This window comes from Gossypium hirsutum, chromosome A01 (assembly GCF_007990345.1).
Source record: "Gossypium hirsutum isolate 1008001.06 chromosome A01, Gossypium_hirsutum_v2.1, whole genome shotgun sequence".
Classification (NCBI taxonomy): Eukaryota; Viridiplantae; Streptophyta; class Magnoliopsida; order Malvales; family Malvaceae; genus Gossypium; species Gossypium hirsutum.
The window spans coordinates 13684571-13745518 of NC_053424.1; the positions used below are offsets into that span (position 1 = coordinate 13684571).

At 32.6% G+C, this 60948-nt stretch overlaps 3 protein-coding genes across 5 annotated transcripts; all 3 read right to left on the reverse strand.

Annotated features, from left to right (window-relative positions):
- Positions 1–23791: 23791 nt before the first annotated feature.
- On the reverse strand, positions 23792–37587 carry LOC107917841 (premnaspirodiene oxygenase). Of its 3 annotated transcripts, none has more exons than XM_016847191.2 (5): positions 37451–37587; positions 34776–34884; positions 32289–34704; positions 25471–25505; positions 23792–24246 (listed from the first exon to the last, which is right to left on the reverse strand). In XM_016847191.2, the coding sequence occupies exons 3-5, from the start codon at positions 33186–33188 to the stop codon at positions 24243–24245; spliced, it is 939 nt and encodes a 312-aa protein (XP_016702680.1). In that variant the 5' UTR covers positions 33189–34704; positions 34776–34884; positions 37451–37587; the 3' UTR covers positions 23792–24242. The 3 variants fall into 3 exon arrangements, with proteins under 3 accessions (XP_016702680.1, XP_016702681.1, XP_016702679.1); XM_016847192.1 differs by lacking the exon at positions 23792–24246 and having other exon boundaries at positions 24257–25505; positions 32289–32854; positions 32957–34704; XM_016847190.1 differs by lacking the exon at positions 23792–24246 and having other exon boundaries at positions 24257–25505.
- Positions 33511–35499, reverse strand: LOC107917302 (premnaspirodiene oxygenase). The gene is made up of 6 exons (XM_016846668.1): positions 35447–35499; positions 34776–35051; positions 34528–34704; positions 34356–34476; positions 33903–34077; positions 33511–33746 (listed from the first exon to the last, which is right to left on the reverse strand). Exons 1-6 carry the CDS (start codon positions 35497–35499, stop codon positions 33511–33513), a joined length of 1038 nt encoding a protein of 345 aa, XP_016702157.1.
- On the reverse strand, positions 36424–37833 carry LOC107917840 (serine acetyltransferase 1, chloroplastic). The gene has a single exon (XM_016847189.2). The coding sequence runs from the start codon at positions 37831–37833 to the stop codon at positions 36676–36678; it is 1158 nt and encodes a 385-aa protein (XP_016702678.2). The 3' UTR covers positions 36424–36675.
- Between the last annotated feature and the right edge of the window lie 23115 nt (positions 37834–60948).

Sequence of the window (60948 nt, forward strand, 5' to 3'; positions counted from 1 at the left end):
TCGCTATCCAACATGATTTCTATAACCATTCGGCTACAAGCCATATGCACAAATTATTTATCCCACTACGTAATTCAAGTAGAACCCATAGGTCACAATTTATTTATTATGCTTATATACCATGATTTTATCAAATCATAAGCTAAGTTTCATTACTCAAAGACTTACCTTGACTGTCGTCGAATGACTACGGATATGCTATTCGGTTAGTTAGCTTTTTCCCTTATCCGAATTAGGCTCCTTAAGCTCTTGAGCTAGATTAAACAAATTCACTTGTCACTAATTCATTAATCATGCCTTTTATTCGGTTATATTATAATTCGCTCATAACAAGAATTTCAACTATTACTTAAAAATGCATTCGGCAGCACATAAATTTCAAAACCAATATAATTCTTTCATTCATGAACACATTCGGCTATGTTAAAATAAATTTTTAACAATTTAAGCATCCTCTTCTATCAACTAATATGAGATTTCATACATTAACATTTCACTCAATTCACATATTAAATATTTTAACCCTCCTTCACTACATGACAACAAAACCTCAACCATTTAACATATAACAACAATTTTCCTCAATTCATCTCCTAAGTTCACTTTCGGCTCTTACACAACAAATAAATAATTAACTTTTAATTTCAATATTTAGCAAACTCAAACATTATCTTTCATCCATTACTAATTCAAAACATTAAAATATTCAAGATCCAACACATAGTAGCCAAAACTGAATATCATAAGCTAATGACTTCACCTTAAACTAACTTATTAAGCCTTTAAATCAACTTCTAACCATCTCACATTTAAAATTATCCATCATCTAATCTTCATGCTTACATGCCATAACCGTATGGTTCTTATCACACTTGGACCACAAAATGCATAAATTTCACAAATTCTAATTACTATCATAAGCTCAATTTCGGCTAACACTCAATTAAATACTTACAATTTAGCACTAATTTAGCATTTCAACATAGCCGATTGTCATTAAACAATTAAGCCACAAATATTAAATTTTATCAAACTCAACCAATTCAAGAATTAACAAGCTCAAACCTTATCCTTCTACCATATCTATTTCAAAACATTAACACACTATCCATGAAGTAGAAAACTTTCATGGCCGAATATACATGACAACACCAAACTTAAAATTTACACATGGGTTAAGCAAAAGACTTAGCAACTATCTCAAATTCACTAAAATTTTAAAAGCAAACTCATGGAACACACCTTAATTCAAGATATTTAAAGGACCGAATGCTTAGCTTGAACCTTTCTTTCACTTACGGCAATGGAAGAAGGAATATGGAAAACATTATTTTTTTTGTCACCCTTTTTCCTTTTATTTAATTTTGTTTTCATGTTTTAAATTCATTTCATTTAATAATATATATATAAAATACATATATTTAACTCAAGCAATCAACATGGTCGGCCACTAATTTGGAAATGGCAAAATTGACATGCAAATCCTCATCTATTAAATCATATAATGTTTAGCCATTAAAAAAAATTTAACCAAGCACATTTTCTAAGTTTCTAACTTAAGTCCTATTTAATGATTTCACATTCAAATGATAAAAATCATTGCATCAATTTTTCACACATGCATTATCTCATATAATAGACATGAAATTTAACATTTAATTATTTTCATGACTCGGTTTTGTGGTCCCGAAACCACTTCCCGACTAGGGTCAAATTAGGGCTATTACAATTCTTTTTTGTATCATTAACAGACATCTTCGACATACTTGATCCACTACCATAATTTGCCCCAACGAACTAGACACCACTATTGATACTCTAGACATTTCAGATTTTAAACTTCCTGACTCAACTAATTTTGTATTAACAAATAAGTGTGAAGATCCTTGATCTATTAAAGCATAAACAGGTTCTGAATGCAATAAAAATATACCTGTCACCACATCATGTTCATCACCCTCTTCACGGCTCCATACAACATATGCTCGACCTGGTACTCTGGCTTCTGATTGTTGAATAGCAACATCACTTCCTTTTCTAGCACTACCCCTGGAAAATGAACCACTTCGACCTAATCCATAACCTTTAGAAGTAGGCATATATCTTTGACAAGTAACAGGTGTAGCATTTTCATTCTTCGGGCAATCCTTAACAAAATTCTCTAAAGATCCGTAACGAAAACAACCTCGTGTTAATTTCCAACACTCATCTCGATGCTTTTTCCCACAATGTTCACAATCCGGTATTTCAGTATCCTGAGATGGACCTCGTACACTACCAGTAGAAATTGTCATTTGTCTTCCACTGTGTCTATCACCTCTGTCTGATTTGAAACTCGATCTCCAACTACCACGAGATTCTTTTAATCTTTTGGGTTGCGGATTTGAACTAATAGCTCTAGAATGTTTCCCAATTGAACAAGTATTTTCAGGCATTTTGTCAAGACCCAGTACTTGTTCAACCATCTTTGCCCTCTCAACCAAATCTACAAATTCAGTGATTCTGTGGGATACCAGTTGCACACGTAACTCATCACGTAAACCTTGTGAAAATCGCTTGCAATTGTTAGCTTCAGTTGGCACAAATTCAGCTGCATATCTACCGAGTCTGGAGAATTCCTGTTCATAATCAACTATTGACATCTCACTTTGTTTTAACATTAAGAACTCTTGTTTTCTGTCCTCAATGTACAACTCGCCCATATATTTCTTTTGAAATTCTCTTTGAAAAAATATCTAAGTTTACATATTCTGCCAGTACATGTCGTGTTACTGATTCCCACCAAACATGTGCTTCTCCATGCAGTAAAGAAACAACACATAATAAACTTTCTCGGGGAGTATACTCAAGTTGCAGCAAAATTCTTTTTGTAGATTCTATCCAATTTTAAACTGTAGATGGATCAACTCCTTTTAAACCCTAAAATTCAGTCACACCATACTTACGCAATTCTTTAATCGGGGCTCGTCAGGTAGTAGAAGCAGATGTCATTGTAGATATAGTTCCTTTCTTATCTTATGTTTTCGACACGACGTTAGGTACGAAAATTAAAACAATTTAAAATCATTAATACACACAAATTCACATTGAATATTTCAATTTATATTTAACTTTTGCATAAATTCTAATTTAGTCCTTAAATCAAGACTAACTCTATTTCTTCCAAAACTAATTCCATATCTTATTCAATTTCTACTTTAGACTAATTTTAACTCTCTAATTTCACCATAAACCCTAATTTTAAAATTTCATAATTTAGTCCTTATTACTCAAAACTTATGATTTATTCTACAACTCAATCCTTTTTTCTTTTCTAACTTAAAATTCTATCAATTTAACCCCTAACACTTCAATTTATTTAACATGATCAACATCTAAAAATCCACTAACTTCTAAAATTTCAACATAAATCAAGTAGTATTTTGTTCTAAGACTCTAAAAACATCAAAATTACAAGAAAAGGGGTTAAATTGACTTACCAATTAAACTTCAAACCTTAAAACCCTAATTTTCATTTCTTTCTTTCTTTCTTTTCTTTTCTTTTCTTTTCTTTTCTTTTCTTTTCTTCCTTCCCTGTTTCATTCCACCCTTTGCCTCTTTTTCTATCTTTATTTTCTCTATTTCTTTTATTTACTTTAAATTTTAATAATATAATATAATAATATAATAATATAAAATACTTATATAATAAGTAATTACATAATTATTATAAATACATGTATATAAATATTACACATGTCACTAAAATACCATACAATTGTCAAGATTTGGTTTAATTACTTATTTAGTCCCTTCACTTTTCTCTACTCTATAATTCAACTTTTACTCTTTATTCAATTCAATAATTATACTTAATTAACCTTAATTCAAGCTAATTCACCTAAAAAAACCTAATTAACCATACAACTAACTTCATAAATATTTATTAAAAATATTTATGAATCCGTTTTACGAAAACGAAGACCCAAAAATACACTTTCCGATTCCCGTGACTATTGGGTCATTACAAGAAAGATAAACAAATTTTGAATTAAAAGCAAGTGAATAAATTAATAACTATTCAAGAATAAGAAAACGGGCTTCTTCTCAAAATATTAATTTAACTGTTCCAACTCAATCATAGAACTAAATAATAATAACTTTTTTTATTTTTGTTTTCTTTTTTTTCTTTTTTTAAGAATAAGAAATAATTCAGCAAATCAAACAAAAGAGCACAGTTTGACAACTAATCAAATCAAATCTCAACAAAAAGGGAATCAATAAAACGAGAAAAATTCTCAATGAAAAAAAAATGAGTTATGGGTTAAAATTAATGGGTAAATTAAGAAACGGTGTGTTAGGCTCAACGGGTTCACTAAGGGTTAATTAAAAAGGTAGGCTTTTATGGGATAAGTGGTTAAAACCTAAATTATGGTTTTTGATGTCAAACTTGTAAATTTAAAACTTCAAGAAAATACCTCAATTCAAGAAAACAACCTAAAATTTTTTAATTCTGAAAATAAACTTATCATGCACAAATATCTATGAATTTAACCTGAAACACATCAATAAAAATCACAAATCGATAAAAATTCATTCTAATAGAAGTATGAGAAAATTACTTAAACGCAAGACATAATTTAGGGATTTTCTAATAATTATATAAATAACCTCCCCACACTTAAGATGTACATTGTCCTCAATGTACAAACAGATATAATCACAATATAAACAAAATATAATAAGAGATTGAGAAAACTGAAACTGCCTTAAATATTGGATGAAATCCCCAAAATAGTGAAAAGCAGAATTATAGTCAAATCTAAATGTAGTACATGATTTCGAGCAAACTAAAAAGAAAATAAACACAAATAATAGAGAAGATTAAGGGGTTATAACTCAAATAGAAACAACCATAAAAATATATTTCAAAAGATAATGATTAAAATAAGTTTAAGAAAATAAAAAAAAAACTAAAACAAGATTAAAAAGAAAGATAAATAAATAAATAATAAACTCAATGATACTAATAAATTTAAAGGTAATTGTAATAATATAGTAAAAAAAACTAAAAATAATAGAAATAGCATAAAGTTAAAATAAATTTAAAATCTAAGTATAAGAATAATAAATAAAATAAAATAAAATAATTAGTAAAATAATAAATAAATAAAATAAAAGGGGGTGGCTTGGTTGGGGAAGAAGAAAAAGACAAGTTGAGAAAGGAAATCTAGGGTTTCGGCCACACCACCGTGTGACACGGTCGTGTGGAGTATTTTCAACCCGTGTGCAATTAAAAATTAACCCAGTTTTCACATGGCCTTGGACACGCCCGTGTGACACATGCGACCATGTGTCTAGGCTATGTGTGATCTCCTTTACTTCTCCCATGCTCGTACGGACTCCCACACACCTGTGGGGTCCGACCGCATCTCACACACAATCGTGTGCCTTACCCGTGTAACTCTCTGACTTGATTTAAAATTGAACAAATTAGCTTCAGGTTTCACATGGCCTAGGACACGCCAGTGTGTCCAGATCATCTGTGCCACACGACCGTGCCTTCAACCGTGTTTGTTTTCCTTTGCTTCTCCCTCGCCCATGTGAGATCCCATATGCCCGTGTGGCCAGGTCGTGTGACCATGTCCCAGGCTGTGTAACTCACTGTCAGTTACCCCATTTCAAACACGGCCTCTGACACGCCCATGTGTCTAGGGCGTGTGTTCCACACGCCTGTGTGTCCAGGCTTTGTGGGTCAAAAACACTTTCTTTTTTAAGATTTTAAATTAGCATGAAATGAGATTAAAAGCATTAGAAAAATTTAAAAATTTGGGTTGCCTCCCGAGAAGCGCTTATATAGAGTTTAAGCTCTACTTACCTTGTATTCGCACCATCACGATGGTTCTGGAGCCGACGCTCCTCTCTATCATTTCTAAAATCATCACCACTATAAAATTTGAGTCGATGTCCATTTACCATAACTGTGTCATATGCCGGATGTGTTACCTCTATCGTACCGTATGCAAAAATGGTTTGTACCACGAATGGACCTAACCATCTTGATTTTAATTTCCCAAGAAATAGTTTGAGCTTTGAATTGTATAAAAGGACACGATCCCCAACTGTGAATTGTTTAGGCTGCTTCAAACGAGCGTCATGGCGTCGCTTTGTTACTTCTTTATATAGTCTCGAGTTCTTGTAAGCATTAATTCGCCACTCGCCTAACTCATTTAGCTACATCAATCTTTTCTCACCTGTAAGTTTAAGTCATATTTTAGAAATTTTATTGCCCAAAATGCTTTATGTTTGAGTTCAAGTGGTAAATGACAGCTCTTTCTATATACAAGTCTGTAAGGAGATGTTCTTATGGGTGTCTTATATGCAGTCCTATAAGCCCATAAAGTATCATCTACTTTTATCGCTCAATCTTTTCTATTTGACTCTATAGTTTATTTCTAGGATGCGTTTGAGTTCTTGATTTTCAACTTCAACTTGGCCACTAGTTTGAGGATAATAAGAGTAGTTGTTCTATGATGCACCCTATACTTTTTAAGGACTTTATCAAATTGAGCATTACAAAAATGTGTACCCCTATCACTAATAATTGCTTTAGGTGTTCCAAATATAGAAAAGAGCTTCTTAAGAAATCGAACTATCACTCTAGCATCATTAGTAGGTAAAGCTTGAGCTTCTACCCATTTTGACATATAATCAACTATTAATAGAATGTATTTATTACCAAAAGAGCTAGGGAATGGACCCATGAAATCAATGCCCCACACGTCAAAAATTTCACATGAAAGCATATAAGTTTGAGACATTTCATCACATTTAGAGATATTACATGTTCTTTGGCATCTATCACAAGAAACAACAAACCTGTTAGCATCCTTGAATAGTGTGGGCCAATAAAAACCTAATTCAAGCATTTTATGTGTTGTCCTAATTCCACTGTAATGTCCTCCTGTCAGTCCTGAGTGGCAATGTAACAGCCCGATTTAGACCCTATTAGGAACGGTGGTTTCGGGACCACGAATCTGAGTTAGAAAAATATTTTTAAAATTATTTTTTATCTTTATTATGTGTAAATCTATATCTGTGAAATTTCTATAATTTAATTTTGTCGTTTGAGTCTCAGATTAAATAAAAGGGCTTAATCGCGTAAAATAAAAATTTGATGGTTAATATTAAAAGGGTCGAATTGATGATGTTTTCATTGCATGATGTATTTATGTTTCAATTTTCCCATGATATAATGATATGGATGGTCATGACCTTATTATATAATGGTTTTATATTAATTAATAAAGGTTATATATGTAAATTTATTAATATGTGAATATATCATAAAACATAAAATAATTATAATGCATTCCTATTTTGTTCTTGGTGACTGAAACTAAAGAAAAGTAAAAGAAAAGAAAGCCTTTAAGGGTTCAGCCATTTGATAGCTCAATCAAGGTATGTAACTAGCTTGGTTTTTGATCATTTTTACGTTTTTAAGATCGTTGCAGTGTAATGTACAAAGCCCATGCTTGAATTTCTGATTTTGATGAATACTTTGAGTTATGCCATTGATGAATATTTGAGTTTTGTGATGTTAGTTGATGAAATATGAAATATATATTTTAGATTAACATGTTTTGTATTAGAATTTTTTATGATATTGAGTAATTAGGGCTAAATTGAAAAAAAAATAAATTGAGGGACTAAAATGTAAAATAAAGGAAATGTATGGATTTGTATGAACATGGGTAGTATTCGGCCCAAGCATGGTATCTGCAAATTTTGCATGTTTTGTGTTTTGTGTAATTTGGACTAAATTGTAAGAAGTGTGAAATGTCAAAGGTAAAATGGTAATTTTCCCTTTTATGTGTTTTTGGACTAAATTGAGTGAAAATATGTTTGAATGAGTTTAATTCGAATATGTTTAGATCAAGAACCAAAGAAATTGGATTTGGATCGGGGGAAAACCAAAGTTGTCGACTAGTCGTCCCGTTCCGATTTTCATTGTTCAAGGTAAGTTATTAAACAAATAGATATTGTTTATTTTAAATAAATATGAGTTTTATATGCTGAAATGAAATATGTGGAAATATAAATGTGTTATCCGAATGTAAATAAGCTTGGAAGCTATGTTTACGAATTCTTTTCGATCGAGTTACGACATCTGAAAGCCCCGTACGAACCTTAGGAATAGCTAGGATACATATGTAATGACATAGGATTTCCTATATGTGTTCTCGTGTAAGACCACGTCTGGGACATTGGCATCAATATATATGGTTACGTGTAAGACCATATTTGGGACATCGGCATCATATTTAATTCGTGTAAGACCCTTTCTGGGACAGTGGCATCGATATGAGATAGCATGTAAGACCACGTCTGGGATGTTGGGATTGTATGATATATGTGATTATCCGAGTATTCTATTCAATTCCGAATGGTTCAACGGGCAATGATAAGTTGTGAACAAAGGTGTAAAGTGAACTAAAACGATCAGGTATAAGTTAGTTGATTACCTATTTGAAAATAAGGTAAGTTGGCCATTTAATATGTGATGCAAATTATATAAGTTACCAATATGAACATATGTGCTTTTGTGAAATATATTCAGCCATATGTTATGTATATGCATGTGATATTATACTTTGATTCATGAGTATATGTATATCTGTGAAAATATATTTGGTTATGTAATGATATTTTGGCTTTGAAATTGAATGATACTTTGTTAATATATATATATGAAAATTCGTCCAAAATAAAGTTTATATGTGAAAGTATATATTTTATATGTAATTGTAAGCTCAAGAATAAATGTGATTATGATAGCATAATTTAGTTTGGTTAAGTTAAGTTGATATTAACATTGAGTTAATTATTTTCTTATGACTTACTAAGCTTTAATAGCTTACTGTGTGTTATGTTTGCCTCTGTTTTATAGATTTCGAGATCTAGTTACGAGCTCAGGGACTGTCAGCAAAGTTTATCATACTATCGACTGTTTCGGTACTTTATAAGCTAAATTTTAAACTTATGGCATGTATAGGCTAGATTATAGTTTGAAATGCTGGATTTTTTGTTAATGTATATATATATTAAGCCATGCAAAAATGGCTAATATGTTATGTTAATATCTGAAATTTTAGTCAAGTCTATGTGTGTTTTGTGTATTGAAAATGGTGGGTGATTTTGGATTGATTTAATTGAATCGGCCATAGTATATCCATAAGTATGTTTTAAGCTTGTTATGTAATTCATGGTTAAAATGATTCGGCATATATATATAGGTATATGATGTAATGGTTTAATATTTATACATTAGTTGAGATATATTTGTGATAAGCTTGAATATGACATAAATCTTAGTAATATGTATATTTATGTACTTAGCCAAATATATGATCTTTGAATTTGTTATGAATATGCTCTTTGTTATATTGCTTGATAGGTAATATTAGCATGTTTATATTCGGTTATGATATGTTAAATAGTTAGAAAAACTCTGATATATTGGCTTAGTTCTTTGAAATGCATAGACTTGTAAAATAATTTAATAAAGTTGAAAGTGGATAATGGTTAAATCATATTTGTTAAGCATATTTGTATTAGATTAATGCATTGAAAAAAAATGACCAAATGAATAGTGATTTGTGCATTAGTAAATCATGAAGATTATATGAGTTTTATGTGATGTATAAATGTCCTACTTAGTTAAAAATAGATGTTGAGTAGTGTTTAGATTAGTCCTTAAATGTTGGTCATAAGCTGATTGATTTAGAAGTTTATTCTTCGGTCAAACAAGAGTAGCATTGAAATTATTTGTATATAAATTTTGACTTTCTTTATAGAAATGATTCACAAAGAAATTAAATCAGTTATTTATAATAATATTTGATTGGTTTAAAATTTTTTGCATATGTATGCATATGATTGTTTGAAATTTGTGTCTCATCTGGTAATACCTCGTAACCCCATTCCGGCGACGGATACGGGTTAGGGGTGTTACAGGCAGTGTTCCAATATATTATTCACTTCTGATTTTGTAACAAACCTTCAAATTACTTGATCTGTATATACACGAAAAAGAAAAGGGTCCTCCCAAAAATAATTTTTCACATCGGCAAAGAACCGCTTCTTTTGGTGATGTGTCAACCCTTTTGGTATGATGTTAGCAGCCAGGTAATTCGCGATATCTGCAAACCAAGGAACTTCAGAATCGGTTATAACCATGAGTTGTTCCTCAGGAAACAAGTCATTTATCTCATTCTCATTAACCGCCTTAAGATGGGATTCTCTAGTCATGAAAGGTGATCTGCTGCAAGATTTTCAACTCTCTTCTTATCTTGGATTTCCAAATTGAACGCCTGTAATAATAAAATCCACCTTATAAGTCGAGGTTTTGCATCTGATTTAGTTAGAAGATAGCGAATAGCAGAATGGTCAATGTAAACAACAACTTTAGACAATATTAAATATGGTCTAAATTTATTGAATGCAAAAACCCCAACTAGCAATTCTTTTTCTGTAGTAGTGTAATTTTCTTGTGCATCTGTCAAAGTCTTGCTAGCATAATAGATTGGATGGAAATGGTTGTGTCTTCACTGTCCAAGAATTGCACGAACTACAAAATCACTCACATCACACATCAGTTCAAAAGGTAAATTCCAATCAGCTGCAACCACAATCGAGCCATTAATTAATTTTTCCTTAAGAGTATTAAATGCTTCTACACGTTCCTGATTAAAATTGAATGTCACATCTTTTTCTAGAAAATTAGTTAAAGGCTTAGTTATTTTAAAGAAATCTTTGATAAACCTTCTATAAAATCTAGCATGTCCTAAAAAGCTTCGAATAGCCTTAACTAAACTAGGGGGAGGTAGTTTTTCGATAGTTTCAATTTTCTCTCTATCAACCTTAATCCCTTTACTAGAAATTTTATGGCCCAACACAATCCCTTCTCGAACCATGAAGTGACATTTTTCCCAATTAAGCACAAGATTTGTTTCCTCGCATCTCATTAAAACTTGTTTTAAATTTTTAAGACAAAGGTGGAAAGAATTACTGAATACTGAGAAGTCGTCCATAAATACCTTCATAATGTCTTCTACAAGTTCATCAAAGATTGCTAGCATGCAACGTTGGAAAATAGCAAGAGCATTACACAATCTAAAAGGCATTCTTCGATAAGAAAACGTATCATATGGACATGTAGCTATCGGGATTTGGAATTAACCAGAAAGTCCATCTAGGAAGCAATAATACATGTAACCAGATAATCTCTCCAACATTTGATATATGAATGGTAGAGGAAAATGATCTTTCCTTGTAGCTTCATGCAACTTTCTATAGTTAATACAAACTCTCCATCCTATTACTGTTCTCGTTGGAATCAACTTGTTTTTCTTGTTGGCTACAACAGTCATGCCTCCTTTCTTAGGAACAACCAGCACAGGACTCAACCAAGTACTATCAAAAATAGGATAAACAACTCTATCATCTAGAAGTTTAATTACCTCAATTTTAACAACTTCCTTCATGTTAGGATTTAACGTTCTTTGAGCTTGCACACATGGTTTATACTCATCTTCCATTAAAATTTTATGGGTGCAAAAAGAATGACTGATCCCTCTGATGTCGAAAATCTTCTAGGCTATGGCTCTTTTATGTTCCTTTTATACTTGCAATAACTCATCTTTCTCATTTGGCTTCAAATCTGAAGCAATAATCATTGGTAATGTAGAATTGTCTCCAAGAAATGCATTGATTTGGTAATTGCGTCAGTTTCAATTGGGGAGGTTCTTCAACGGAGGGTTTTAATTTTAATTCATCATTTACCTCAATGCCCTCATAATTCTTCTGTCTCAGTGAAGACTCATTAGAATCTAAATCAATTTTTGTCTCACTTATCACAATAGTATTGTCATCTACCTCCTCTCCTTAAGCAGGACACAATTCCAACGTGCCCTTGTGAACAATTCCCTTTAATGAATCTTGAATAACGTGGTCAATAGAGTCAATAAAATAATAGGAATCATCTTGTTCTCTAGAGAATCGCATGGCATCATAAATTTTAAAAGTGATATCTTTATCACCTACCCTAAGCACAAGTTTACCATCACCTACATTAATGACAGCCTTAACAGTGGCTAAAAAAGGGCAACCTAAAATTAAAGGTACCTCACTACCCTCATCCATGTCAAGCACAACAAAATCAACAAGGAATATGAATTTACCTACCTTTACAAGCACATATTCAATAATACCCATAGGATATTTAACAAATGTACAAGCTAATTGAATACTCATCCTAGTGGGTTTAGGTTCCCCAAGACTACGTTGCTTGAACATTTTATAAGGCATCACTTTCATACTAGCACCCAAATCAGCTAATGCTTTCTTAATATTTAAACTACCAATAAAACAAGGAATAGTAAAACTTCCTGGATCTTTCAGCTTAGTTGGTATTTAATTTTGGAGGATAGCTGAACATTCCTCGTTGAGTTTGTAACACCCTCTAACCCTTATCCGTCGCCAAAACAGGGTTACGAGGCATTACCAAACGTAACAGAATGAATATGAACAATCACATAATAATTTATCATACACATCATAATTTAATCATAATGTCCCTTTATTGAGACCTCGAGGCCCAAACTACGTGTTAGAAACAAATCAGGGCTTAATCGGAAGTTCAGGAAATTTTTTGTGAAATTTCAAAATTTTTCGTGAAATTTCAAAACTTTTCATGAAATTTCAAAATTTTTCCTAAATACAGGGCTCATACGCCCGTGTGGTCTAGGGACACGCCCGTGTGACCCTAAACACGCCCGTTTTTCATGCCGTGTCTAACCCCGCATAACTCTCTGACTTAAACAAAAATTATATGCAGTTTTCACACAGCCGAAACACATGCCCGTGTGTTAGGTCGTCTGCCTCACACGGCTGAGACACACACCCGTGTCTCTGCCAATGTGGAGATTCTTGGGCATTCTAATTTGAAAATTTTAAAATGAAGGGGACACACGGCCTATCCACATGCCCATGTATAAGCCATGTGTCTCACACATTCTAGTCACACACCCATGCGCCAGGCCGTGTGGACTCAAAATGAGCCTTAAACATCAAGTTTACCAACCCTGCAAATCTTGAACCTCAAGCAACATAATAAACCAATCATTCAACCAATCCAAAATACAATTGTATACATCTAAAACATGTCAAAATAATAAATCTAATGAATTAACCAATATACCTTATAAACACTTTAAATATTTATTACGAAACAATCCATCATCTACCATAAGAGACCAATTTTAAAATCGTGCCAAATTTTACCAAAATTTGCCTATGTTATATTCATTCATTCGTTAATCCAAACCTACCATTTTATAACCTTAGCATAACACATATGTTCATATATATATATCCAACCAAAATCAAATTATAATATCATTTACAATCATTTTCCCAAAATGGCCAACATAAAACATCCTAGGCACATGCCATTACCAAAAAGAAATTTACTTCACCACTTTGAGTTCAGGATCGGCTTTGGATGCTATTCAACGATTTGACTTTAACCTAACCTGCGCACAGAAACAAACCGTACGCTGAGTATAAACTCAGTGGTATTTCTATCATCTGAATACTTCAAAAGAAATAACATTATAAAACATACACTTTTAACAAATATAAACATTAGCCAATCAATGATTCATTTTATACATTTAACCTTCATTTATCATCAATAGCTAATTCAAATAACTTTTCTCACTTTGATTCACATATCATTTAGCAATAACAATACTCTTTTCATGAACTCTTGGTTTATGCATTTCATTTGTACAATTCAATTCAATATCCAATTTCAAATTCACATTCAATACCATTCAATATCAATCTTTTTTCCAATTCATTTATTTACCCCTATTAACATGACTCAAACTCGGATGATCCAACCAAAACACACTAGTTTGGTACCCAGTGCCTCATCGGACAATTCGAAGTAATAAGTTGACACCCAGTGTCTCATCGGTTAAACCGAAGTACATTGGTAACCAGTACCTCATCGAATTTATCCGAAGTAATAGTTTCACACCCAGTGTCTCATCGACTCATGGTCGAAGTATCCCTGAACTCTTCCAATTCTATGGCATGCTAACTATATCTGACTCAGTCTGATACAATTAATAGGGTTTCATTCACTTTTCAATTTCAAACAACATTTATTTCAATTCAAATAATTACATATACTCACATAATCAATTCAATTCAATTCAATATCATAATATCAATACTCACCTTATTTCACTTACCATACATATTAATCAAAGTACAACAATTAATATTACTAGATTCGGATTATAGAAATACAAACCGTAATTTTTGAGCTAATCTTCGTTGACTTTGTCTTTTCCTTTCCTAGCTGAGGTCTCCAGCTCAACGTTAGCTACAAAAATTGAAACAATTTAAAATCATCAATACACACAATTTCACATTGAATTTTTCAATTTATACTCAATTTTTACTTAAATTCCAATTTAGTCCCTAACCAAGACTAACTTTATTTTCTTCACAATTTATTCTATATTTACATTCAATTATAACTTAAAACTAAATTTAACTCTCTAATTTCACCATAAATGTAACACACTGATTTTGGGCCTAGCTGGAATAGTGGTTTCAGGACCACAAATCTGACGATGAAAATTTTATTTTTATTATATTTTTCTGGTCTATGATTTCACGACATAATTTTGTAAAAATTTCATTTGAAAATTTTGACGTTCGGGCACTTAATTTAGTCAAAAGGACTAAATCGTAAAAAGTGCAAAAGTTGATTTCTACATACTAGAGGTGTCCAATTGTTATGAGATTTTAAATTCAGGGTACTTAAATGGTAATTAGACCATTGGTTATTGCTGGACAAAAATATACATGAAATGGGTGTAATAAAATATTTTTAAGTTTAGGGTATTTTGGTAAACTAATAATTAAAAGAATTAAAAAGGGAAATAAGTCAAATTAGCTATAATTTTCTTCATTCAACCGTTTCTACCAGCAGCAGCCATGGTTAAGGTTTGCTCAAACTCCCAAGCTCGATTGTAAGTGCTCTCTAGCCCCGTTTTCAAAGTTCTTTTATATTTGGAAAAATACCCATAGGTGAAATGTGTTTATTTTGATGTTTTATGGTAGAATATGAAGCTTGAAATTGTGTTAAACAACTTTTACTAAGCGATTTTACTTGAAAACGAGTAAAACGACATAATCGGTAAAAATACCTAATGTTCATAAGTACATGTTGGAGTGCGAATTTGATGTTGCTATAGAAGGAAAAAATGATCATCATATCACAAAACATAAGGAAATAGGATGAAGTTTAATTTACGAGTCTAGGGGAAAAAATGTAATTTTGACAAAGTTTAGGGGCAAATTTGTAATTTTCCCAAAATATGATTTTGGGTTAATTTGAATAATTTGAGTCCTAATTAGGCTATATTTGAAATGATAGAGCAAGAAAAAATCAAAATTCGGGCTAAAATCAAAAAATATCAGGTTATGGACAAAATGGTAAAAATGGCCATTTTCGTATATGAGGTAAGTTCATATGATTTTTTTTATAATGCAATGTGTAATTTAATGTTATTTCCTTGATATTAAATGAGATGTAAGTTCATGTGTAAATGTTGGTAACATAATTGTCATTTTAAGTAATTTAATGTTATTTATAAGATATGATGATTATTATCATGAAATATTATGCTTTGTGGATTATTATTTAGTAATATGCAAATTATGTGAGCTACTTGATAAATATGAAATGCTACCAAGTATCAGTTCTGAAATTCTGTGGAAGACGGCAAAGATGTGTGATTAAGGAAAATCCCGTTTGAACCTTGGGAATAGATTAGGATACAAGTGACATGTCACTAGAATATTTGAGTTCCGAACTCGTTGAGTTGAGTCCGAGTTCATGAGATATAACTAGGCATCCGAACTCATTGAGTTGAGTCCGAGTTCACTTATGGATGCGCACACTCGAGCTTGTTGAGTTGAGTCCAAGTTCACTTATAGGTGGGTTACATGGTAGCTTGGCTACACATATATTCCGCAGGCTATTGAGTTTGTCTAGCTGTGGGCATGGCACTTATGTGCATGCATTCCGTGTATTCGATTATATTTCAAGTGTTCAACAGGTAATTTGGTGAAGTATTTGTTGATGATCCCAATGAGATAACCCATTGGTGAGTATGTCTTTGAGTTATGTTACAAGTTGTACAGGTATGTACACTAAACTTATGTGTGATGCCTTGACATGTGATGATCTATGATGTATATAGTATTTGGTGAATATTATGAAAATGACATGATTTGGAATAAGTCCTTGATACTTGATAACATTGAGATTATGGATTTATGCTTATGAACCATAATTATATGTTCTTACCATTATGAATGAAATGATATTGTATGGGTTTGGTGAATAATAGTAATGAATGAGTAAATTTAGCCTTGGCAGTTTTGGGTTACTGCAGTGGTGCAACTTTGGAAATTCACCACAAATTTTGGAAATTGAATTAGGGGCTGAATAAAATATGAGGTTAAATCACAATGAGTCTAGTTTCACATAGAAGAAACAGTATATGCAATCGAAATTTTTATTATGAGATATTTAAATTGTTGTGAGACAGAGTCTGAATGACTTCGTGATCCCCTGTTCCGATTTGAGAAAGTCATTAAAAATTTTATAAAAATAATTATGGGTTTTAATTTATACTATTAAAATCCTTAATGAGTCTATTCTCTAGAAAGATAGATTAGAGCATTATTAAAATTCTTTACTATGAGAAAAATAATTTTTAGTGAAGAGATGTCAGAACTATTGGACAACAAAACAAGGGAAATTTTAATGAATAAACTGTACTAATTGGCTAAACCAAAAATTCTGAAAATTTTATGGGAGAAAGGTATATGAGTCTAGTTTCAAGGAAAATTAACAAAACTTAATTTTGAGTCTTTTAGCTCTAGATATAAATGAATTAGTAACTATAACTCAGTAAAATAGCTTAACCTAAATAAGAGTAAATTGTACGATTATGATGTTTCACTTTAAAAAAAATGTGGGTAATTGCTTATTAACTTCATATGGACTTACTTAGCGTCAAGCTTACCCCTCCTCTCTATTTCTTCAGTTTTGACAGGTCAGCTCGGGGTTGGAGATTGTCAGAGGCAAAATCACACTATCAAGCTCTCATTTTTGGGAGAATTAATTCAAATATTAGAAATATCAAGTGAGTGGCATGTATAGGAAGTTGGTTTGTGATATGTATTATTATTATGACTTTGACCATATGTATCGGTCTGCATTGAGTCATCATATATAATCATGGGATGTGGTCCTTATCCATTATGTTTTGTAAGTTTAATTAATCATGACATGTCCTATGTTTTGACGTGATGATATAGTTAGCTTTATTTGTTATGCATGATTGGTAATACATCAGGTAAGTTAAATGCAGGCCAGTGGATCATGAATTAAATGGAAATGAGTAATTTTTCCTTGAATATGGATGTTTAATGGACAAATTGGTAACTACATTATGATGGTATAAAATGAGAGTAAGATTTAGCATGTCTAGGTCTAGTTAGTGTAAGAATGTATATTATATACAGGATGGTAAGCAAATATGTTTAAAGTGAATAACATGTTATTGCATGATTATGGATGTGTAAGTACTCATTTATGCCACATTATATGTCTTTAAATATGAGTCTATGCATGTGTTCGAAAGTTTTGAATTAAATGAAATTTTATGGCCCGGTTTTCATCCATGTGTATGGTTAAGTCTCGTAATGCCTCGTACCCTGTTCCGCCCTTGGATATGGGTAAGGTATGTTCAATAAATCCCTAATTTTTAAATTCTCTCACTTTAGTCCCTATTACTCAAAACTTATGATTTATTTTACAATTCAATCATTTTCTCAATTCTAACTTGAAATTCTATCAACTTAACCCCTAATTCTTCAATTTATTCAATATGAACAACATCTAAAAATTCACTAACTTCTAAAATTTCAACATAAATCAAGTAATATTTTGTTCTAGGATTCTAAAAACATAAAAAAAATGGATTAAATTGACTTACCAAATTAAGCTTGAACCTTAAACCCTAATTTCTCTTTTTCTTTTCTTTCTCTTTTTCTTTCCCCTTTTTCCTTTTCTGTTTTGTTTTCAATATTTCTTTCTATTTCAGTTTCTATTATTTTATTTATTTTATTTACTTTATTTGTTTATTTTATTATTAAACTATTATAATATAATATAATATAACATATATATTTATACTTAAATACTAAGTAATACTTATTTATTATTTTTTTATACATGAGTATATTATTAGTACATATGAATTCATTTATTACCATACACTTGTTATGGTTTAATTATTAATTTAGTCCCTTCACTTTTCTCCATTCTATAATTCAACTTTCACACTTTATTCAATTTAATCCTTATACCTAATTAACATTAATTCAAACAAATTCACCTAACCAAAAACCTAATTAACTACACTACTAACTTCTTAAATATTTTTAATAAATATTTACGAATCCGTTTCACGAAAAGGGAGACCCAAAAAATGCACTTTCTGATTACCTGACTATCGGGTCATTATAGAGTTTCACAGTGGATAGTTCCTCAAACTTCCTTTTATTTGTTAATAGTTGTTTTAAGAATTTTACATATGTAGGGATCTGCGAAATAGCTTCAACGATAGGTAAGTTGATATGTAATTGTTTAAAAAGTTTAAGAAATTTACCAAATTATTCATCCATGCAGTCTTTCTTCAACTTGGTCGGATACGGGATCGGTGGTTTATATTCTTTATCCACTGGTGTCTAAATTTCTTTGGGTTTTACCCCCTCATCATTTGCCTTATCATTTTCCTGTTGTAGACTCTTTTCGGGTTCAGCCAACACTTTTCCATTCCTTAATGTAATTGCTTTCATGTGCTTTTTTGGGTTAGGTTCGATGTTATTGGGTGAACTACCTTGTTTCCTTTTTTAAACCAATTTAGGAAATCGTTCAACCTGATTTTTTAGCCTAAAAATTGATGCTTGTTGATTTTTTAAAGTTGTCTCGGTGTTTTGAAAACTAGTCTCCGACGCTGAAATAAATTTTGCTAACATCTGTTCAAAATTTTACTTCTTTTCTGGCTGATAAGGTTGTTGTAATCCCGGAAGAAGTTGTGATCCTTGGTTTCCTTGATCACCCCATGCGAAGTTTGGGTGGTTTCTCCAACCTGCATTATAGTTTTTACTATAACAGTTATTTTTGTTCTAGAATTATTACCCATATAATTGATATGCTCATTCTCCGTGCTAGGACCGAAGGGTCAATATTTTAGATTACTTATTCCACCTCCAATTGCATCACATTGTGTTACTTGATTTACCTACATAGAAAGATATAAATCATCAAATTTTCTATTTAATATTTCTACCTGGTTTAATAATATGGTGATCGCATCTAAATTAAAAACACCAGTTGTTTTCATTGATTTCGTGCTCGTGACTTGCCACTGATGATTATTCAATGACATCTCCTCAATAAAATCATAAGCCACTTCGGGTGTTTTATTGTTCAGAGTTCCATTGGCTACTGTGTCGATTAGTTGCCTAGTTGATGGGTTCAAACCATTGTAAAAGGTTTGAACTTGCAGCCATAGGGGTGAACCATGGTGAGGGCACCTTCTCAATAAATCATTATGCATCTCCCATGCATCATATAATGTCTCTAACTTAACATGCACAAAGGAAGAGATGTTGATCCTAAACTTGGCTATCTTAGCCAAAGGGAAGTACTTCAGTAGGAAGTTCTCAGTCATTTGATCCCATGTAGTGTTGGAACCTCATGGTAAAGAGTACAATCACTGCTTAGCTTTATTCCACAATGAGCATGGGAATAATCGTAGGCGAATGGCATCTTCAATGATGCCAGTAATTATGAAAGTATCACAAATTTCCAAAAAGCTGGCCAAATAAATATATGGGTCCTCGTCTTGCAAACCATTGAATTGAACAAACTGTTGAATCATCTGAATAATGTTTTGTGTTACTTCAAAACTATTTGCAGTTATAATAGGTCTCACAATACTCGGTTCAGCCCCAGTTAGAGTGGGCTTCGCATAATCTTACATAGTACGAGGAATGAGAACGGGATCTACAAGATTCGCTGCCACTGCAAGAGGTAACTGATTATTTTGATTACCATCCATCTCCTCAGTAATAAAGAAACCTGCTAGAAGAAAAATTAAAGAAAAATTTGACTGTAAAAATTAAACTAAAGCAACAGTAAAATAAAAAAATGGCTAAATTAATAAAAATAAAGTGTTCCTAATATTTTAGTCCCCGGCAATGGCGCCAAAAACTTGATGGTCACTAAACTAACTATAAACACGACTAAGGCAAGTGCACCTATCAAACAATAGTATAGTTATGGTGAGTAGGGAATATCATATCCACAATGACTAAAAGTACTAGTAATTATCATTTTTCTATTATTTAGCCTACAATTTGAAGTGATTGCTTTTAATCTAAAATTACTAATCTAATTTATCTAAGAACGCAAAGAGAATGAAATAGGAAAATAATCGAAGATAACCAATGAGATAGACAATACCCAGGAAAGAATCCACCTAGACTTCACCTATTATTATGAATATGAATTAAACGATTTATTCACTTGTGTCTTAATCCGTAGAAATCTCTAAATTATGTTAATATCTCTTTCGAGAGTAAGAACAACTGACTCTAGGTTGATTAATTGAAATCTCTTTCTAATTAAAACCTCTATTGTCACATTAACTCTATCTATGGATTCCTCCATTAGATTTGACTCTAATCTAGTAGATTTATGTCGTCTTATTTCTAGGATTACATGCAACTCCACTCAATTATGCTAGATCTACTATTAAACTGGGACTTTTGCTCCACTAAAATAAGCACATTAAACATGAATTAATATCCCAAAAATATTAAAACACGAAATAAGCATACATAATTGAGAACAAGAATCAAGTATTTATCACGTAAAAAAAGAAATTAAATAATAAGATTCATCATAGGTTTCATCCTTCCTAGGTATCTAGGGATTTTAGTTCATAATCCTGAATAAAAACATCTCAAAGTTAGAATAACCACAAGATATAAAGAAACTCAATAAAACTTCGAAAGAAATTAAATGAAGATCTTCGATCTTGAGGGAGATCCACTTCTGAGTTGATTCCTATGGCGTTCTTCGAGTCTTTTCTTTGATCTTCTCTCTTTGTCCCCTTAAGTCTTCTTCTAATTGGTATTTATAGACTTTAGAATGCCCAAAAAGCCTAAAAATTAGATTTTTTTCGTATATCTGGGAAGCAGGTTGTGAAATCGACACGGGCTAGCACATGGGCGTGTGCCAAGCCCGTGTGGCTCACACGGGCGTGTGCCCAGGCCTTGTGGAAATGCCCAGGCCATGTGGATCCTAAAAACGGCTCTTTTTGTCTTATTTTTGCTTGTTTTTCTCTCCTTTCACTCCTCTATGCTCACCTAAACATAGAAATATGAATTTAAAGGATTGGGAGCATCGGATTCACTAATTTACATAATAAATCATCCAAAAATGCATCAAGAATGGGATTAAAAATAAGTTACTTTTATGGCTTATCAACTCATCTTGAAGCCTGGTCTGGTTCTAAGCCTTTTGTGAAACACCTTAGAGGGTTTGGTTCTATTTTTTTAGCTATATACCTGCTAATATGATAACCAAGTTAGATGAAAGGGCTTGGAAAGGAATCTTTGTTCGTTATAGAGTCTTTAATCTGAAAAACAAGAAGATTGTGGTAAGTAAAAATGTCATTTTTTATAAATATTCTTACTAGAGTTGGGAGAATAATGATGTGCAGAAGCACGATTGTAGGTTAATGCCTGAAGAGGCTAATATAACTGATTATGATGAACATGGTGTGACTGGTAATAAATTTGGTGTAGCTAATACAACTGATGCTAAGGTTATCAAAACTAAATCCTTAGTAAATGCGTATGAGAGGTGCAATTTTGTATTTGTTGAACCAGCAAGTTTCGATGAAGCTACAAAGGTACCTGAATAGATTGATGCAATAGAGGCAGAAATTTCTGCAATTGAGAAAAATGATACCTAGTTCTTGACTGATCTACCTAGTGGTAAACATGTTATAAGTGAGAGTGGGTGTATAGGACTAAGTTCAATCCTGATGACACTGTGTTCAAGCATAAGGCTAGATTGGTCGTAAAGGGATATGCACAGATATGTGGAGTTGACTACGATGACACTTTTGCACCAGTTTCTAGATACGATACCATCAATTTACTTATTGTTATTACAAGTCAATTGGGCAGGAATGTGTTTCATTTGGATGTAAAATTAGTTTTCTTGAATAGAGAGCTTGAAGAAGATATCTAGTTTGTCAACCTGAAGGTTTTTTGGTTGTTGCAAATGAATATCAAGTGTATAAGTTTAAAAAGGCTCTTTACGGTCTAAAACAGACACTAAGGGGCTGGTATTGCAGAATTGATTCTTATTTGCAGAAGTTGGGTTTTCAGAGGAGCATTAATGAAGTTACTTTGTATCTTAAGAAAGTTATGAATCCTAACTTGCTTGTTGTTTCTTTTTATTTTGATGATTTGTTGGTAATAAAAGCAATGTTGAAGATGTCACATCCTAAAAACTGGGTTAGAAGAAATTGGGTTAGTGAAACCAAGAGTGGCCACATCATGTTTTTGAGTAAAGGTTGTGGGAATTATGACAAGTGATGTGATCTGGTTTAGTGGTTAAATGTTTTATTGGTGTATGGGAGGTTCTAGGTTTGGTTTCTCCTCTCTAAATTTTTTGCTCTTTTTTGTCCCTATCTTGATCCCTGAACATCCGACTTAAATTTAATTTCCGTGCAAGTTTTAACAAGAATGAGCTTGTTGGTTCAGTGGTAAGGTGTCGGCTTGCCCTTTGGTCTTGTGTTTGAATCCCTACATGTATAAATGGGCATTATTTTTGCTAATATTCATGCGTGTCACCCATCTAGTAGTGTTTGGATTAGATTTGGACTTTAGAAAATTTTGTTTAAGTGAGTGTTAGATTAGTGGGGAAGTAGTTAGTTATGATTTGGATTGTTTAGTGGGGAAGTAGTTAGTTATAATTTGGATTGTATTTTTATTATTTATTTTAATTGTATTTAATTTTTTCCTAAAATTTTCTCTTAATTCTACTCTCACGTCTCTCACTCCCCTTCTTGGTCTATTCCATTTGATTTTCTTCTTTTTTATTTCAATTAATTTCTTTGCTTGTTTTTCTTCTTGTTAAACTTCTATCCTCTTGTGCTACCTTTCTCCAATTTGCTTCTTGTCTATGGCTTACTTTTTTCTTCTTCTTCTTCTTTTGATTCAAATCTTGCGTAGGTATGGTGTGAATTATTTGCTTGGAACTCTCTTGGGTATTCCAATCTTGGTTAAGTAAGAGAATAATTTTTCTATTGTTACTATTGTAATTTTTAGTTGTTGAGTTCAATCGATATGAGTGATTTTTGCATTGGGTTTTTAGTTTTAATTATTTCGATGTCCTTCTAGAAGAAGATTGAGGGGCGTTTGGCATTTTTCCAAAAATTTAGTCATTGGTTTATTACTAATTTCTCTTGGGTAAGAGTTCTAATGTCTTTTAAGAGATGAATGAGGGCGTATATGTCGAAATCTTGATTTAATTTTCGTGTGTTGTTTTTAGGTTATGGAAATCTCGTGGTTGAATTCGTATAATAAAATATCTAGGTGTGTAACGAAAAACTCAAAAAACAACGAACAACGTAAAGCCAAAAATCATTTTATCGACGTCACACGGCCGTGTGACAGACTGTGTAGGTCAAACGGCCTTGTAGCAGACCATGTGGCTGATAAATAGGAATTCAATTTTCAAAAGTTAAGTATCAAACAATTTTGCACTGGATATTTTTAGAGTTTTTATGTTTTGAAAATTGAATTCCTATTTGTCAAATTCGTATGATTTTGCAGTTTTACGTTTAAGAACACCCAAAAACCATCGACCAGATCAAAAATCCAAAAACAAAACAAAATCCGAAAACTTAGTCCAAAAATCAAAAGTCCAGAAATCTTAATTAAAATAATTCGAACCATCTTATGTGGAAAACCAATCCGAGCTCTAGCACACTGTCCAATCCTAAACTTGCTGATTACCTGAGAGAATAACAAACAAATAGTGAGCTCTACGAGCTCAGTGTGTAACACATTCCAAGCAACAAATCAAATATACATAAATAAACATATACATTTTCATATACAGATTCAAACATATTCTCATATACAAATTCAAATGTATTTTCATAATCAGATACAAATGCGTATTCAGATTCAGATACAAATACAGACACAGATCATACCCCCATCCACTACACACCAGCTCTATCCAACCTATCATATCAATTAGGACTACAAGAGTCCATCCATCCAATCACACTGGGTCATGGTGGTATGCCACTTAAAAAGGTGCAGATGAGCTACCAAATAGATATTACCGTTTAACCACTGAAATTACAATAATACTGTCAAAATACACTTCCTCCATCCATACCAAGCTCATCCCGATGCACATGCACAAATAAACTATCCCGATGCACATGCATAACTAAACTAACACATATATTCCATAAACAAATGTCATGCATAATTTTCATACGTAATCATGTTTTTGAAGTTATCATAACACGCGTACATATATTTTTCACATACTTTACCTATATAGCATACAAACACATATCAACAGATGTTACATTTCAAGTCTTATTTAAGCCAAACGGACCCCACGAAAGATTTAATTACGAGTTTTGAAGTCAAACGGGCCTAAGTGAGAATTTCCAAAAAAATGGTCCCACACGGCCGTAAGACCCACAGAACCTAACCAGCCCAGTTTGTATGGCCCACACGGCCTAACATGCCTATGTGACCTACACAAGCCGCCACATGGCCGACCACACGACCGTGTGACATCAACAGAATGGTTTTCAACTTTAAGTCGTTCGTTGTTTTTCGGGTTTTTCGTTACACACTTGAATATTTTCTAATATGAATTCAACCACAAGATTTTCAGAACCTAAAAATAGCATTTTCACAAGTAATTTTAGTAACAACACACGAAAATATATCAAGATTCCGATCACATATGCCCTGGTTTAGCTTTCAAAAGACATTAGAACACTTATCCAAAAGAAATTAGCAATAAATCGATAACTAAATTGCTGGAAGAACACCAAACGCCCCTCAACCTTCTCCTAGAAACACATTGAAATAATTAAAACTAAAAACCCAATGCAAAAATCACTCATATTCGTCGAACTCAACAACCAAAAATTATCATAGTAATAATAAAAAAATTATTCTCTTACCCAACCAAGATTGGAATACCTGAGAGAGTTATGAGCAAAGAATTTACACCACGCCTACACAAGATTTGAATCAAAAGGAAAAAAAAAGTAAGCTAAAGACAAAAAGTAATTTGGTGAAAGGTAGAACAAAAGGACAAAAGTTTAACAGGAATAAAAACAAAGCAAAGAAATTAATTGAAAAAAAAAAGAAAATCAAATGGAAAAAACCAAGAAAGGGAGTGAGAGACATGATAATAGAATTAAGAGAAAATTTTGGGAAAAATAAAATAAAATAAATAATAAAAATACAATCCAAATCATAACTAACTACTTCCCCACTAATCTAACCCTCACCCAAATAGAATTTTCTAAAGTCCAAATCTAATCCAAATACCACTAGATGGGCGACACACATGAATATTAGCAAAAATAATACCCATTTGCATGGATTCGAACACAAAACCAAAAAGTAAGTTAATAATTTACCATTGAACCAGCAAGCTCATTCTCACTAAAACTTGTGCGAAAATTAAATTTAAGTTAAATGTTTAGAGATAAAGATAGGGACAAAAAATAGCAAAAAATTCAGAGAGAATGAATCAAACCCAGAACCTCCCACACACCACACAACATTTAACCATTGAACCAGATCATTTCACTTGTCATGATTCCCACAACCTTTACTCAAAAATATGACGTGGCCACTCTTGGTTTCATTTACGAAATTTCTTCTAACTCGATTTTTGAAATGTGACAACTTTCCCTTCCTCAAAGTAATTTCGTCCTCGAAATTTTCACTGCCACACCACTCAATTAACCATAAAATTTGAATTTCCTTATTCCCAACTAGCCACCACACTATCGCTGCACAACTCTAATTCCCATGCAAACCGATCCAAACAATATTTCTAATGAAATTCTTATTCACTAACTCAGATCCTCTATAAAAAAATTTACAGAAATATCACTAATTTTTTCGCAATCCTAAAGTCTCAAAAACTCTAATAACAATCAAACACTTGAGTACAACCAAACACCTAGTTAATGCAGGGTACAACTGACATAGATCGCAAATGTCATGATCCTCTCGACGCCTAGTAGCACTAATCAGTCTTCGATTCCCTCTTTGAGACGAAGCTTGCATCCGACTAAGAGAATGTCATGGACAATCCCTAACACTATGCTCAATGGATCCACATCTAAAACACACCCTCATTTCCCTCCAACACTTGCTTGGATGACGCCTACCACTGAAAGCACAAATCAGAACTTAACCTACACTCACAATTTTCTCAACCGACTAAGGTCTAACTATTCTGACTCATTTCCTAGGTCACGGATTTAAGCCAACAGAACCAAAACTCCTCTTATTCCGCACTTATTCCTTTCCTTTTCCTTGATTTCTAAGCGATTAATCTTTTCCGCTAACTTAGTCTCATTCGACCAAAGTCGCTCAGTCACAGACCCTCAACTCACAGATACAGATTGGGCCCCAACGACCCTATGTAAATATCTTGGAAACTCTTGGGACATAACATCGTCCTTTGTTTCCTGATTACTAGCATCAGAACTGAACGTCTCTACATTATTGCTAATTTCTAGAGTGGGCATACTACTCTGAGAAGAGGACTCAGCGTGAATCACTTGACAACATTCACCACATCCTCACACACCGCGACTACAGATATTGTGTAAATTCATTTTACTTCTCTTCAGTTCAAAAGTCTAAAGTTTAACTTAGGTTTTTAAAAATCCTAAGTCTAATGTTTTGCAGAAGTGCTTAGTTATCTTAAAGTAGAGAATGTTTTATTCAATAATCCCTAAAGTTCATCAGTTTAACTAAAGTATGAATAACCAAAGTACAACTAACTTACTTGGATCGGCATCGAAGTTTCGAATTCACATTTTCAGAATTTTAGTAATTTTTTTCATAAATTCACTCACATTATATTTCCAAAAAAAGAAATTAAAAATCAGAAATTTCAAAACACATTATGCATAAAATTTTTAAACCCAGAAACCATAGCCCGAGTTATGCAACCTGACTTTGATACCACTAAATGTAACACCCAAACTTGACTTAGACGTTATGGTCGAATATGGAGAAGTCACATCAACTCGTTTGAAAAACTAAAATCTTGCTTAGAAACTGTGTGATCTAAAATCTTAATTTAGCTAAACTCATATGAGTTTCAGAAAATTCTCAAGTTTGAAAACACCTATTTCACTGCATGATCTTTAAACATTTACTTATAAAAACAACGAAAACTTTTAGAAATTTCACTTTAGCTTTAGTAATCACGTGATTTAAAAATATTAATTTTTGAAAAAACTCCTATATTGTTATTTAGAAAAACTCATGCGCGAAACTTACTAGCTACTTTCTTGGGATGGAAATTAATCAAAGGAAAATTGGTATCTTCATCTCACAACATAAGTACGTCTTAAATGTTCTAAAGAAATTTAAGCTGAAATTTTGCAGAGTTGACTCACCAATGCCTCTAAACTTGAAGTTTTCAAAAAATGATGGTGAGAAATTTTGTGATCTTTCTATTTACAGAAGCATAGTTGGAAGTTTACTTTAATGTTCCCTACAACATTGTTTTCAAGGTTTATGAGTTCACCTCCTGATGTTCATTTGGGAGTTGCCAAGAGGGTTCGTAGGTATGTGAAGGGCACAACAAGTGAAAGGCTGAATTATTAAAGGGTAGGAAGTCTGAAGTTGACTGGGTACTCTAACAGAGATTAGACAGGGAGTTTGGATGACATGAAGAGTACATCCGGGTATGTTTTTGACTTTCGCTTAGGTGCAATCTGTTGGAGTTCCAAGAAGCAACAAGTTGTGGGTCAATCAACTACAGAAGCAGAACATATTGTTGTTGTTGCTGCTGCTGCTGCAAACCAAGGAATTTGGTTGAGAAATTTGCTTTCTGGTCTTGGTTTTGAGCAAGAAAGTGTCACTGTTCTTTTGTGTCACATTAAGTCAACTATTGCCATTGCTAAAAACCCAGTTCAGCATGGTAGAACAAAGCACATCAATGTGAAGTTTCATGCTATTCGTGTGATGCTAATCAAGATGGAATTTTGTTTTCTGAGTTTGATATCAAATATATGTTTTGTGTGCCAATTGCTTTAGGCCTTCAATAGTAACTGGTACTTGTTTTAAGTTTAGTTTTTCTGCTGTAAGATCAGTAGTATTTTGAGTTTAGTTTCTTTTACTTTATGTTTTTTAAAAGAACGTGTGTGTGTGTGAAGGTGAACAGACAGTTTCTCTATTATTCTCAAAAATTTTGTTTTTCTTCTCTCCTCTTATCTTCCTCTCTTTGTAACAAAAACTACACCAACAATCTCTTGGCCGTGTTTCTTAATGTTTTATGTGGTAGAGGGACAGCAGCAAGGTGGTGCAGGCCTCCTATGACAGGCAACTTCCATGGCCGTGGTGGTAGATTTGGAGTCAAGTTGTTGGCTCTGAATCTCTTCCCTAGTTTCACCAGCATCAAAACAAAGATAATGAATGTAAAGAGTATAGGAGAGGAGAAGAATTGGTGCTCCATGAATTTAGAGTACTGAAGAGAACTATGGCGTTTGTCACTGAAGTTCCATTTCCATCCACTTTTCAAATACTTCTTAATTAGGTCATTTGTGTTGTTTAAGCCAAAGTAGAAGCTAAAACTCTGAGACCAAATTAGTTTCGATTTAGGCTATTTTCAAGAAAAACATTCTGTCAGTGCATAGATCTAGATCAGAGAACATGTGATTGGGAAATGAGCTTATTGATGTCACCGGCACATCATGATAGAATGTCTTATGTCTTTGACTACTTTTCACAATTGCCTGTTGGAAGGTACTAGCCTTTCTACACTTGCATACTCCCCCAACCTCACACTTGGTACTGCTATACATCCCTTTCCCTTAAAATTACTGCAGATTTTTCTTTTCTGGCTTTTCATATCCATATTTTAGCCAAAACACAAAGCTACTTTTACAATTCATTTTCCATAAAGAACAAATAAGAGCTTGTTTATTGTTGATACTGTAAAGTTGTTTGCTCAAACAGCGTAATTAGGATTTCCATATTGTATTTATAAGTTGAAAAAAAACACTTCCCAATATTTGGAACTTTGAGGGGTGTTGTGCTAAATATAAATTCCAGGCCATAGTTAACAATCTCCATACTAATGAAGAGGACCAAGAGAATGTTTCAACTCAAACAATGGAGTTCCCTGTCAGCTAAATAACATTAGACTTGACTAATCTTTTTAACATGGAGCAATCACAGGGTACAATTAAAGTGAACATATTTAAACACAAATTAAGAATAGGAAACAACTGCTGCCAAGTGAAATGTGATTCGACAGTCTTCTCACTGACTTTTAAAAAGAAGGTCTCTTTGTATTCAAACTACTGAATGGATGGTGCTGGGTGGTAAGGAGTGGGAATCAGGTACAGATCTCGTTTTCTTCTAACAGTAACACCGAAGGCATCAGTCATGTCTAGATCCTCAGTTTTCATTCCATTAGGGAGTTTCCAATCAAAATGGTACAGTAGTTGTGCAAGGGAAAGCTCTACGACAGCCATACCATATGACATTCCAGGACACATCCTCCTTCCAGCACCAAAGGGAATAAATTCGAAGTTAGCCCCTTTATAGTCAACTGAACAATTGATGAATCTCTCTGGATTGAACCTCTCGGCTTCATTCCAGTAGTTGGAATCTCTTCCAATGGCCCATGCATTGACAATCACTTTGGTCTTGGCTGGTATCTCGTATCCATTAATTTCACATCTCTCAGTATTTTCTCTTTGAAGTAGCATAGGTACAGGAGGGTGTAATCTTAGAGTTTCTTTGATAACCAACTTCAAGTACTTTAATTCATGAAGGTCTGATTCATTGACATCCCCTGTTATGTCATAGACTTGCCTCACCTCAACTTAGTTGAAGTACAAAACATGTTTGTTTTAGTAATTGAAGAAAGTGAGGTCTCATGTATGTTGGGCAAGGAATTAGACCTTGAGTTATGTTGGAAATTGGCCATCCATGCTGCTGTTATGTTTTTGTTGAGTGCATACGGCTTGTATGCATGCTGCATGCTGCAGCAACATGTTGACTGTTGTAGTTGCAATTTAGTTTAGTTTGGTTGAAAATGAACTTAGTTATTGATGTTTTGATGGGTTTAGGTGATGATTGAGCTGATAATTCAGCTTATTGATGTGTACAAGTAATGCTTAGCAAGTCCCTAGGCTACTAAGTGGGAGTAGGTAGTATTTGGTAATGTGTTTTATCTATAAATGTATTGTTTTTCTAATTGAATGAATGAGCTAAATGAGCTGAAGCCATAGCTCCCTTGCTGCACATTTGTGAGCAAGTAAAAATACTGTCTTGTTCTGTCCTGTATTTCTTCCTCTGCTCCGTTCCTCTGCTGTCAAAAATCCCCAACAATAGCTAAAAGCTTGAACTTCAAGCATTTTTCCTTCATATTTTATCCGGGTATAATACGTTGCTGCTGGTGCTCTGTTTGAAATTCTTACTTTACCCGGTTAAAGTGTGTCAAAAACCCAACAATTGGTATCTAGAGCTGCATTCTTAAGGGACCTGTTCTAGCAAACTTAAAAAAAAAAACGATGGCTTCATCAAGCTTCTCACCAGCTGCACCACCAATCTCCAATGGAGAAGGCTATTACATATGGGTGGTTAAAATGAAGACACCAAAACAAGCCTGGGATAGACTGAAGGAGGAGTTTCAAGGAAAGAATGTGAGCTTTCCAATGTGCAAGCTGCAAGCTTAGCAAGAAGTGATAGTTGCGAGCCTATTGAAGACACCAACTAAAGACAGTAAGCCAAAGTGCGAGCCTGTCAAAGGTGTATGGTTGCAAGCAGCAAAGTTGAAGACACCTGTTGAAGACAGTAAGCAAAAAAGCGAGCCTGTCAAAGGTGTATAGTTGCGAGCAGCAAAATGCAAGCCCGAGTGGGTGCAAGCCAAAAATGGCAGATTGAAGGCAAGCAAACTATACTTGCAAGTTGTTTATGCAAGAAGAAGCAGGACTGTAATAGGGAACAAGGCAAGATGTGTTGTCAACCAAGGCTGTGAAGGAGGAGAAGACTCCATTTGCCAAGGTTGAAAATGAAGTGCTTGTGCAGGGTCAGCTTGAAAGAAAGCATCTAAGGACTGCCAAGTTCAAAAACTTGATGAATGAATGACATTTGCAGCATGGAGTCCAAGGAGGAGTGTTGGAAATTGGCCATCCATGCTACTGTTATGTTTTTGTTGAGTGCATACGGCTTGTATGCATGCTGCATGCTGCAGCAACATGTTGACTGTTGTAGTTGCAATTTAGTTTAGTTTGGTTGAAAATGAACTTAGTTATTGATGTTTTGATGGGTTTAGGTGATGATTGAGCTGATAATTCAGCTTATTGATGTGTACAAGTAATGCTTAGCAAGTCCCTAGGCTACTAAGTGGGAGTAGGTAGTATTTGGTAATGTGTTTTATCTATAAATGTATTGTTTTTCTAATTGAATGAATGAGCTAAACGAGCTGAAGCCATAGCTCCCTTGCTGCACATTTGTGAGCAAGTAAAAATACTGCCTTGTTCTGTCCTGTATTTCTTCCTCTGCTCCGTTCCTCTGTTGTAAAAAATCCCCAACAATAGCTAAAAGCTTGAACTTCAAGCATTTTTCCTTCATATTTTATCCGGGTATAATACGTTGTTGCTGGTGCTCTGTTTGAAATTCTTATTTTACCCGGTTAAAGTGTGTCAAAAACCCAACAAGTTATTTGATCTTTGAGCAAGTTAAATTTATAGGAGTATACAAACATGTATATAAACAAGCAAGACATGAGACATCAAACTACTAACCAGGATAACAGCTTTGATGTTGTCAGTTGTTAAGGGAAATTCAAGGCCTCCGTGACCCTGGAGATTCAAAAGAACATCAAGTAGATCATCTGGTTTTTCATCACTGTTTTCCAGATTTGCATTGCTAGCTCTATGTTCTTCAATGATGCTTTCAAGCATCGAGTCTAGATCATGATGAAACCTCTCAAGTTTGGCTCTCATCCCACTGATCACATGAAGCAATTTGATGGAAGGAAATAGATCAGCCATACTAAAACCGGCTAATGATTCCACAAATTTCTTCACAAATGAAATGAATGCTTTGTGTTGGTTGCATCTTCCAGCGAAAGCAGTCCTTAAAGTGATGTTATATGATAAGTTGCATAACATTTCTCCAAGGTTGATTTCCAGTCCTGTATTAGAATAGATGGATCTAATTAAACTTGATACATTCTCTTCTCTGATTGATCGGAATGATTGTACACGTTTTGTACTTAACAGCTCCAATGTGCAAACCGTTCGAAGTTGCCTCCAATAGCCCCCATATGGTGCAAAAGCAATATCTGAAGAATTATATAAAATCATTTCTGCAGCAAAGAGAAAAGGCCTGTTAGCAAAATTGATATCATGTGTTATCATCACTTCTTTAGCAGCCTCTGGAGAAGAAACAACAATGTGTGATAATTCACCAAGTTGTAGCTGCATGACGGAACCGTGTCTTTTGGCTAATTCCATCAAGCGTCGATGGGGAAGAGCAAAGATCAAAAGATGCAAGTGACCTATAATTGGTAGTTTCCATGGTGAAGGAGGTAGATTTTTGGGTGTCTCCTTTATTTTGGATCTCATCCATAACTTAAGAACCATGAAAATGAACACAAAGAAGGTGAAGGACAAAGGGAGCAACTTATCCATGGTAAACATATGCAAGACTAAAGGATAAACTGTTCATGAATTGATGAGAAAATTTCGTTTATTTTTTTAGTTTATGCAGGTTTCTGATCTTGAAACATGCTTGCCTGTCAAAACTGACTCCGGGTATGGGTGCTTTAAACAAACTTATCCTTCGTCACCAGAACATGACAAAATTGAATAATTTTGTTGCTATAGTATTGGGAATATAATAGAATTTTGAACCCAAATATTGGGAATAGGAAGCAACAGCTGCCATGTGAAATGGGATTTCACAATCTTCACACTGGTTTTACAAAGAGATCATCCCTGATATTTATGTATATATTTCTAACTACTGAACACATAGCGGGTGGTAAGGAATGGGAATCAAGTACATATCACTTTTTCTTCTAACAGAAGCACCAAAAGCCTCAGTCATGTCTAGATCCTCATTTTCCAGTCCATTAGGGAGTCTCGAGAACAGCCATACCGTAAATTGAGATGCCAAGACAGATTCTCCTTCCAGCACCAAAGGAAATAAATTCGAAGTTAGCCCCTTTGTAGTCAACTGAACTACTGATGAATTTGCTTTCAAAAAAAAAAAACAACTATTGATGAATCTCTCTGGATTGAACCTCTCGGCTTCATTCCAGTAGTTGGAATCTCTTCCAATGGTTCATGCATTAAAAACCAATTTGGTCTTGGCTGGTATCTCATATCCATTAATTTCACATCTCTCCATACTTTCTCTTGGAAGTAGCAAAGGTGGAGGAGGGTGTAATCTTAGAGTTTCCTTTATAACTAACTTCAAGTACGTCAATTCATGAAGGTCTGACTCGCTGACATCCCCTGTTCTATCATAGGCTTGCCTCACCTCGGCTTGTTCTTTTTCAAGGATTCTAGGATTTTTCATCATTTCCTACATCACCCATTCAGCTATAGTTGGAGATGTCTCAGTTCCACCAATGAGAATGTCCTGAAAAGTTCTACTTGCAGTACAAAACATTTTTTTACAGTTTTCAAGCAACTAAAGAAAGCAAGGTCTCATATATTTGAACACTAAATAAATGTTCCTTTCCAAAGATATCAATCTGAAGCTTGAAGTTATCTGATCTTTGAGCATGTTAAATTTATAGGACCATATAAACACATAAAAACATGCAAGATATGGGACATCAAATTACTAAACAGGATAACAGCTTTGACGTTGTCAGTTGTTAAGGGAAATTCAAGGCCTCCATGATCCTGAAGATTCAAAAGAGCACTAACTTGATCATCTATTTCATCATCACTTTTCTTCGGATGCGCATTTCTATCTCTATGTTATTCAATGATGCTTTCAAGCATCACGTCTAAATCATGGTGAAACCTCTCAAATTTAGCTCCCATTCCACTGATCACATGAAGCAATTTGATGGAAGGAAACAGATCAGCAATACTAAAACCAGCTGCAGCTTCCACAAGTTTCCTCAGAATTGAAATGAATGCTTCGTGTTGCTTGCATCTTCCGGAAAAACCCGTCCTTATAGTGATGCTATATGATAAGCTGCAAAACAATTCTCCACTGTTGATTTCCAGTCCAGTATTAGAATAGATGGATCTAATTAAACTTGATACCTGCTTTCCTCTGATCGGAATGATTGTACACATTTCGTACTTAACAGCTCCAATGTGCAAACCTTTCGAAGCTGCCTCCAATAGCCTCCATATGATGCAAAAGCAATATCTGAAAAATGGTACATTATGATTTCAGCATCTAGGAGAAAGGGCCTGTTAGCAAAATTGATGTCATGTGTTTTCTTCACTTCTCTAGCAGCCTCTGGAGAAGAAAGAACAATATGTGATAATTCACCAAGTTTAGGTGCATCAAGGAACCATGTCTTTTGGCTAATTCTGTCAAGCGGTGATGGGGAAGAGAGAAAATTAAAAAGTGAAAGTGCCCTATAAAAGGTAGCTTCTATGCTGCAGGGGTAGATTTTTGGGTGAGTCCTTTATTTTGGATCTCATCCATAGCTCGAACACCATGAAAATGAACACAAGGAAGGTGAAGGACAGTGGGAGCAAGTATCCATTGTAAAACTACACAAGACTAAAGGGAAAACTGTGCAGGTATTGCTGAAAAATTTTCATTTCTTCTTAATTTATGCAGGTTTTGCAGGTCTTGATACCTCCTGCTTGCCTGTCAAAATTGACATTTCTGTATGGATGCATTTAATAAACTTAACCTTTCTGACCAGCACATGGAAAATTTTAACTTCTTTTATGGCTATAATCTTGGAATATCTTACCGAAAAACATCAATGGAGTAAACAGGCATAGCCATGTAGAATCCTATCAACATCTTCACGTGCCTTAGTTAATGGAACTTGATTTAAATATTTGTAGCAGAGATTTATAATGATATACAGAATCTCTATCAGCCTAGATACTTGAACTCCTTTATGCTAAGAAAACTACCCTAAAGAAACTAGAATCTAATCTTGGGGACAATACAGTTTTCTTTCAATAAGATTGGAGATAGGTATTAAAAAATAAATAAATAAAAGAGAGAAAAATACATCACGCAGAAACAACCATATAGGACAATACTCAACCTCTAAAATGAAGGAGAAACTCATTTTCGAGTAAAGATTTTCCAAGTGAGGCATTGAACATAAAATCCCATCTATAAACAATCGAATAGTAAAAACTCAACAGCTCAGAATTAAGCACTATTCTAGTGCAATCCTTACAGCACTAGATAATGACAAAATAGAACCTTTTTCTATTCTGAACAATAAAGAAACCTCTTTGGCTTATGCTACAAAGTGTAGCATCATTTGGATCATAACATCTACGCATTTGCCACCCAGTACCAACAGAATAAATGGACATAAAGATATGCCATCATAACTTTTATCATCCTTCTTCTAATCCTACCCTGCCTCTGCACTGTGTAGTAATGTCACTCTCTAAGTACCTCATTTTCTGGTCATACTTTCCTAAAAAATCTATGTAAAATAGTTTTTTCCGTGACTCGTGCAGGACTTGTGTCAACTGAAAACTTGAACTAAGGTATGTTCAATCGACTCATTGGAAACTAGTTAAGGCTTTGATCCAAAAGGATACAACACTAACCATTCTTTTTAAATATCAATACTATATTTAAAACTAAACTTTATTGGTTACTCAGCTATTAAAACAAAACAGAGCTCTCATGTCCCCTGAAAAAGGAAATAGCAAGACTCTGAATCCATACCTGTTGAAAAAACATGGATCATAAATATGAAAAAGTACTACTGCAATGCATTCTGGCAATAATGGAAATCATAATTCCCACAAAAGCACGTGTTATATTGTACTTACAACAAAGCGGCCAATACAATAACATATTACAAGCGGCCAACACAAAAAAGTGTAGCATCATTTGGATCATAACTTCTATCCATTCGCCCTTATAACACAAATAAAAGTCTGCAAAGTCCAAACCAAAGAGGCTAAAATTCCAAAACTTAGGAAAGTAAAATTAGTAGTCCCTCTAAATGACATAATCAGACCACTCAGCAATGTGTGAAGTATGATCCATGGTAAAACTTGGAATCTTGTCAAGCTTTATAGGGTTCTCCCTCCCTCCTACCAATCTAGCCGGATTCCCCACCGCAGTAGTCCTTGGAGGCACGTCCTTTAACACCACCGAACCAGCACCTATCTTAGCTCCATCACCAATCTTAATATTCCCTAAAATACAAGTACCGGCACCAATCAGAACCCCATCTCCAACCTTTGGATGTCTACCACCAGAAGCCTTACCAGTTCCTCCTAATGTTACATTATGTAAAATTGACACATTGTTTCCAATCACTGCTGTCTCTCCAACAATAACTCCAGTAGCATGATCAAACAATATCCCACTCCCAATCTTGGCTCCAGGATGAATATCCACATCAAAAACCTGAGACACCCTATTTTGTATCAGCAAGGCCAAAACTTTCCTCCCTTGACACCATAAATTATGGGCTACCCTATGTGATTGACATGCTAGGAACCCTTTAAAATTCAAAAAGCAATGTACATAACTTATACATGCAGGGTCTCTTTCTTTAGCAGCTTTCAAATCTTCCTTAATAGCTATCATGATTCCTTGATCTTCCACAAGCACGGCCATGATAATATCAAATAAAGTACTGCTAGGAAGACTTGGATTGCCTAATTTGATAGACAAATGATTGGCTAAAGCACTTTCAAATGAATTATGAGAAAAGATTGAGCTATAATAATAATTGGATAAGATGGGTTCTTGCTCAGCATCTAACCTTGCTTCTTCTTTCATTTTCAGCCATAAAGCACCAACCTCTTCTTTTTCTTCTAAAGAAAAATCAACAGATTTTCTTGTAGGGATGGTTTTTGTGTGGTTTTTATTCAAGGGTACGCTCGAAACATTATTTGGGAAAGTGGATCTGCAGAAACTTCCATACTTGTAAAGAACTTCATCAGGTTGAGAAATGTTTGGACGTTGGGAAAGTTGGGAAGAGTCTGTTGTTCTTGAGATGTCAATGCAAGCAGCCATGGATTGCGAAAACTTGTGAGAATAATGGGTTGATGGGAAAATTGAAGGAGAAAAGTGTGGATGAGAGAAAGGAGGAGAATTGTTATATAAAGGGAGAGGCAAAGGTCGAGATGTCCCAAGAATTTTCATGGAAACTGGGATTTCCTCAGAAATTTGGCTTTGGTCTGTAAATTATTTATAGAAGAGAAAGAGGCTAAGAGAAAAATATATACTATAAAATATTTTATAAATAAAATATTCGTGTGGTTGCGCCGGGAATTTTGGCCTTTGCTGCACATTATTTGATAAGAGCGATCAAACTACAATTTTGCTTCTTTTTATCTCAAAAAATAAATAATATATATATTATATATATGATTTATACTAGAATTGGTGATATTTTCATTGCTTTGAGTTGAATTTTTTAAGCTAAATCCTTTTTTAAAATTAGTCAAATGTAAAATGATATTACTTATAATATTTTTCAATAGTATTAACCTAGCTAATTAGAAACCAAAACTGAAATTAGGATTACTCGAATTTCTTTAAAAAAGATAAAATTATACTTTAATCTTTTAAAAATGATAAAAAAATTGATTTAATCATTTAAAAATTATAAAGATATAAACTATTAAAATAATAAAATTATATTTTTACTATCGTAAATATTACAATTTAATTTTGACTCTTAAAAAATTTTCTTGTTTTACCCCAATTAACAATTAGATAAATTACCTATTTTTATAGTGAAATTTTATAATCCCTCAATACATTGGCACGTATATTTAAAAAATAAAACTAACTTTTATACAAATAAATCAAATATCAATCTTCAAATTTACTTGTAAAATATACAATTTTTTTTTAAATCCACTAAAAATTGAATATGAAAAAGATGAGGATGGAATCCACTTGATCCAAATGTGGTGTAGCATTGTCCTGATCCACCTCTGGTGTCAAATCGTGGTCCTACCTTTACTTGTTACAATTTTTTCTTTTCTTTTCTTTAGTAATGATAAATAATTTAAATGTCTAATTTTTGAATGGTATCAACTTTCATATTTAAATTTGAAGAGCTTTTTTCTAATACCTTTTGATACAATAAAAATATCCATTTTTGCTATTCTATCTTTTATTTGCTTTTATGTTTTCTTGAGTGTTATCAATCCAATTGAGTATTAAGATAATTTAGGGTGATCTAAAAAATTTCTACACATTATGGATGACTATCATCTTCATAGATTTGTATTAGATTTATTTGGCATGTCAAGCAATTGACCAATTGTCTTAAACATAGGCTACAAGTTGTATTGATAAAAAAAATGGTAATTTTTCTGCATTTAAGATTTACACGAAACAATTTACAACCTACGATAAACTATGTATATATGTCAAGACAAGATTTAATATATCGTATTCAACGTACAATTTCGCAACATCAGAGGAAAAACATGAAAGCAAAAGCCCAACCTTTCGAAGGAGGTCAAGACATAGGAGGGAGAAATTTATGACTGCATCATGGCATAAGTGTTCCTATCAATAAAGCTATTGGAGCTAGGGGAAATGGTTATGGTCGAGGCAAATGTGGAGCTCAATGTCGAGGTCGAGGTAAAGATGTTCCTACCGAAGACGCCTTGGCTTTCATATCTGATGAACCTGACGAAGGATTAGACTTTGCAGAAATAGAGATCAATCCTGGATTTACCTAAATAATAGATGGAGATCAAATGCATTGATCATAAACGTAATGATTTTTTTGTTATTCTGTTGTATTACTTAAACTAAATAATTTTATGTATTTTTGTTATGGATTTACTTGAATTTAGTTCCCATAATTCATTTTGATTCATTTGCTTTCAATTTTAGTAAAACGCTAGAGAACCATTAAGGCACAAAATGGATTTATTATGATATGAATATCAAGCATCCAACTTAGGAAAAGATCCATTCCCAATAATTGATTCAAGCGACTAATATAAATGCCTATGCATGATTCTTGTATTGTCCATACCACTTTGCTTAAAAATGCTAGAGCATAGGTGTATGGAAACCTTAACCTATTTCCTTAATCTCAACATTTGATTGCTCACTGATATTTGTTGATCCCAACAATCATTGCCCACCAAAAGCTATAATATGTTGCCTATTTAGCTAAGCGACTAGGTATTATTATTCTTGAAAGTGAGCAACTTTTGTGAAATTGCTCCCATGGTAGAATAAACCCACAAAAAATTATTGGTTTGTAAAAAAACCTTATCCTATTTCTCTAAACCTTAAAGTGATTAAAGGTGTAAAGTAATGGTACATTGTAGTTAGTAATTTTTTTTCACTCGGCAATAATTTCAAAGTACTAATAACCCTTAACCCATTTCCCTACATTGTAAACACTAACATTTGTAATGAATCTATAATGAATAAGCATGTGTAGGATATTTATAGGATACACTTATGGATAAACTCGCCAACCATGAGTGGTGACCTAGTATGTCACACCCCAAGTTTGGCGGATCTAAGATTTTGGCTTACAATGGAAAAATAATTTGTTTGGCGAAGTGTAATCCGCCTATATATTTCTTTTAGCACATAAGCGTGGGCATATAGTAATCGTCATGTGAGTAAATGTAGATTTTTATTTTAGATTATTATGTTATTTAAAGAGAAATATTTGCTCAAGTGAAAAGGTAATCACGATATGGGTTAACACCAAAGATACAGTACGCCTTGTTTGTTTGAAGTACTGTGCTAGTTAGGTTGTAAAGTAATCTGGTTAGGAACCAACTGGATAGACTAGTTTGATATCTATAATACAAAATTCTCATTTATGTTTCTCTCTAAAACTATGTGCTATTAAGAAGGATAAATTCTAAAGTTATGAAACTTTTTAAGGTCCACTATGTAAGATGGGTCATATGTATGTGTATGTGTGTGTGAAAGGTTCTAAAAGGGGTTATTTTTCTTCTTTCAATGCTACTTTCTGATTCTGTTCTTTAAATACAATGGTATCTTTTCCTCTTAAGCTGAAAGTTAAGGATTCTTGGTTTAATTAATGATCATTCCATCTCTGGGTAAATATTACAGCTTTGTATGTCACGTTTTGAATGAGTAAGTCTGTATGTGGTATTTGAACAGTAAGTTGTAAGTATAAGGTTTTGCATGGGGGTTATCAGTGATTAAGATAATAGTAATTTGTATATAAATAAGTTTTAATGGTGGTCCTATGTTCTGTAAGAAGTTTTTTTGCTACTTCAAGAAGGATGTCTAAGCCTGGAGCTTAGAACTGGAGTAGGTCAATATCAAGTGAGTCTCTATATTGACTCTCTTATGTAAATTGTTACAGTAGAAACATATATATAAAAGATGATGGTATCTATGAAATTCGGTAAGTGTATAAGTATAGTAAAGATGAGATATGGATAATAATGATATGTATAAAGTTCTATTGAAAAAGAATGTTGAAGGGTAAGAATACAGGTAAAGTTTGATAAACAGAAAGTATGAGTTCAGTCTAGAAAGCGAATAAATCTAGGTAAGTAAATGTTGAGCAAGTGTTCATTTATGAAGCCTCTAGTACGAGAGTTATATTGCTAACTAAATTGGCAGATCACGATATGAAATTAAGTGTAAGACCATGAAGTTAAGACCCATGGAATCATGGTGCAGCCTCTAGTAAATTGAAGACTGGATGGCAGATCATGATACATGAATGTGTATAAATCCATGTGGCTAAGACCCATGGAAAGACATGTCTTTATGTATGTTCATGGTGTAGCATTCGATAATGTGTAAATTGAATTGACAGATCATGATACATGAAATTTGTTAAGTCCATGAGAGAGACACCCATAGCACTTTCTGTGAAAGTTTGTTGGGACAATAAACACAGAAATCTATATGATGCCTTTATGGCATATTTTTGTTTATATCTTATGGTGCACTTTGCTAAGTCTATTTGATAAGATATGCTTATTTGCCCTTCTGGTAAGTTCTTGGTAAATTTTGATTGTTCTATGATAGATAATTCTATAAAAAGGTTATGAAATGTATAAGGTTAATTTGGTTGAATTAGATAAAGGAAGTTATGAAAGGAAGTGTGTATTTGTATGTTAAAAAGCGTATCTACCATGGTAATCTATTAGTTTTAAAAGTGGGTATATTCATGGTTATGAAAGACATAAGAAATTTTCAATTCAAGTTCGTCTGAGTTAGATAATGGTTAAATCTAAGTTATTTGGGATCTGCTATATTTAAGTTGTATAATGGCTTCTTCTGAAATCATATAGAATCTGAATTATCGTTATCCTGAGTATCTGTGATTCCGAAATAAATTGTTGTGGAATTCATCTGAATGATCTGTGTAGTACATTATCAGTGAGAGTTTTAATGGTATCAAACCAAGGTATGATTTGTGTTAGGACCCACCCTAGTAAGAAACAAAAAAAAGCAGAATAAATTGAGAAATTGAATACACAAATTTCACGTGGAAAAATCCCTCTAACAAAGATAAAAAACCACGGGGAAAGATAATTTTACTATAATGAAAAAAGAACGAATAGTACAAAAGATGGAGATAAAAACTAAACTCTGAAAACTCGAAAACAAATAACCCTCAAAACGTAAACACAAAATTCTGTAAATGTATTATGAGTTCTAATCTCTAATGGATGTGTTTCTTCTAAAGTTGTAAAAGAGCATATTTATAGGCTAAATTCATAGGTCAAATAATAATAAAATAATCTAGAAACAGAGTTTAACTAGAAGATTATTTCTTAAATTTGACTGAAAATAGGAGTCGTATTTAACAAATTGTAACACCCCTTACCCGTATCCAACACCGGAATAGGGTACGAGGTATTACCAAAACACATACACTTGTAAACGTATTTAACCGAGTTATAAAATTTCATCAAAATTAAAACTTTCAAAAATAATTAACATGTTTCTATAACTTTTCACAATATATCCTCAAAATATTATAATCATAATAATTAGGGCCTGCGAGACCCGATACATACTCATGCAATTTAATGCTTCATTTCCATTTCATTCAATTCGCAATTTCTCATGCTCATAATTTAAATCATATCACTAGAAATTTCCATTTAATTCACGTACAATTCAATGACATCAAATTCAAAACTAATACGTATTTACCATTTAACTCAATGTTTATTTATTATACCATTCAATAACACATTTATGAAATTCTCAATTTAGCAATGAAAATATCACTTTAGTTTGAATAACAACATCGTCCTGATATAAATACACTACCACTTATCCATTTACTTTAATTCTTTTGGGCCCATTTGTCACTTACCATCCTTAATCAAATTAGGGAACGGTCACGGAAAATTGAGTACTTCACTTTCACTTTGCCATAGTATAACTATGGTCTTACGTATGATCACTTATCACTTGTCCCTTGATCAGATAAGTGTAGCCACTTATCACTTTGTTTCTTGATCAGATAAGTGTAGCCACTTATCACTTTGTCTCTTGATCAGATAAGTGTAGCTAAAGCTATCACTTATCACTTTGTCTCTTGATCAGATAAGTATAGCCGAAGCTATCACTTATCACTTTTCACTTGTCACTTGATCAGATAAGTGTAGCCGAAGCTATCACTTATCACTTTCCACTTGTCACTTGATCAGATAAGTGTAGCTGAAGCTATCACTTATCACTTTGTCACTTGATCAGATAAGTATAGCCGAAGCTATAACTTATCACTTTATCACTTGATCAGATAAGTATAGCCGAAGCTATTACTTATCACTTTCCACTTGTCACTTGATCAGATAAGTGTAGCTAAAGCTACCACTTATCACTTTATCACTTTATCACTTGATCAGAAGTACTCAAATCCGGCGTTCCGCTCAATTTGATCATTTATTCATATATCAGGCTTACCAACATGTGTTAATTCATAAACCATTCATGGTATTATTTCATGCCAATCATATACTGAATATACCATACACACATACTATGAAACTTTATTTTCACACATGAGCTTAAACCATGACCAATAATGCACAAAAATAAGCATCATTCATATTTCATCGTTTATGAGTTATAATCAAACATATGACCATTTATACACGAATCATTCATATATTTCCCAATTTTCCTCCTCCTCCTCTCCATTCCACATCCTTAATGTGTATAACACACTTAAACAACATTAACCATAATTTCAATATTCACTAACATGTATATTCAAAGCTGTTTATCCGAGTCAGAGTCACTAAATTATTTTTATCCGGAGCTACAGAGCTCCAAATTAAGATCCGTTAATTTTCCCTGAAACTAGACTCACATATCTTTATACTATAAAATTTTCATAATTTTTGGTTCAGCCAAATAGTACAGTTTATTCTTTAAAGTTTCCCCTGTTTCGCTGTCTGACAGTTCCGACCACTCTTCACTAAAAATTAATTATCTCATTGTACAGAATTCGGATGATGTTTTAGCTTGTTTCTTCTAAAAATAGACTCATTAAGGATTCTAACCATATAAACTATAACTCATAATCATTTCTGTACAATTTTTAATGATTTTCCAAAGTCAGAACAGGGAAACCCGAATTCATTCTGACCTTGTCTCACAAAATCTATTATATCTCATGATTTACAATTCCATTGCTCACATCATTTCTTTTATAAGAAACTAGACTCAATAAGCTTTAATTTAATATTTTATTCATCCTCTAATTCAATCTCTACAATTTTTGGTGATTTTTCAAAGTTACACTACTGCTGCTGTCCAAAACTGCTTTAGTGCAAAATGTTGATTTCCATTTTGCCCCAAATTTCACAGTTTATACAATTCGGTCCTTTCTCAATTAACCCCTCAATTAATCTAATTTTCTCAATTAGTACTTTACTAGACATTATAAGTTGTTACACAACTATTGAAATTCAGAATTGCCACATATAACTCTATCTTCAAACTCTTTTACTATTAGGTCCCAAACATTCACTTTCTATTCAATTCTTTCAATAAAATCAGCATATGAACAATTTAAAGCTCTAATTTCATGCTAAATCATCATATACTTCCAGCACATATTCATATCAACTTTCAACTTCTTTCATAAAATCAAAAACTAATGAATTTAACAAGTGGGCCTAGTTGTAAAAGTCATAAAAATACAAAAATTTCAAGAAATAGTCAAGAATTGAACTTACTTGTAATAAAAATATGAAGAACCAGCTTGAAGAAGCCCTTCCATGGTGTTTTAGCTGATGAGAATTCAGAAAAATGAAGAGAAATCTAGATAATTCCACTTGGGTCCTAACTTTATTAAGCAAATTTTGCAATTTTCCAATTTTGCCCTTAATTCTCCTTACTTTCTTGCTGATTTCATGCCTCTGCCGTCCAGCCCAAATAGACCTTGGGTCTATTTGCTTTTAAGCCCTCTTCCTTTTATCATTTAAGCTATTTAATCATTTCCCAAAATTTTGCATTTGTTACAATTTAGTCCTTTTTGTTCAATTAATTATCGGAACTTTAAAATTTCTTAACGAAACTTTAATACTAACTTTTTAACACTCCATAAATATTTATAAAAATATTTATGGCTCAGTTTAAAATCCCCGAGGTCTTGATACCTCATTTCGATTCTAATTATTTTAATATTTATTTCTAGTGCACTATTCACTATTTCAAAAATTTTCCTAACTTCATATTTAACTTATACTTGCTAAATTAATAATATTTTCTACCCATTTGTCGAATTTAGTGATCTCGAATCACCGTTCCGACACCTCTGAAAATTCAAGCCATTACATTTTTTTTTTCGTCGGATTTGTGGTCCCGAAACCACTGTTCCGACTAAGCCTAAAATCGGGCTATTACAACTCTCCCCCCCTTTAGGGATTTTCGTCCCCGAAAATCTTACCAGATGGTAGGTTAATGATTTACTTCCACAGTATATTTCAAATTCGCACATGATTTTGGATTTTCATATCTTTTACAGATAATCACATAGATTCATAAGAAAATCAGGATAGCGATATTTTAGCATCTGAAGCTACAAAGTATCGAAAAATTACAATCCATATAGAATGATATCCATTTTGATAATCTGAGTAGTTTTCAGAACTATCAAATATTTCTCTCTTTTTATATTGTCCTCATTTTCTAATTCATTCACTTTTCCGACCACATTATTATTCTTCCGTACACGAACTTCTGTAACACTACACTCGTAAGCTTATTCAACCAGAATCTCACAAATTTCATTGTAACATTTTACTAATATGGGGGTGAGTGTAGTAAAGCCTCAAATTTATCTTACACATAAATGCGCATAACACATACCATCACAAATAGCCAATTCATTACTAAGTTCACATTCTCAAAGCATTTAATAAACATTTGCTTTTAATCACTTTTGTTCTCAACACAAAATTCTAACTCAAATCACTAATTCACAATCAAAATTTCTATATAGCATCATAATCCAAATATCATAACTCATATGCTTGTATAATTATAACATTCATCAATAAAAAAAATGTTTTATTCTTTGATCCATACTTTTATGAGTTTCAACTCATAATTAATACATTTTCACTCAAACATTTTAGTATTTATTTCTATACTATTAGAATTAACTCAGTTGAAAAACATATCTGTCTCATCAAGATAATTTTCGTCATAGAACAATACTGATAAGGGGGTGTTGGTGAAGTCATAAATCTTTCAACTTGCTCTCATAGATACATATATATATATATGATTTTGTATTCATCATCAATGTAATACCATCAAAACCACGTAATTCATTCCAAGCAAATTAACACATCTATTTATTACAAATGTTTTCTGTCACTCACAATTTCACACAACGAATTTACTTACTCAAGCTCAATGTTAATATCTAATTAAATTCCAATACTTGGCTTCTATTTTACTTACCGACATTTGCCAAATTAGAGAACGTCTTACGGAATTGAGTACTTCGTTTTCTCGATGCCATAGTCCAACTATGGTCTTACACGTAATCACAAATCACATACCGATGCCATAGCCCAGCTATGGTCTTACACGGAGTCACATATCACTTACCGATGCCATAGCCCAGCTATGGTCTTACACGGAATCACATAATCACATGTTCACATGTTGCCATGGTCAAACCATGGTCTTTTCCGTCAATTCATCACATATCACTGAACGAAAGTACTCATTCCTGCGTTCTACTCAATTTGACTTCCAATTCAATTTTTCATACTATTATAATATTCATGGTTTAGACATAAAACAAAATATCTTATTATCTTTAATTTAACAATTAAACATAAGATTCTATCATATGAACATACTAATTTCACTTATTCAAGCAGATGTACATACACACGTTCCATCTATTTAAGTAAATTTGCTTATCATATTCACTTAATCAAATATGTTGAGCACATAGCATTATATAATCACCAACATACTTGGATGAGCTTATCACAACATAAACTTCTTTTTTTTTTAACTTATAGTCATCTCTTTTCATACATGAACACATCCATATCACAAATTTTTATACTTACCTTTCCAAATTCCAACATAACGTGAGCATTTTTCATTTATCTCAATATCATTTTTAGCATTATCAAAAATAGCTCGATTGAAAATCATCTATGTCTTAACAAAGCAATTTCGTTAGAGCCCGGAGATATCACATCATCAAGAGTAATAACGTGGCATGTATAGCTAGGCTCACATATGCTACGTTTGGTCCGAGAACCGACTAAACCGTAGCTCTGATACCACTAAATGTAACACCCCTTACCCGTATCCAACACCGGAATAGGGTACGAGGTATTACCAAAACACATACACTTGTAAACGTATTTAACCGAGTTATAAAATTTCATCAAAATTAAAACTTTCAAAAATAATTAACATGTTTCTATAACTTTTCACAATATATCCTCAAAATATTATAATCATAATAATTAGGGCCTGCGAGACCCGATACATACTCATGCAATTTAATGCTTCATTTCCATTTCATTCAATTCGCAATTTCTCATGCTCATAATTTAAATCATATCACTAGAAATTTCCATTTAATTCACGTACAATTCAATGACATCAAATTCAAAACTAATACGTATTTACCATTTAACTCAATGTTTATTGATTATACCATTCAATAACACATTTATGAAATTCTCAATTTAGCAATGAAAATATCACTTTAGTTTGAATAACAACATCGTCCTGATATAAATACACTACCACTTATCCATTTACTTTAATTCTTTTGGGCCCATTTGTCACTTACCATCCTTAATCAAATTAGGGAACGGTCACGGAAAATTGAGTACTTCACTTTCACTTTGCCATAGTATAACTATGGTCTTACGTATGATCACTTATCACTTGTCCCTTGATCAGATAAGTGTAGCCACTTATCACTTTGTTTCTTGATCAGATAAGTGTAGCCACTTATCACTTTGTCTCTTGATCAGATAAGTGTAGCTAAAGCTATCACTTATCACTTTGTCTCTTGATCAGATAAGTATAGCCGAAGCTATCACTTATCACTTTTCACTTGTCACTTGATCAGATAAGTGTAGCCGAAGCTATCACTTATCACTTTCCACTTGTCACTTGATCAGATAAGTGTAGCTGAAGCTATCACTTATCACTTTGTCACTTGATCAGATAAGTATAGCCGAAGCTATAACTTATCACTTTATCACTTGATCAGATAAGTATAGCCGAAGCTATTACTTATCACTTTCCACTTGTCACTTGATCAGATAAGTGTAGCTAAAGCTACCACTTATCACTTTATCACTTTATCACTTGATCAGAAGTACTCAAATCCGGCGTTCCGCTCAATTTGATCATTTATTCATATATCAGGCTTACCAACATGTGTTAATTCATAAACCATTCATGGTATTATTTCATGCCAAATCATATACTGAATATACCATACACACATACTATGAAACTTTATTTTCACACATGAGCTTAAACCATGACCAATAATGCACAAAAATAAGCATCATTCATATTTCATCGTTTATGAGTTATAATCAAACATATGACCATTTATACACGAATCATTCATATATTTCCCAATTTTCCTCCTCCTCCTCTCCATTCCACATCCTTAATGTGTATAACACACTTAAACAACATTAACCATAATTTCAATATTCACTAACATGTATATTCAAAGCTGTTTATCCGAGTCAGAGTCACTAAATTATTTTTATCCGGAGCTACAGAGCTCCAAATTAAGATCCGTTAATTTTCCCTGAAACTAGACTCACATATCTTTATACTATAAAATTTTCATAATTTTTGGTTCAGCCAAATAGTACAGTTTATTCTTTAAAGTTTCCCCTGTTTCGCTGTCTGACAGTTCCGACCACTCTTCACTAAAAATTAATTATCTCATTGTACAGAATTCGGATGATGTTTTAGCTTGTTTCTTCTAAAAATAGACTCATTAAGGATTCTAACCATATAAACTATAACTCATAATCATTTCTGTACAATTTTTAATGATTTTCCAAAGTCAGAACAGGGAAACCCGAATTCATTCTGACCTTGTCTCACAAAATCTATTATATCTCATGATTTACAATTCCATTGCTCACATCATTTCTTTTATAAGAAACTAGACTCAATAAGCTTTAATTTAATATTTTATTCATCCTCTAATTCAATCTCTACAATTTTTGGTGATTTTTCAAAGTTACACTACTGCTGCTGTCCAAAACTGCTTTAGTGCAAAATGTTGATTTCCATTTTGCCCCAAATTTCACAGTTTATACAATTCGGTCCTTTCTCAATTAACCCCTCAATTAATCTAATTTTCTCAATTAGTACTTTACTAGACATTATAAGTTGTTACACAACTATTGAAATTCAGAATTGCCACATATAACTCTATCTTCAAACTCTTTTACTATTAGGTCCCAAACATTCACTTTCTATTCAATTCTTTCAATAAAATCAGCATATGAACAATTTAAAGCTCTAATTTCATGCTAAATCATCATATACTTCCAGCACATATTCATATCAACTTTCAACTTCTTTCATAAAATCAAAAACTAATGAATTTAACAAGTGGGCCTAGTTGTAAAAGTCATAAAAATACAAAAATTTCAAGAAATAGCCAAGAATTGAACTTACTTGTAATAAAAATATGAAGAACCAGCTTGAAGAAGCCCTTCCATGGTGTTTTAGCTGATGAGAATTCAGAAAAATGAAGAGAAATCTAGATAATTCCACTTGGGTCCTAACTTTATTAAGCAAATTTTGCAATTTTCCAATTTTGCCCTTAATTCTCCTTACTTTCTTGCTGATTTCATGCCTCTGCCGTCCAGCCCAAATAGACCTTGGGTCTATTTGCTTTTAAGCCCTCTTCCTTTTATCATTTAAGCTATTTAATCATTTCCCAAAATTTTGCATTTGTTACAATTTAGTCCTTTTTGTTCAATTAATTATCGGAACTTTAAAATTTCTTAACGAAACTTTAATACTAACTTTTTAACACTCCATAAATATTTATAAAAATATTTATGGCTCAGTTTAAAATCCCCGAGGTCTTGATACCTCATTTCGATTCTAATTATTTTAATATTTATTTCTAGTGCACTATTCACTATTTCAAAAATTTTCCTAACTTCATATTTAACTTATACTTGCTAAATTAATAATATTTTCTACCCATTTGTCGAATTTAGTGATCTCGAATCACCGTTCCGACACCTCTGAAAATTCAAGCCATTACATTTTTTTTTTTCGTCGGATTTGTGGTCCCGAAACCACTGTTCCGACTAAGCCTAAAATCGGGCTATTACACAAATCTCCACCTTGACTCATATTTCCACAACGCCATTTTTGCCAAATCCCGCCACAAGCCTATCTTGAACTATGCAGGGAATTAATTGAGACGAATCTGTGCTTAGAAATTGGAAGATTTCTAGCCTTCGATTTGTACACTGTCAAATTAAAACTAACTCAAGTTTGATTTTCAAGAACACAGTACCTTAACTTTTCAAAACCTGCATCCAAAAGAGAACCTCTCTTCAACGAAACGGTCATACCTTTTTCCCTCCTATGACCAAGTTGCCTCTGCTTCAAACGAGTTGACTTCGACTCCATAACGGATGAGGGAAGTCCGATTTCACCAGTCACTGTAGAACCTTCCAGAATATAAAAACTGTCAGTTCTTTTACCTTTTAACAAAATAAGAGCTCCACGAGATACTTTAATGCCACTCGACTTGATGTTGATTCTGCATCCTTTCAAGTCTAAAATACTCAATGAGATGAGATTCTTTCATAAATCAGGTACATAGTTGACATCTGAGAGTGTCATAATCGTCCCATCGTGTATCATATTTTTAATAGTACCAATACCAATTACCTTACTAGATGAATCGTTTCCCATGCGCACAACTCCACCTTCAACCAAACTATATGTAGAGAATCATTCTCTATTGGGACACGTGTAGAAAGAACATCCCGCATCTAGGACCCACTCGAACATGAGCTTGAAGTTATTGCTCGTTGACACTAACAAGAAATCATAACCGTTTTCATCAGCCAAATAGCACTAGATACATCTTTCTCGTTACTCTCAACGATTCTTTTATTTCACAATTTATAACAATCTGCTTTGACGTGACTTAACTTTTTACAATAGCGACACATTTTGTCTCATTTCTTTGATGCTACCAAAACGGAAGCTTGCCTATCTTTCTTGCTATCCAAATGAAACTCATTGTCGAGTTTGTCTCAACTCAAAAGATGACTCTTCACATCTTCGAACGAAAGTTTGTCTCTGCCATAAATCAGGGTCTCCCTGAAAGACTTGTATGAAGGGGGTAAAGAGCACAATAATAGCATAGTCTGATTTTCATCATCAATATGAACCTCAACATTATTTAAATCATTTAAAAAAGTAATGAATTGACTGATATGATCTCTAAGAGGCTCACATTCGTTCATACAAAACGTAAATAGACATTGTTTTAACACTAAATGGTTAGCTAGAGACTTAGTCGCATAAAGAGTTTCTAACCTTTTCCACAAGGCAGATAAGGTCTTCTCCATCAATACCTCCTACAATGCCGTATTCGCGAGGCACAACTGGATTGTAGACAAAGCCTTTTCATGAAGCTCTTCCCATTCTGTTTTATTTAGATTCTCAGGCTTTTTCCCGGTAACAACCTTTTTCAAACCAGATTGAACTAGAATTGTCACTATTCGAACTTACCACAGATTGAAATTTGTCTCACCATCGAACTTCTCAATTTTAAATCTTGTTGCTGCATATCTGAATGGGCTGATCTATGAAAATTGAACTATCTTTGATACCACTTGTTAGGATCGATCCGATTAAGCAACAAAAAAGGGGGAATAAATTAAGAAATTGAACACACAAATTTAACGTGGAAAAACCCCTCCAAAGAGGATAAAATACCACGGGCAAAGATAATTTTACTATAATGGCAAAAGAACGAAGAGTACAAAAGATAGAGATAAAAACTAAACCTTGAAAACCCGAAAACAAAGAACCCTCAAAACGTAAACATAAAAGTATCTAAATGTGTTATAAGTTCTAATCTCTAATGGGTGTGTTTCTTCTAAGGTTGTAAAAGAGCCTATTTATAGGTTAAATTCATAGGTCAAATAATAATAAAATAATCTAGACTAATCAGAGTTTAATTGAAACAAATAAACAAAGTTTAACTAGAAGATTGTTTCTTAAATTTAACTGAAAATAGGAGTCATATTTAACAATTTGATTAGTTGTTTGATGGTATTTAGATATGCGCAAGTATTCGCGAAATGTATATGTTTTTGCTAATGATTAATATCTGTAAACAACTGTTCTGGAGTAAGTTTGTGTGTGAAGAGATGATATGTATGAATTGGGCTTTAAAGGTATATTGTTTTGAGAAGTACCTATGGTTTTTAAAAAATGTCTAGAAGGATCTTCAGTTAGACAGTTAAGAAAGAATTAGTATGTTAAGAGTATGATTGTTAGCGTGGAAGTGTATGTCAAAACTGTAATAATATCCACTCGAAATGGAAGTAAGTGTTTCAGAATGGTACCTGGCGCATTAATGTTTTTCCAATCTTATAAACTATCCGCAAAGGTATTTTTGTGATAAAGCTCAGTAAGTTCTTTTAAACTTACAATATTTGTTGTTGTTTCAAATATATGGTAAGAGAATGTGCTAGGAGTATGTTAAGATAGTGGCGAAGTGGAATATTATGCATACAGTGGAGAAAGTGGTGTAGTTTAAGGTTATGCCCTAAGAGTCTATCTTTTACAAACTTTATACTGTAATGACTTGTAACAAGTTTGGATTAAATTTTTTTTTAATATTGTCCCTTGTTCTCATATCTCAATTTTTTCAATTAAATTAATAAGTAAAATGTTTTAAGTAAGGAATATTTGTCAACTGTTTGATATTTGATTACATATTGTGTATAATAACATCCGAGATCCGGACCCGACGAATCTGGTTGGGTTGAAGGTGTTACATTGTAAGACTAAACTCGACATCCACCAATGTCGAGGTCTATATAATTAGTTATCTTCTCAAATAGTAACCCCATCAAGGATTTCTACAAAAGGAAGACCTGACATGCAACTTTTTTGAACTTGACACCTATAGATGTCAAGTTTAATACAATAAGTTATGGTTTAGGAATCTCGTTTAGGGTTTCAAGGCATTTGACAAGTGACTCACTAAACTCACTACCCACAAATGTCAAGTTCAATTCAAAAATTAAAGTTGTGACCTATAGTTGCCAACTTTGTAGGCTACGATCATGATTGATTCTTATCGAGTTCATGGTTTGAAAAATCTACAAATATAATCCATGGCACATCCTTCTCTCACATCAAACATCCACATCCAAACCTTAAACCCTAACCCATTTCCCTAATCTTTAAATTTGTAGTTTACATATTAATGCTTAGGGTTTAAGGGTTAAGGATTGAATTAAGGTTTAGAGTTGAGGGTTTAAATATACATACCAACCTTGAAAAACCAAAGGGTTTTACGTACCTTTTAAACCATTTCCGCACATTAAATTATTTTAAAATGAATAACGATGGGTTTAGGGAAATGGGTTACTAAGTTGACATTTGTAGGCTTGATAATTTTCAAAATTTTTAAATGTCAACTTAGCCATTAATATTGGATTCCAGCTTCATCCAAACAAGAGGATGCCCAATCATCATTTGAACATTTTGTATTGGCATGAAACCATTGAATAGATGTCCTTAGTGTTAGGATCGACCCGATTAAGCAACGAACAAGAAAAATAGCAGAATAAATTGAGAAATTGAACACACAAATTTAATGTAGAAAAACTCCTCCAAAGAGGATAAAAACCATGGGCAAAGATAAATTTACTATAATGGCAAAAGAACGAAGAGTACAAAAGATGGAGATAAAAAAACTAAACCCCGAAAACAAAGAACCCTCAAAACGTAAACACAAAATTCTCTAAATGTGTTATGAGTTCTAATATCTAATGGGTGTGTTTTCTAATGTTGTAAAAGAGCCTATTTATAAGCTAAATTAGCAAGTCAAATAAACTATGCTAATAATTGCTAAATATATTATACTAATAAATAATAAATCTTCTAGAAAGAAAATATATTTTGTTTAACTTGACTTGCAAACAATCTCTTAGAATTTGGGTCACACAGCTCTAACACTTAGGATCAAGTTGTTACTAATTTGATATCATCATGTTTGATAGATACATTTTTCCTTGTTGATTTCAAGTTAGTCAACGACTTAAAGGATTCACATTACCTCAAGACTCGAAGATACCTCATCTAACATTTTAATATAGAATATGTGTAGTATGAAAAGATGTTGTTGACTCTTTTATTTAGTGATATGAAGGTTCCATCTTATGTTTGCTTGCATAAACATAAGCGAGCACAATATCTATAATCGTCCATTTAGAAGATCTATTTTAGGGTTTAGAATAATAGTTTAGATAATATCAGAGATTACAATTATGTGCCTATTTTTAATTAATACATACCTTCTTAAATTTCAAAAATTGATGAGATTGGCCTTAAACACCTTGTACTTGAAGTGTTTATTTGTAATTGTATTTTGATGATGCATGGTTGTTGATGAAAAAATCTATCAGGCCTTCATTGTAAAAATAATAATAATAATAATAATCTTCTCTATTTAGAACGAATTGCTTTCAAATTCATGATGCAATTCGAATTTTTCCATCTTTAATGTTTGATAACGCAAGTTTTAAATTTCAATTTTTTATTTGAAATGAAATAATAGAAGGGTTAATATTTGGTACATCATCAATGTACTTTTTTTATTCCATAAGTAATCATCCCTATTTGTGGAGTCTAAAAACTCCACTGACAGTGTATCAATAAAATTTAATTTGTAAATGAAATTTTATATAGAATTAATAAATTAATTTCACAATATTTTCTCAATTTAAACATTTATTGAGAATGTATATACATATCAATAATTTTTATGATGACATCTATACTATTATTTAAGCTTTTGACAAAGTTGGTGTCATGAGTCAATCGAGCGCTAACTCGGTTAGAAAAATTATGAAAATATCCTTATATAATTAAAATAAGTTATATTATTTGAGGGTATTTTAATCTTTTTTATTTTAACAAAAACCAATAAAAATATGCATATTGTAGGATTGGAACATACATTAATTGGATTAGTAAAACTTTAAATTTATCAGCACTCAACCAAAGCTTTATTTTTTAATATTTTATGTGTTATTATAATTAATTAGTTTCATATTATACGTTTCGTTATTTGTTGGATATTATATTTAAACACTCATTTATATTCTAAATTTGTAGTTTCCACTAGAGGTGTCTATGGGCTGGGTCGGGCCGAACCAAAATTTTAGGCCCGTTTCTAGGCTTGGGCCCACCCCGACTCAAAAAATAGGTTTAAAATTTTGCCCAAGCTCAGCCCGGATAAAAATACTAAAACTCGAGCTCGGTCCAGCCCACCCGTATTAATTTTTTCTATTATTTTTTTCAAAAATATAATACATAAAAAATACTAAAAACATTAAAATAAAATTTTCCCAACAAATTGAAAATAAATTTAAAAAATATGTATACTTAAATAACACTAAGATAAGTGCAACTTAACAAGCAAATGCCTCTAACATAGTAACAAAATTAACAATAAAACAAGAGTTATACAATATCTAAAATAATAACAACGAAATAGTTGCATCATAATAGTTAAATGGCAGCAAAATATTAGAAAAATAACAAAAAAATAGCAACAAAACAATAAAAAAAAGTAAGAAAACAATAAAAATATAAGTACTTTTTGTTGCATATTCGAGCCAGGTTGAGTCAAAAAAACCTTACTCGAGGCCCAACTCGTCTTCTAAACGGATTTCTTTATCTAAACTTATTTTTCGGATATATATTTTTATTCAAACTCTTTATTTTTTGAACAGAACTTCGGACCAAACTAATTATCTATACTATAATAGGATTTCTAGGATTATTTAAAAGTTTAAATTAAATTTATCTGACGTGGGCGATGACGCGTCTCCTTAAGAAAGGACAAGAAGGACATTTGATTTTGTGCTGTCCCCTGGTCACCGTGACTTCCATGCATCTTTCTTAAGAAATAAAATATATCCTATCATCTTTGACCTTCATACGTAACTGGTTACGTGTTAAGGATCAAAAAGTACTTTTTAGGAAAGCCACCTGCTATATCAAAAAGAAGGAAAGCATATTAGGGGAGGGGCATATTACATAGAGTCTTCCTCCAAAGCAGCCTATTCTAGGAGTGCTAAAAGTAAAGCATACTAAAGTATTATTCCCTAAGCCCATTAGAGTATTCCCCCATCAGTGCTTTATCTCTATAAAACCAGCTTTTTAGAGTTAATTTTTGTACGAGCTACGTAAAATCTTATTTAATTACATAAATTAATATTTTTTATGATTATAATAAAATAGTATTTAACATTATTCTATTATATAAATAACATTAACTAATTTTAAAAATTATTAAAACATATAATTTTTTGTTTAATTAAACAAATTATTCGTAATGTTTTGAACAAAATAAATTACACAAAGTATTATCTAATTATACAAACTATTATAATCTTTTGTAATATTTTATATTACATGCAAACTTATCAAAACTCATTCCAAGAAATTTCCCTTAGAATTTTGCAAGTTTGAAGTGAAGTGAAGGCCGACGCGTGCTTGAACAACACCCAAATTTCTTCATCTTCATGTTCTGGACTGGTCCGGCCGTACTACAATATCTATTTTTTTTTCATCAATTTAATACGACTTATAATAATAATTAATAAAACTTATAGGTATCAATTTTGGATTCATTGAATATCAATTTTCTGATTCTCTTTCGATCACCCATAGTTTTACAGTTGATTACCCACGGATTGGATTTTATGTTATCATGATTTTTCTTTTAATATTATAATTATAAGTTTTTATCATATTTATTCTTTGTGAGTATAATATCTAGAATTATTTATAGACATTTCCCAATTTATAAATAAAAAGATGATATGTTTCATTACATTCAAATTTATATATTTTTATATTTATAACAATGCTTATACCAATCGAGTTAAGACTCAATCGACAATGATCTGATAATTTTTATTTATTAATTTTTTGTCAAATTATACACATCATCCTGTAATTTTCCTTTTTTTTGTAAAATTTGATTTCTCTATTATTATTTGCTAAAATATGATCGTTTTATTTTCAATTTATTAAAATTAAGCTCAATACGTAATATGTTCCATTATAAATGATGACATAATTCTTTTGTGGCAATTTATTGTCTTATGTAACAGACACATTGACATATTCATATGCCAAATAATTTTATTAAAAAAAATTAAAATGCATTTTAAAAAAGACAAATTCTTACCAACAATCCTATCGATCAAAATCAAAGTTAATTGTTGAGAAATCGAGTAAAACCCTTAACCAATAACCTTTACCAGCGAGAACAATAGCAGTGACTTGAAAAAAAAAAAGCAATGGCTTGCAATAGCGATCAACTTATCCATGTTATACTAGTCTAGAAAACAAGTATCACTCCTACTAAATAAACAACAAATAGTTATCGATTCCCAAAAGAAGCACTTGATGAAAGTCAAGTAAAAGGATCAATAAAAAAGACTAAAGGTATTATCTTGTCAAACCCACAGCACATGCTTTAATCAATTACATGCAAGGGATATCTCAATCCTCACATACTCTCATAAAAAGCATAACCTCAAATATTGCAAGAAAACCTTGATATAAAATATTAAGTAGGTAAATCCAAAGGTATCTTATCCTTCACCTTCTACTACTTTAAAATCACTCCTTAGCGAACATTTTTCATCTCTTCTGACTAAATTTCATCAGAGCTTTCTCTTGTATTTTATTGTATATAATTTTTGGCATCCATATGCACTAATATTTGATGTAATAAAATAATTAGTTAAAAGAATTCAAGTCCAACTAGGACTTCTACCACCCCATGGCTAGCAACTCCAATGGATAATTTACCTTGTGTGCCACAACTCATTAGCTCGCTATTCTTGTTCAATTTAATTATATGTTATTCAACTTAATATATTAAAGTATTTGAGTTATATACACGTGATTATTCATTTATTCAAGATTTAAGTAAATCATGTCATGAATGCCACAAGTCAATAATCTTTAAACAAATTTAGGATAAATTTAATCTGGGTCTAATCCAATATATTGTCAGTCTAGATAATCGCATCTATATCTCTATTTCTAGAAGTCAATCCAACACCAATAGCCAAGATAAGTCATCTCTCTAATTGGACTTATAGATGACATAATTGTCTTAACATGAATCATTTGCTCAATATGATTCTATGGACCATAGGTAATTTAGATTACTTATTAACATATGTTGTCTTCTTGCATTATAACCCGACCATATAATGCCATTTAATATTAGTTAAGTCTTGCGTAATCAATGAGCTAATATTTGCTTGTACATTTTTTCTTTTCATACAAAAACCATTAAGAACAATCATAAAAATAACATTAAATAAAAATGTGGTACTTTTATTTTGTTAATCAATTTGAAAATTTACAAGTAGTCATGACAAAACCACTAAACTAAAGGCACAAATCCTAACAAGTTTCCTGTTGAAGTACTGATGGTCGCTAAACTAACTAAAAACTAGACTAAGGCAAGCGCACCTATCGAACAGTAGTATATTTATGATGAGACCGGAAATATCGTATCCACAAGGACTAAAAGTACTAGTAATTACTATCTTTTTTTTATCTAACCTAAGAATTAAAGGGATGTTTTTAAACTAAGACGAATTATCTAATTGACTTAAAAATACGACAGAGATGAAAGTTGAAAAATACTTTTCGAAAACCGATGGAGAACACAATACCCAAGGAAGAATCCACCTAGACTTCACTTATTACTTCTGAATTAGACGATTTATTCACTTGACTTAATCTGTAGAAATCCTTGATTTATGTTATTATCTTTCTTAAGACTAAAAACAACTGACTCTAGGTTGATTAACTGAAATCTCTTTCTAATTAAAGCCCCTATTTTTGCATTAACTCGATCTATAGATTCCCTTATTAGATTTGACTCTAATCTGGCAGATTTATGTCGTCCTATCTCTAGGATTGCATGCAACTCCGCTTAATTATGGGGATCTACTCTTAACAGGGACTTTTGCTCCACTGAATAAGCACATCAAAACTTGAATTAATATCCTGAAATATTAAAACAAGGATTAAAACTCACAATTAAGAATAAGAACAAGTATTTATCATATAATTCAAATAGTAATAAGATCTGTCTTAGGCTTCATCTCCCCTAGGTATTTAAGGAGTTTAGTTCATAATGATAGAGGAAAACATTTCAAAATTGGGAAAACAACAAAACATAAAGAAACCCAAAGAACTTCTAAAGAAATTGAATGGATCTTCAATCTTGAAGTAGATCCTACTTCCGAGGTGATTCTAATAGATGTCTTCTAGTATTTTCTGCCTTCTGCTCTGCGTATCCCCTTTGATCCTCTTCTAGGGTGTTTATATAAACTTTAAAATGCAACAAAACCCTAAAAATTAGCCTTTTCTGAGTAGAATTAGACTTGGGCTCGATCCAGACACGGCCGTGTGCCACGCCCATGTGAAGATGCTCAAGCCGTGTGTGATTCTGAGTTGGGTTTTTGTCGACACGACCATGCCACATGGGCGTGTGGCATGCCCGTGTGTTTCACACGGGTGTGTGGTTTACCCGTGTGAAAGTGCCTAGGCCGTGTGAAATACTGAGATAAGCCTATTTTGTCTGTTTTTAGCCCGTTTCTTGCTCTTTTCACCCTCTTATGCTCACCTAAGTATAAAACATGACTTTAAAGGATTAGTAGCATCAAATTCATTAAATCTTATGATAATTCATCCAAAAATATGCCAACCATGGGGTAAAAATATGTATATATTATGGTTTATCAAGTATCCCCACACTTAAGCATTTGCTTGTCCTCAAGAAAAATCCTCAACTCACGATTAAAATTAATTTTTCTTAACTTGTAATTCTCATCAATAATGTTTCGAAATAATCTAAAAATAATCATACATTAAGAATTCAACTAAAAGAACATCAAAGTTTCAAACAATCCAAGTTGAACATTTTAATCATAAAATCATAGGTATCTCCCCTTATCTAAATAATTACCTTTAATTCTAAATCGACAAGAGTTGACATCCTCAATAAAGATTCACTCAAATCACTCGAAGTTTTTAAGGTTCAATAATTAAGCACTCATAGTCAAACATGAAAAGTTATTACCATAGGCTTGCATGAAAATCAAATCTCCACCACTATAAATGAGATGATACACAAATCAAAAGGTCTTTAACAGGGTTGTAATGGGGATTGAGTTAAAGGTGTGGATAAAGGCTGAAAAAGAGGGTTAGAATTGAAATTAATTTAATAAATTACCCAACTTAAAAGAATAAAGCTAATTATTGAATTACAAACAAGTGCCAGAATTAAAACTTCCTAAAATGAAGTGAGCTTTCCCTCAATAAAATAACTTTAACTTATCCAATCTTTTTAAAACAATATCTAATTGAATGAATAAAAATATACGGTTTTTTTTAAGAATAAGAAAAGTATGGAAAGTACATAATAAGAAATAACTCAGCAACTGAGATGAA

Bases quoted from the DNA above. Each gene is read 5' to 3' on its own strand.
- LOC107917841 (XM_016847190.1), bottom strand. From the start codon at position 33,188: ATGTTTACCATGGATAAGTTGCTCCCTTTGTCCTTCACCTTCTTTGTG. The intron at 25,506-32,288 runs GTTAGTAGTTTG...AATCTTGTGTAG, and splicing joins ACATCAAAGCTGTTATCCTG to GCGTGGTGTAAATTCTTTGC.
- LOC107917302 (XM_016846668.1), bottom strand. From the start codon at position 35,499: ATGTTGATAGGATTCTACATGGCTATGCCTGTTTACTCCATTGATGTT. The intron at 34,705-34,775 runs GTATCAAGTTTA...ATTGTTTTGCAG, and splicing joins TTCCGATCAGAGGAAAGCAG to CTTATCATATAGCATCACTA. The intron at 33,747-33,902 runs GTATGGAGAGAT...TTTTTTTGAAAG, and splicing joins TTTGCTACTTCCAAGAGAAA to CAAATTCATCAGTAGTTCAG.
- LOC107917840 (XM_016847189.2), bottom strand. From the start codon at position 37,833: ATGAAAATTCTTGGGACATCTCGACCTTTGCCTCTCCCTTTATATAAC.